The sequence below is a fragment of the Canis lupus genome, chromosome 18, assembly GCF_048164855.1.
Source record: "Canis lupus baileyi chromosome 18, mCanLup2.hap1, whole genome shotgun sequence".
NCBI lineage: Eukaryota > Metazoa > Chordata > Mammalia > Carnivora > Canidae > Canis > Canis lupus.
Genome location: NC_132855.1, coordinates 61,458,291 through 61,529,823, shown reverse-complemented (window position 1 = coordinate 61,529,823; position 71,533 = coordinate 61,458,291). Strand labels below are relative to the sequence as shown.

The window sequence follows — 71,533 nt, the reverse complement described above, 5'->3', positions numbered from 1 at the left end:
ATGTTGGCCATGTCAATGTCTTCCTCTGTGAGATTTCTCTTCATGTCTTTGCCCATTTCATGATTGGATTGTTTGTATCTTTGGTGTTGATTTTAAGAATTTCTTTATAGATCTTGGAAACTAGCCCTTTATCTAAAACGTCTTTTGCATATATCTTCTCCCATGCTGTAGGTTGTCTTTTAGTTTTGTTGACTGTATCCTTTGCTGTGCAAAAGCTTCTTATCTTGATGTAGTCACAATAGTTCATTTTTGCTTTTGTTTCTTTTGCCTTCATGGATGTACCTTGCAAGAAGTTGCTGTGGCCAAGTTTAAAACGGGTGTTGCCTGTGTTCTCCTCTATGATTTTGATGGACTCTTGCCTCACATTTAGATCTTTCATCCATTTTGAGTTTATCTTTGTTTATGGTGAAAGAGAGTGGTCTAGTTTCATTCTTCTGAAGGTGGATGTCCAATTGTCCAGCACCATCTATTGAAGAGACTGTCTTTCTTCCAATGGATAGTCTTTCCTCCTTTATTGAATATTTCTTGACCATAAAGTTCAAGGTCCACTTCTGGGATCTCTATTCTGTTCCATTGATCTATGTGTGTTTTTGTGCCAGTACCACACTGTCTTGATGACCACAGCTTTGTAGTACAACCTGAAATCTGGCATGTGATGCCCCCAGATATGGTTTTCTTTTTAAAAATTCCCCTGGCTTGGGATCCCTGGGTGGCGCAGCAGTTTGGCGCCTGCCTTTGGCCCAGGGCGCCATCCTGGAGACCCGGTTTCAAGTCCCACATAGGGCTCTCTGTGCATGGAGCCTGCTTCTCTCTTTGCCTGTGTCTTTGCTTCTCTCTCTCTCCATGTGTGACTATCGTAAATAAATAAAAATTAAAAATAAAATAAAATAAACTTCCCCTGGCTTTTCGGGGTCTTTTCTGATTCCACACAAATCTTAAAATAATTTGTTCTAACTCTCTGAAGAAAGTCCATGGTACTTTGATAGGGATTGCATTAAACGTGTACATTGCCTGGGTAACATTGACATTTTCACAATATTAATTCTGCCAATCCATGAGCATGTAATATTTTCCATCTCTTTGTGTCTTCCTCAATTTCTTTCAGAAGTTTTCTATAGTTTTTAGGTATAGATCATTTATCTCCTTGGTTAGGTTTAATCCTAGGTATCTTATGCTTTTGGGTGCAATTGTAAATGAAATTGACTCCTTAATTTCTCTTTTTTCAGTCTCATTGTTAGTATCTAGAAATGCCATTGATTTCTGGGCATTGATTTTGTATCCTGCCTTGCTACCAAATTGCTGTACGAGTTCTAGCAATCTTCACGGGGAGGGTTTTGGGTTTTCTAGGTAGAGTATCATGTCATTGGCGAAGAGGGAGAGTTTGACTTCTTCTTTGCCAATTTGAATGCCTTTAATGTCTTTTTGTTGTCTGATTGCTGAGGCTAGGACTTCCAATACTATGTTGAATAGCACTGGTGAGAGTGGACATCCCTGTCTTGTTCCTGATCTTAGGGGAAAGGCTCCCAGTGCTGCCCAATTGAGAATGATATTTGCTGTGGGCTTTTCCTACATGGCTTTTAAGATGTCGAGGATTGTTCCCTCTATCCCTACCCTCTGAAGTGTTTTGATCAGGAATGGATGCTCTATTTTGTCAAATGCTTTCTCTGCATCTAATGAGAGGATCATATGGTTCTTGGTTTTTCTCTTGCTGATATAATGAATCACATTGATTGTTTTATGAGTGTTGAACCAGCCTTGTGTCCCGGGGATAAATCCTACTTGGTCATGGTGAATAATATTCTTAATGTATTGTTGGATCCTATTGGCTTTATCTTGTTGAGAATTTTTGCATCCATGTTCATCAGGGATATTGGTCTGTATTCTCCTTTTTGGTGGGGTCTTTGTCTGGTTTTGGAATTAAGGTGATGCTGGCTTCATAGAACGAATTTGGAAGTACTCCATCTCTTTCTATCTTTCCAAACAGCTTTAGTAGGATAGGTATAGTTTCTTCTTTAAACGTTTGATAGATTTCCCCTGGGAAGCCATCTGGTCCTGGCCTTTTGTGACTTGGGAGTTTTTTGATGACTGCTTCAATTTCCTCCCTGGGTATTGGCCTGTTTAGGTTTTCTATTTCTTCTTGTTCTAGTTTTGGTAGTTTGTGGCTTTCCAGGAATGCCTCCATTTCTTCTAGATTGCCTAATTTATTTCCATATAGCTGTTCATAATATGTTTTTAAAATCGTTTGTATTTCCTTGGTGTTGGTAGTGGTCTCTCCTTTCTCATTCATGATTTTATTTTATTTTTTTTCATTCATGATTTTATTAATTTGAGTTTTCTCTCTCTTTTAATAAGACAGGCTAATGGTTTATGTATGTTATTAATTCTTTCAAAGAACCAACTCCTGGTTTTGTTGATCTGTTCCACATTTCTTGTGGTCTCAATTTCCTTGAGGTCTGCTCAAATTTTAATTAAATCTCTTATTCTCTTGAGTGTAGGATCTAGCTGCTGTTTTTTTCTCTAGCTCCATTATGAGTAAGATTAGCTTTTGTATTTGAGTTCTTTCCAGTTTTTGAATGGATGCTTGTATTGTGATGTATTTCCCTCTTAGGACTGCTTTTGCTGCATGCAAAAGATTTTGAACGTTTGTATCTTCATTCCAATTAGTTTCCATGAATCTTTTTAATTCTTCCTCAATTTCCTGGTTGACCCTTTCATCTTTTAGCAGGATGGTCCTTAACCTCCATGTGTTTGAAGTCCTTCCAAACTTCTTGTTGTGATTTAGTTCTACTTTCAAGGCATTATGGTCTGAGAATATGCAGGGGATGATCTGAATCTTTTGGTATCGGTTCAGACCCTATTTGTGACCCAGCATGTGGTCTATTCAGGAGAAAGTTCCATGTGTACTTGGGAAGAATGTTTATTCAGTTCAGTTTAGATATAAAGTTCTGTAGATATCTGTGAAATCTATCTGCTCCAGTGTATCATTGTAAGCTCTCGTTTCTTTGGAGATGTTGTGCTTAGAAGACCTATCGAGGGTAGAAAGACCTAGATTGATGTCACCAGTATTTCTTCACTTTCGTTATTAATTTGTTTAAATATTTGGTAGCTCCGATATTTGGGGAGTATATATTGAGGATTGTTAAGTCCTCTTGTTGGATAGATCCTTTAAGTATGATTTAGTGTCCATCTTCATCTCTCACTATAGTCTTCGGGGTAAATTTTAGTTTTTCTGATATAAGGATGGCTACCCCTGCTTTCTTTTGAGGACCATTTGAAAGGTAAATTGTTCTCCAACCCATTATTTTCAAATTGTAGGTGTCCTTCTGTCTAATATGAGTCTCTTGAGGGAGGAAATAGTTGGGTCCTGCTTTTTTATCCAGTCTGAAACCCTGCGCCTTTGAGGGGGTTATTAAGGCCGTTCACGTTCAGAGTTACTATCAACAGATATGAGTTTAGTGTCATCATGATATCTATTCAGTCCTTGTTTTGTGGATTGTTCCACTGAACTTCTTTTTAAAGGGGAATTTTAAGAGTCCCCCTTAAAATTTCTTGCAGAGCTGGTTTGGAGTTCACATATTCTTTCAGTTCCTGCCTGTCTTGGAAGCTCTTTATCTCTCCTCCCATTTTGAATGAGAGCCTTGCTGGATAAAGTATTCTTGGTTGCATGTTCTTCTCATGGAGGACCCTGAATATATCCGGCCAGCCCTTTCTGGCCTGCCAGGTTGCTGTGGAGACGTCTGCTGTTATCCTAATTCTCCTCCCCATAAAGGTCAGGATTTTCTTGTCTCTTGCTGCTTTAAGGATCTTCTCTTTATCTTTGGAATTTGCAAGCTTCACTAATAAATGTCGAGGTGTTGGACGGTTTTTATTGATTTTAGGGGGGGGCGATCTCTCTATTTCCTGGATCTGAATGCCTGTTTCCCTTCCCAGATTAGGAAAGTTTTCAGCTAGGAGTTGTTCAAATACATATTCTGGCCCTCTATCCCTTTTGGCGCCATCTGGAACCGCATTTACACATAGGTTTTTCTTCCTCAGACTGTCGTTTATTTCCTTTAATCTGTCTTCCTGGTCTTTTAATTGTCTGTCTCTTTTTTCCTCAGTTTCCCTCTTTGCCATCAACTCGTCTTTTATGTCACTCACTCGTTCTTCCACCTCGTTAACCATCATCTTTAGGACTTCTGGTTTCTATTGCATCTCATTCAATTGACTTTTAAATTTTGGCCTGATTGGATCTAAATTCTGCAGTCATGAAGTCTCTTGAGTCCTTTATGTTTTTTTCTAGAGCCACCAGTAGCTGTATAATAGTGCTTCTGAATTTGTTTTCTGATGTTGAATTGTAATCCTGATTTGTAACTCTGTTGGAGAGAGGACTGTTTCTTTTTTTTGGGGTGAGCTTTTCTTTGTAGTCATTTTGCTCAAAGCAGAGTGGCCAGAAACAAGTGTATTGGGAATAAGAGAAAAAGAGAGGATAGAAAAAAGGAAAGAGAAGAGAAAAAGAAAAAAGGAAAAAGGACTAAAAAAAGCAAAAAAAGAGAATAAAAGGAGAAAGAAAAAGAAAGAACGGGGGAGAAAAAGGGTGGGGGAAGCAATCAGAAATAAATAAATCATGGGGGAGTATCTTCTGATTCTGTATACTTTAAGTCCCTTGACTTCCCCTGGAACTTGTCCGTCTAGATGGTCTTCTGGGGGAGGGGTCTGTTGTGCTGATCTTCAGGTGTTAGCCCTTGGGAGAGCTCCTCTCCCCCTGCCAGGTGAAGCGCTCAATGAGGGTAGTTTACCCCATGAAGCCCAAGGAGAAACAACCCCAGTGGCAGTGGCCAGGTCTAAAAACTGGTATTCAGCCCCCACAGTAACTCCAGAACAGTCCATCTGCAGGGCCTGGAGGTTCCAGGGTGAGGCTGCTGATCTGCTGAGCTCTTGGCAGGAGCGTCATTGCTGTCCTGGGCCCTCCGGGCCTCTGCCTGTCCTGGGCCCTCCGGGCCTCTGCCTGTCCTGGGGGAGGCCGAATCCTGGGCTGTGTCATGGCGCTCTGTGCTCCGGGGCCTGTGCTGTTGGATTCTCGCTCCCAGCCATGCAGCCACCTCTCCACGGAGCTGCCGCCCTAGCCCCTCTGAGCTGCTGTAGGAGCTGCGCAGCCCCCTCACATGGAGCCTCTTCCTCTGCCCTAGGTGCCGCCACCTAGCTGCTCCCAGGGACCCGCAGCCCCCTCCACACACAGCCGCCACCTGAGCCCCTCAGAGCTGCTCCTGAGGCAATGCATGTGCCCTGCAGCCCTTAGGGAGCTCGGTTCACTCTCTTGGGTGTGCAGGTGTCTGTTAGTTTCCCATGGACCCCGAGGGTATCCCCACCCTCCTGGAGTCCTGCTCTGAATCCCTGCGGGCGCCATTCCACCCTGGAAGATTGGTGCAGCTCCTGCATCTCTGGGACAGAGCTCTCCTGACCGGGGGGCATTCGCCCTGGCCTTAGCCCGGCTCCTCGGGGGCCTCTCCCCCTAGGATGCCTTTTGTTTCTTTACTCCTTTTTTGGTCTTCCTACCTTGATAGAAGCGCGAACTTTTCTCTCTGTAGCATTCCAGCTGATATATGTTTAAATCTCAGGTCGAATTCCTAGATTTTCAGGATGATTTGAAGGTTATCTAGGTAATTTCGTGGGGACAGGTGACTTGGGGACTCTTCTCTTCCGCCATCTTGCCCTTCTTCCTGTATGTTGCCTTTTAGGTTTGGTTGTTTCCTTCACTGTGCAGAAGCTTTTCAATTTGATGAAGTCCCAATAGCATTTTTGCTTTTGTTTCCCTCACCTCAGAGGCATATCTAGAAACAAGATCCAATGGCCTATGTCATAGATGTTGCTGCCTATCTTTTCTTCTTTGTATGGTTTCAGGTCTCACATTTAGGTCTTTCATCGATTTTGAATTTATTTTTTATATATATGGTATAAGAAAGTGGTCCAGTTTGATTCTTCTGCATGTGGCTGCCTGGTTTTCCCAACACCATTTGTTCTTATCCTGGGGTCAGGTTTAGGGTTTCTTGAAGAGACTGTCTTTGTGCCATTGTATATTCCTTCCTGCCTTGTTGTCCATTAATGGATCATAGATACATGTTTGTATCTTGTTTTGGCTTTCCATTCTGTTCTATTGATCTAAGCATCTCTTGTTGGGAGATCCCTGATTGCTGATTCAATTTCTTTGCTGGTTATCGGTCTTTTCAAGTTTCTTATTTATTTATTTTTAATTTTTGCTATGTTATATATTTCTAGGAATTGATCTATTTCTTCCAGGTTCTAGGTTGCTGGCATATAATTTTTCATCATATTCTCTTATTATCGTTTGTATTTCTCTAGTGTTGGTTGTTATTTCTCTTTTCTCATTTGTGATTTTATTTCAGTAATTTCTCATCTTTTTATCTTTTCTCTTTTTAAAATATTTTATTTATATATTCATGAGAGACTCAGAGAGGCAGAGGTATAGGCAGAGGGAAAATGAGGCTCCATGCGGGGAGCCTGATGTGGGACTTGATTCCCCAGGACCCCGGGATCATGACCTGTGCCAAAGCAGATGCTCAACCACTGAGGCACCCAGGTGCCTTGCTGATTCAATTCCTCTGCTAGTTATGGGTCTGTTCACATTTTCTATTTTTTCCTATTTCAGTTTTTCTCTTTTGCACATTTCTAGGGATTTGTCCATTTATTCCAGGTCTCCCAGTTTGTTAATATATATTCTTTCATAGTATTCCCTTATAATTGTCTTATTTTTCTGGTGTTGATTGTGATCACTCTTCTCTCATTTGTGATTTTATTTATTTAGGTCTTTTCTCTTTTCTCATTTGTAAGGCTGGATAAGGCTTGATTCCATTTATTAATTATTTTGAAGAACCAGCTCTTAGTTTCGTTATTCCATTCTACTGTTTTTTTAATTTCTGTATTGTTTATTTCTGCTCTCATCTTTATTTTTCCCTCTTCTGTAGGCTTTAGGCTTTGTTTGCTATTCCTTTTCCAGCTCCTTTAGGTGTAGGGATAGGTTGTGTATTAGAGACTTCTTGTTTCTTGAGGTAGGCCTGTATTGCTATGTACTTCCCTCTTTGGACTGGCCTTTCTACATCCCAGTGGTTTGGGGAAACATGTTTTCATTTTCATTTGTTTTAAATTTCCTCTTTAATTTCCTGTTTGCTCCATTCATTCTCTAGTAGGATGTTCATAATCTTCACGTATTATTGGATTGTCCAAATTTTTTCTTACTGTTGACTTCGAGTTTCATAGAGTCGTGGTCTGAAAAGGTACAGGGTGTGATATCAACCTTCTTGTTCCTGTTGTACCTGTTGAGGGCTGATTTGTGGCCCATGATATGATCTGTTCTGGAGAATGTCCCATGTTCACTTGAAAGGAATGTGTATTCTTCTTTAGGAAGAAATGTCCAGACTATATCTGTTGATTCCCTGTGGTCCAGTGTGTCAAGGCTATTTTTCCCCTGTTGATTTTGTGCATAGACAATTAGTCCATTTCCATAAGTGGGTGTTGAAATCCCCTGTCAGTGTATTATTATCAGTGTGTTCCTGTATGTTTGTTGTTAATTGGTTTCCATATTTAGGTACTGCCATGTTGGCAGCATAAATATTTAGTTCTTTGATCCTGATAGAGAGTCTTTTTAATTATGAAATAATGTCCTTCTTCATCTCTTCTTACAGTATTTATTCTTTCTTTTTTGAGATTTAAATATTTTATTTATTTATTTTTGAGAGATACAAAGAGAAGCAGAGGCAGAAACATAGGCAGAAGGAGAGACAGGCTCCCCAAAGGGATGCCAATATGGGACTCAATCCTGGGATCCCAGGATCACACCCTGAGCCGAAGGCAGATGCTCAAGCACTGAGCCACAAGGTGTCCCCCAGGGTTTGGTTTCAAATCTAGTTAGTCTGATATAAGTATGGGTTCTCCAGCTTTCTTTTCATAACCATTAGCGTGATAGATGATTTTCCATCCCCTGACTTTCAATCTCCTGGTTTCTATAGGTCTAACGTGAGCATCTAGTAGGCAGCATACTGATGGATCTTGTTCTTTTAATAACGATTTTATATTTGAGAGCATGAGAGAGAGAGAGAGAGAGAGAGGCAGAAAATTAGGCAGAGAGAGAAGCATGCTCCCCACTACTAGCACACTATGGGACTCAATCCCAGGCTCCAGGATCACACCCGGAGTCAAAGGCAGAGGCTCAACACCTGAGCCACCCAGGCATCCCAGATCCTGTTTTTTAAGGCACTCTGATACCCTCTATCTTTTGATTGGAGCATTTAGTCTATCAGCATTCAGAGTGATTATTGAAAGATATGAACTTACTGCCTTTGTGTTACCGGTAGAGTTGGTGTTTCCAGTGACGTTCTCTGGTCCTTTCTAGTTTTTTGCTTTTGGTCTCTTTTTTTCCCCCACTAGAAGAGTCCCTCTTAAAATTCCTTATTGGATTGGTTAAGTGGTCATGAACTCCTTTATATTTTGCCTGTCTGGGAAATCTTTATATCTCCTTCTATCCTGAATGACACCCTTGCTGAAGAAAGAATTTATAAAAATTAGACTCTTATAAAAAGAAATTTAAAAACATAAAATAAATTTTTGGTGTTATGATTGAAGAAAATGGCATTTAGGAGGAAAACCAGAAGCTGAAAGGGAGGAGGACAGATTTCACCCTCCGTAGCCTTCACAGGGACCTGGTGTCCTTTCCTAGGAGGGCCCCCCCTCCATAGGATGCTTCCTGCTCCTCTGCCCTCCTTGTTGGAACCCAGCAGGCACATCTCTGTACCTCTGACACCTCTGTCGTCGTGGTTTATAACATCTTCCATGTATCCTTTTGGGGACCACAGCGTCGTGTATGGAATCATCTGGCTGCTGTTTGACATTGGGGGGATTCTGATTTTTGTTGGTTTTGGGGTGTGTGTGTGTCTATCACATGCAACTATCACGTGCAGCTCTCGGATCCTCCGGCTGGGTCACCCAAATGCCAAAATGGTGGGCACAACATCATTTCTGGTGCTGGAGCTGGGTGGCTACTGGGGTCTCCTACCGACCCTGTGCTGGCTCATGCAATGACTTTCCACTGGAGTATCTGCTGAGATGGAAGTTCCGGCTTGACCACATTCCTAGGTCCTGCAGTGGGTCCTGCCAAGCACCATGTGCTTCTCTTCTCCCTGATGTCTCTCCAGCAGGGAGCCAGACCTCAGGGCCGCCCTGGGGGGTGCTCCTGAGGAGGCGGGTGCACATGGAGGGGAGCCCTGGGGCTGCCTGTGTGTGGGAGTCGGGGTGGGGACGGGGATGGGGTTCCTCAGACCCTGTGCTGCCTGGCCTTCAGGCTGAGTCCCATCCTCACCGAGCTCCTACTCACTCGAGCAAGGAGGGTGCCCTCCACACGGTGGTGTGAGAGATCCAGCACCATAAGGTGTGCACGCTGAGTCCACCTGGTGCAGGTGGCCCAGGTGCATGAGCTGCAAGTGTGGGACCCAGGAAATTTAACAAAAATCTCCTACCCCTGAGCAAGCAGAGCAGGACTGATTCCATTTTGTGCTACACCCGCCAACTCCCCTATGACCCCCTCATCACCTGATTATGGCTTAAGGTGCTGCCCCACCCTAGTCAGATTGCTGGGCACACCCTAATCAGAAATCAGCTCATAACAGTGAACCCCGCTTTGTGCCCACCAAATCTGTGCGCCGATTCTGACCAAAGTAATAGACCAGCTCAAGTGGATACTATATGGTAGGGTGCAATTCAATCGGCCACCTGCGTGTGAACTGACATGACTGTGCAAATTTCTGCATATCCCATGGTCCACTGGCCCCTATAAAGCTGATATGCCTCTTAGTCTCTGGGTCCAAGTCCCTGCTCCGCTGTGTCGGGTGCACTTGGACACAAGCTCCAGTTTGTAAAGAAAGCCTTGGGAGTTTGCATCGGTGTTGGCTCCTCAGTGGTTTCTCGGTTTCACAATCTTGGGCACAACACAAGGGACTACTGTCCTGACATCCCTTCTAGGGCCATGCTGACTGCCCTGCAGGCCCTCTCTGCCCCAGGCTCACAGGCAAGGGGATGTGGGGAGGGGAGGAAGTGCCCCGTACCTGGCCAGCCACGACCTCCTGGACAGAGGGAGCACAGACATCCGGGTCGCTTTGCACAGACCCTGGTGACCTGAGGCTTCTTGGCTGTCACTCTGTCCCAGGCCCTCCTGGCTCGTGGGGCACAGCCTGAGTCCCAGTAAAGTCTGTCAGGTCCTGAACCCGGCATCTGGCCACCTGTGGAAGGCACGTGGGGACGTCAGCTGGGTGTTCCTGGTGGCGCGCCTGCAGGGGTTGGTGGGGCCAAGGTGATACCCCCTCCTCCTCTCTTGGTGTCTTTCCATGCCCCGTGAACAGTGTTCTGGGAGACACAGAAACGGGCTGGCTGTGCATTTTCATACCACAACACTTTATTGACTTTCTACAGTAAACAGGCTCAGAGTCGAGGGTGCACACCTTCCCCTGGGGAGGGAGACCTTTCTGTCCTTTAGGGGAGGGCAAGAATGACATGTGTTGGGGGGCGGGTGCTGGAGTCCCCCACCTGGGAGCAGGTGTGGACTCTGGGTGGGGGCGTGTGTCCTGAGATTTCAGTCTGAGAGACAGTTCAGAGGACAGCAGAGCTGACCTGGACCTGCACCTCATGGGCTTATGTGCTGGGCCCCGCAGGGCAGCTGGACCCTGGCCTCGGGATCCCTGGGGCCCCAGCACCTGGAGGAGCCTGCCTCCTTGTGTGGGTGCGGGCGGGGCCAACCATCCTACCCCAGGGCCCAGGAGTCAACATCCAGCTGTGAGAGGGCTCCCTCAGTCCGGGGCCAGAATCCAGGGCTGGCCAGGGCCATGTGGGTTGGATCCCATTAGTCTTTGTGTTGGGCCTAGGGTGAGGGCTCAAATCACCCCAGCCCTCACAGAGCCCAGGGCCAGGCCAGTCCAGATCCCCATGAGTTAAGGGCTGGTGTCCTGTGCAGGGTGTGCCGCCCTCAATGAGGGACAGTGGGCGGAGGCAGGGCACAGTGGGTTCTCTGCACCACTCACCTGCACCCACCCTGTTGGGGGCTCCCTGTCTTCCCTCCTCCCTGCAACCCATGGGTACTCTATGGGACACCCGGGCTTCTGATGGGATCAGGGTATCCAGAGAACCCCAGGGAGGCTGAGCATGTCCCACAGGGGGCACCTGCACTGGGTCCTTGCTGGGGGTCAATGGTGTGGTGGTAGATGGTGTGGGGGCAGGGGTATGATGGTGGTGGAGAGTGGGGAATGGTGTAGGGGTGATGGAGTTGGGGTATGGTGTGAGTGGGAATTGTGTGGGGCTGCGTGGTTTTGTCGGGGATGGAGTCTGTGGGATGCCATTGGGGATGATGATGTAGGCAGATGGAGTGGGAGTGGGGAATGATGGGTATGTCGTGGGGGGCCTGTGGAAAAAGGGCATCTCCTTCCTCTAAGATGCACAAGGAGACATCTACAGTTAAAGGCGACTAGTCTGGGGTTTGCAGTGACACCTGCCCCTGGGGCACCGTGTGGTCAGTGCAGGGCCCTGGCTGGACTGGGGGCGTTATCTGGGAGTCATTATACTATGTATGTTTTCAAATTGCAAATTGTCTCAAATGAAATGCAAAGAATTTAGAAATATATAAAGCACCGAGAGTGGGTGTCACCCTGACCCGTCCGACCCTCATGGGATCAATGTGTGTCCTGCTCCAGCCGCAGCCATGCTGCCTGGCCCCCAGGTCCGGTTCCTGCTCCCCACGACCCCCACCCCATCCCCTGCTTCTCAAGCGGCCGTCCCTCTCCCCTTTGGCATTCAGCTCCCATGGCAACCCCTGGAGGCCCCATCCTACTGGCCTCCTCATCCCCGAGGCACTGGGAGTGTGGGCACTGGAGTCATCCCCAGCATCCTACCATGGAACAGTGTGTTGTTGGCTGCTATTGCTCCCCCCGGCCTCAGAAACCCGTTTTCCCTACCCAGAAGGCCCCGGGCCTCCCTCGGGGCCCTGAAGCCCCCTGGCCCAGCAGCCTCACCTGACCCCCTAGCCATCCCAAAATACGGTGTGGCTGCCGAATGTCCTGTTGACGTCCAAGTCTACCTGGGTGATGTCCCTGGCGGAGACCAGGACCTCCTCCTTCATTTCCTGTGGGAAAACTGGGGAGGAGGAGTAGGCGTCAGGGACACAGACCCCCACCTGTCACGAGCTGCCATGCTGGGCAGGGAGCCCTGGGGCCACAATGGGAGTGTGTCCTGCCGAAACCTCCTTCCTTCCCCTGGGAGCCCGGGCATGGCGGGTGTTCCCACCATGCCCGTAGGACCTGTGTGAGGGCCTGTGCCCAGCTGTTGTGGGCGAGGAGGTGACTGAGGGTCAGCCTGGGTGGGAGGGGATAAGGGTTCAGCCCAGGTGGGAGGGGACATGGGGATGTTGTGCCCAAGATTACAAATCCGAGAAACCACTATGGAGCTGACACTGATGCAAACAGACAAGGGTTAATTTCCAAACTCGAGCCTGCGTCCAAGTACACCCGACACAGCGGAGCAGGGACTTGGACCACGAGGTGGGTTTTTGCTTAGTTTTAAGGGCTTGTATCGGGGACCTCCAGAAGGGCTGGAGTAATTCCTCAAGTTCTGTTTACATTTTGATATGGGGCCTTCAAAGGCATTGACCTCTGTTCCCATTATAATAGGCCCCTCCATCCCTTGGCGTGAGCTCAGTTCTTATTCTATTGTGGGGGTTTCTAGGACATGAAGCTGTAAACTTTTGTTTTTTTCCTGTAACTGAAGTAATGTAAATTTCATCTCTTCTTCACAGGGGCCTGGGATGGCTGGACGTGTTCGAATGCTGAACTTAAAGCGGAAAGGCCTTCATTTTCTCAGCCTCCTTGCATCCCATCCCATCCTATCTAGCTCCTTTCCCCTTCCCCGGACCTCCTGAGAGAGCAATTGCAAATGACCTCAGTGTGGCAGCGTGTGTTGGACAGGACCAGGGATTTGGGATCAGGAAGACCTGGGTTGCGTGCACCCCGGCTGTGCAGCGGGATTCGATGCTGCAGACTCTTATTCCCTAAGGCTATCTTGACAACTGACTTTTACATAGAAAAGCTGTCCTTTATGTTTAAAAGATGAGGAGTGAGTCAAAGCCTTTTTTCTCTGCCCATCTGATTGCTCAGATTCCAATCTGAGATGTATTTCCTGTTAATAAGGATAATTTACTATCCATAGTACTATGGTTAAAATATTCTGACACAAGTAATTCAGAGGGATGAGGGTTTCTCGTCTCTTTCTTCCCAGCTCAGTCACTCCTCAGGAAATGCATCTTTATGGATTTGGAAAGAACTGAGAGACATTATTACCAATGGTCCTATTATTATGTGAAGGATTCTTCCCTGAGATTCTTCCCCTGTTTCAACTGACACTGAAACACTGAACTCTTTTGAAGACAAAAGTCAAGGAAATAATTGTTATGCATTGCTAATTTTAATTGCACTTGCAATATGGTGTCTATTATACTAAAAGTATTTTTATCTGATTTTTGCTATTTATTATCCGTTCCTGCTTTTGAGGTTAGGGAGGCATTATACGTGTTCATAAGTGTTTTTATTTCCTTCTGATCTAAAATTTTTACTTTGTTTCCATCAAAGGAACTCTTTAAGAATAAGGCAACAGTTAATTAAACTATTCTTAAAATGTCTTCACACTTGGAGCCTGATTCATTTAAGTCAATTTTCAAAATAAATCTTATTTATTAGGAAAAAAACAAAGATATATAGGGAAATTGAGAAGATAGTACAGAGCATTCGCATGCACTTGCACTCAATTTCTCCAATTATTGATATCTTATATTAGTACAGTACAAATGTTAGCTAATGAATCAATATTAAAATAGTCGCATTAACCAAAGACCATACTTTATTCAGATTTCCTTAGTTTTTGCTAAGTTACCACCCCTCATATGACATTCCATTTGTCCTCCTGTTTTCTTAGGCTCCTCTGGATTGTGACAGTCTTTCAGCCTTTCCTTGTTGTTGCACTGGAACACTTTGAGAAGTAGAGTATTTTGTAAAATTTCCTTCAGTTGGGACATGTCTGTTGTTTATCTCATGATTGAATTGTTTTTGTGGATTTTATGCAGAGATATACTGCCATTTTTATTATATCATATAAAGGATAGATACTATCAACATGATTTATCATTTTTGGTATCGATCTGATCATCTTGCTGAGGTAGTGTTTGTCATCTTTCTCCATAGTTAAGTGATTCTTTTCATTATTATTAATTATTGTTATCATCATCATGTTATTTTGTCTTCATAATATATTTTGTAGAAGGAAGTTACTATGTGTATTCCACACGTAAGAGTGGGAAGCTATGCTCATCAACATGAGAGTGGAATGTCTGCACAAATTGTTTGAAATTCTTCTACAAGGGAGATTTCTCTTCCTTGTGGGTTTCTTTTTTTTTGTTTCTTTTTCAAAGATGTTTATTTATTTGAGAGAGAGAAGAGAGAAAAAGCATGAGTGAGAGAAGCAGAGGGAGAGGGAGAAGCAGGTACCCTGCTGAAAACGGAGCCTTCCTTGCGACCTGGATCATGATCTGACTTAAGGTAGAAGCTTAACTGACTGAGCCACCCCGGTGCCACTCTTTCTTTCTTTCTTTTTTATTAAATAATAAATTTATTTTTTATTGGTGTTCAGTTTGCCAAATCAGTATAACACCCAGTGCTCATCCCATCTAGTGACCCCTCAGTGCCCGTCACCCATTCACCCTCAACCCTGCCCTCCTCCCCTCAATCACCACTAGTTCATTTCCAAGAGTTAGGAGTCTTTTGTTCTGCCTCCCTTTCTGATATTTCCCACACATTTCTACTCCCTTGCCTTATATGCCCTTTAAGTATTACCTATATTCCCCAAATGAATGAGAACATACAATGTTTGTCCTTCTCCGATTGTCCTACTTCACTCAGCATAATACCTTCTAGTTCCATCCACCTTGAAGCAAATGGTGGGTATTTGTTGTTTCTAATGGCTGAGTAAGGCCCACCTTTTCTCTCTCTTCATCTTCTGAGTCTCCTATGATATGAATGTTATTGTTTTAATAAGTGGCTGACTTCCCTACGTCTGCCTCTGTGGTCCATAACCTTTCTTGTTTTGAAGGCTTCCAGTTGGGACTGCATCTCAGTTATAGCATTTTAAACGTTGGACTGACTTGATTTTAGCTCTTTTATTTCTACAGTAAGGGATTCTCTAGTTTGCTTCTGTGCTCTTTTTCCAGCCCAGCTGCTATCTTTATAATCATTGTTTTAAACTGTAGTTAGACATAATATATGTGTATTGATGAACTTTCTGGCTGTGAGTACTACCTCATGTTATTTTATGGAGGAGAATTTCTCTATCTCATTATTTTTTCCAGAAAAAAAGAAGGAAGAAAAAGAAAAATCAAGAAAAACAATAACAACTGCCCTCCAAAAAAAAACCACCAGATTATTTTGGCCTGCTTGTTAAAAGATTCTAAATCCCAAAATATGAAACACAATTAAACTACCATAAAAGTAAAAATAAGAAATATATAAGGTACATACATTAAATTAAAATAAGGCAATTAATAAAAAAGAATCAAAGAAAATAATTAAAAATAGAGCACAAAGTACAAAGGAATCTAGACCCTACTTTCCAGGCAGAGCTGAAGCTTTGCAGCCTCTGTGGTCTGGCAACTTGGTGACAGCGAATGGTCTGTGTGGGGTCTGGGGATGGGCCTTGGCGCTGATTGTCAGGTGCACATCTGCCTGGGAGTTGCACCTGTGGGGGTCAGAGTCGGGGTGGGCGTCAGCGAATCTGGGCTCCAGCGGGAGGCACTGTTTTGCTCCCTGATTCCTGGCCCTGATGGGCGGGATGCAGGTGGGGACGCTGGGTCCTCTGGCTCTGGGGCTGAGCATCCCACCCCCCAGTCTGCTGGGGCCTCCACAGAAGAACCCCGAAGCCCCCAGGTCTCCGCAGCTTCTCTCAGAACCCTGCGTTCACTCTACCTGCACCCGAGCTTCTTTTGGTTTTCTTTTTTTATCTCACGCTGTTGTGCCCAAGATTGTGAATCTGTGAATCTGAGAAATCACAAATCACCGAGAAGCCATCACCAATGCAAACACATGAGGGTTTATTTACAAGCTCGAGCTTGTGTCCAAGTATACCCAACACAGTGGAGCGGGGACTTGGACCCCGTGGTGGGTTTTAGTTTATTTTTAAGAGTTGGTCTCGGGGAACTCCTGAAGGGTGGAGTAATTCCTCAAGTTCTGTTTACATTTTGATATGGGGCCTTCAAGGGCATTGAGATCTGTTCTAATAGGGGCTTCCTGCCCTTGGACTGGGCTCAGTTTTTATTCTATTGTGGGCTTGCTGTGTCCTGACAGTGAACATTCAGGAAGGAAATGATGGATGTGACTCCCTTCTCAGGTGCATCACAGAGAATAAATAAGGAGACTGAACAAAAAGAGCACAAGACATTGGGGGCTTCGTCCATATCAGAAGGGACTCCTCAGAACCACAGGGTAAGTGAATGGGTAGAATGGATGGTAGGGTCAGGGGAGGTGAGGCAGTTGGTGGTTAGGCTTAGGTTAGATGTTAGGTGTTTGTGATTAACCTTATGGTTACGGATTAGAGGTTAGGGTGAGGGATAAGGGTAAGGGTCAGTGGTTAGGAGTTAGGATGGGGGTTAGGGATTAGGGAATGAGGTTAGGGTTAGTGACAGTATTTAGAGTTAGGGTTAGGGTTATGCTTTAGGGTTTAGGGCAGGAGGTTTGGAGGTGGGTTTAGGGTTATGGTTACAGTTAGGGTTGGGTTTAGGTTTGCAGTTAGGGTGAGGTGTTAGGGTGTGAGTTAGGGTTAGGGGTAAGGGTTAGGGGTTAGGGTAAAATTTAGGGCTAGGTTTAGGGTTAGGGCAAGGGTTAGGTATAGGATAGGGGTTAGGGCTAGGGATAGGATTAGTATTTATTTAGGGTTTAGGGTCAGGTCAGGGTCAGGGTACGGTTTTGGAAAAGGGTAAGAGATAGGTATAGGGAGTGGTTTAGGAGTTAGTTTTAGGGTACAGGTTAGAGTAAAGTTTGGGGTATGAGATAGGATTGGTATTAGAGGGTTAGGGTTAGGGTACAGGTTAAGGTTAGGATAGGATTTGAGTACATTAAGTTAAGGTTAGGGTTAGAGGTTAGGGTTAGATTTAAGGTAGGGGTCAGGGTTAAGGGTTTAGAATAGGTTTAGGATATAGGGTGAGGGTTGGCATGAAGGTTCCATGAATGTGTTTTGGTCTTGGGGTTTGTGTTTGGTTTTCGATTAGTGATGGGTCTTGTTTAAGGGTTAGGTTAACATTAAGATTAAGCGTAGGGTTAGACTTATGTCTGTGTATGGTTAGAGTTTGGGTCTTGGAATGTGCCTCACTGGGACTCCTAGCATCTTGGGCAGTTTAGTTTTATGCACTCTATTTAGGTTTTGGGTTCAAAGATAGCCTGACTCCACCAAGTCAGTGGCCTCCCCAGAGAATCAAAATCCTGGCTTCTGCTGGGGTGAAAATAGACATGGCAGGTTTCTCCCGAGCTGAGCTAAGGAGGGGGTTTGTGGCTCTAAAGACTCTTTATTTGGATTTTCAGTTGCCTTTCTGATTTTATCTCTTGTGTGCACATGTTTTCTCTATACTACCAATTATTATTTTAAAGTTTTACTTGAATTCCTGTTTGTAAACACAGTATGATATAGTTTCAGGTTTACCACATAGTGGTTAGACCCCTGGATACAACGCCTGGTACTGGTCAGAGGTGCCCTCCACTATCCCCATCCCCTGATTCACCATCCTCCCCACCTTCCCCTGGTATTTATTAGTTTATTCTCTGTGGTTAAAACTCTGTATCTTGGTTTGCTTCTCTCATGCCTCCTCCGCCCCTTTGCCAGTTTGTTTGGTTTCTCAAAATTCACAAGTGAATGCAATTGTATGGTATTTGGTATCTGTCTTTCTCTGACTGAGTTCATTTAGCATAAATCCTTTCCACTCCTTCCACGTCACTGTAAATGGATTCATTTCATCCCTTCTGATGACCGAGTGATGTTGCGTGTGTATATTTACCACATCTTTCTGCCCATTCATCAGTCGATGGACATCTGGGCTGTATCCATAGTCTGGCTGTTGTTGATAACGCTGCTACAAACAGTGGGCTGCGTGTCCTTCCTCGAATCTACTAAAGTACTTCTCTATCCTCGGGATAAATACCTACCTGTGAAATTTTGGAATCGTAGGGTAGCTCTATTTTTAACTTCTTTTTAAAAATTTTTTTTATGATAGTCACAGAGAGAGAGGCAGAGACACAGGCAGAGGGAGAAGCAGGCTCCATGCCCTGGAGCCCAAAGTGGGATTCAATCCCGGGTCTCCAGGTTCGCACCCTGGGCCAAAGACAGGTACCAAACCACTGCACCACCCAGGGATCCAATTTTTTTAACTTCTCTAGGACCCTCCACACTGTTTTCCACAGTGGCTAAATGTGTTCGCATGCCCACCAGGAATGTAAGGAGGCTACCCTTTCTCCACACCTCACCAACACCTGTTGTTTCTTGTGTTGTTAATTTTAGCCATTATGACAGCTCTCAGGTGACATATCATTGTGGTTTTGGTTTGCATTTCCCTGACGATGGGTGACGCTTTGTGTCTTTCTGTGAGTCTGGTGGCCATCTGGCTGTCTTGTCAGAGACAAAGTCCATTCATTTTTCTGCCCATCTCTAGTTGCATAATTTGTTTTTAGGATCTTGAGATTTATATTTCCTTTATGTGTTTTGCATACTAACTCTTTATTGGATGTGTTGTTTACCAATATCTCCTTTCATTTTGTATGTTGCCTTTTAGCTTTGGTTGTTTCCTTCACTTTGCAGAAGCTTTTCATTTTGATGAAGTCCCAGTAGCATTTTTGCTTTTGTTCCCTCACCTCAGTGGCATATCTAGAAAGAAAAATCAGTGGCCAATGTCAAAGACGTTGCTGCCTATCTTTTCTTCTTTGATTGGTTTCAGGTCTCACATTTAGGTCTTTCATCCATTTTGAATTTATTTTTTATATATATGGTGTAAGAAAGTGGTCCAGTTTGATTCTTCTGCATGTGGCTGCCTGGTTTTCCCAACACCATTTATTCTTATCCTGGGGTCAGGGTTAGGGTTTGTTGAAGAGACTGTCTTTCTGCCATTGGATATTCCTTCCTGCCTTGTTATCCTTTATGGGTCATAGATACAGGTTTGTATCTTGTTTTGGCTTTCCATTCTGTTCTATTGATCTAAGCGTCTCCTGTTGGGAGAACCCTGATTGCTGATTCAATTTCTTTGCTGGTTATCTGTCTGTTCAAATTTTTTATTTCTTCATTTTTAATTTTTGCTATGTTATATATTTCTAGGAATTGATCTATTTCTTCCAGGTTCTAGGTTGCTGGCATATAATTTTTCATCATATTCTCTTATAATCGTTTGTATTTCTCTAGTGTTGTTTTTTATTTCTCTTTTCTCATCTGATTTTATTTGGGTCCTTTCTCAACTTTTTATCTTTTTTCTTTTTTAAATATTTTATTTATGTATTCATGAGAGACACAAAGATACAAAGGTATAGGCAGAGGGAAAATGAGGCTCCATGCGGGGAGCCTGATGTGGGACTTGAACCCCTAGGACCCCGGGATCATGACCTGAGCCAAACACATGCTCAACCACTGAGGCACCCAGGTGCCTTGCTGATTCAATTCCTTTGCTAGTAATGGGTCTGTTCACATTTTCTATTTCTTCCTATTTCAGTTTTGCTCATTTGCACATTTCTAGGGATTTGTCCATTTCTTCCAGGTCTCCCAGTTTGTTAGCGTATAATCTTTCATAGTATCCCCTTATAATTGTCTTATTTTTCTGATGTTGATTGTGATCTCTCTTCTCTCATTTGTGATTTTATTTATTTAGGTCTTTTCTCTTTTCTCGTCATAAGGCTGGCTAGGGCTTGATCCATTTTATTACTTATTTTAAAGAACTAGCTCTTAGTTCTGTTATTCCATTCTACTGTTTTGTTGTTTCTGTATTGTTTATTTCTGCTCTGATCTTAATTTTTTCCCCTTCTTTTGTAGGCTTTAGTCTTTGTTTACTATTCCTTTTTCAGCTCCTTCAGGTGTAGGGTTAGATTGTGTATTGGAGACTTCTTGTTTCTTGAGGTAGGCCTGTATTGCTATGTACTTCCCTCTTAGGACTGCCTTTGCTACATCCCAGAGGTTTGGAGAAACATGTTTTCATTTTCATTTGTTTTAAATTTCCTCTTTAATTTTCTGGTTGCTCCATTCATTCTCTAGTAGGATGATCATAAACGCCACGTATTTTTGGTCTGTCCAATTTTTTTCTTAGTGTCGACTTCCAGTTTCATAGCGCCTTGGTCTGAAAATGAACAGGGTGTGAAATCAACATTCTTGTACCTGTTGTACCTGTTGAGGGCTGATTTGTGGGCCCTGATAGGATCTGTTCTGGAGAATGTCCCATATGCAATTGAACAGAATGTTTATTCTCCTTTTGGAACTAATATGCTAACTATATCTGTTGAGTCCCTGTTGCCCAGTGTGTCAAGGCTATTGTTCCCTTGTTGATTTTCTGCATAGACGATCGGTCCATTGCCATAAGTGGGTGTTGGAATCCTCTGTCAGTGTATTATTATCAGTGATTTCCTGTACGTTGGTTGTTAATCAGTTTCTATATTTAGGTACTCATGTTGGCAGCATAAATAGTTAGCTGTTTGATCTTGATAGTCTTTTTAATTATGAAATAATGTTCTTCTTCATCTCTTCTTACAATATTTGTTGTTTCTTTTTGAGATTTAAATATATTATTTATTTATTTTTGAGAGATACACAGAGAAGCAGAGGCAGAAACATAGGCAGAGGGAGAGGCAGGCTCCCCAAAGGGAGGGTGATGTGGGACTCGATCCTGGGATCCCAGGATCACACCCTAGCCTGAAGGCAGATGCTCAACCACTGAGCCACCAGGTGTCCCCCAGGGTTTGGTTTCAAATCTCGTTTGTCTGATATAAGTATGTGTCCTCCAGCTTTCTTTTGATATCCATTAGCGTGATAGATGATTTTCCCTCCCCTGACTATCAATCTGCTGGTGTCTATAGGTCTAAGGTGAGCATCTTGTAGGCAGCATACAGATGGATCTTGTTTTTTTAATAATGATTTTATTTATCAGAGAGAGAGAGAGAGAGAGGCCGAAATAGGGAGAGAGAGAAGCAGACTCCCCACCAGGAGCCCAATATGGGACATGATCCCAGACTCCAGGATCACAGCCTGAGTCAAAGGCAGATGCTCAACCCCTTGAACGACCCAGGTATTCCAGATCCTGTGTTTTAAGCCACTATGATACCCTATATCTTTTGATTGGAAAATTTAGTCTATCAGCATTAAGAGTGATTATTCACAGATATGAACTTTGTTCCTTTGTGTTACCAGAAGAGTTGGTGTTTCTGGTGATGTTCTCTGGTCCTTTCTAGTCTTTATTGCTTTTGGTCTCTTTTTTTCCCCCACTAGAAGAGTCCCTCTTAATCCCTTACTGGACTGGTTAAGTGGTCATGAAATCCTTGATATGTTGACTGTCCAGAAAATCTTTCTCTCTCCTTCTCTCCTGAATGACACCCTTGCTGAAGCAAGAATTCATACAAATTGGACTCCAATAAAAAGGAATTTAAAAACATAAAATAAATTTTTGGTCTTATGATTAAGGAAAATGGCATTTAGGAGGAAAACCAGAAGCTAAGAGAGAGGAGGACAGATTTCACCATCCGTAGCCATCACAGGGACATGGTGTCCTTTCCATGAAGGGGCCTCCCCTCCGTAGGATTCTTCCTGCACCTCTGTGCTCCTTGTTGGAAACCAGCAAGCACATCTCTGTATCTCTAGCACCTCTGCAGTCATGGTTTATTGCATCTTCCATGTATCCTACTGGTGACAACAGCGTCGTGTATGTAACCATCTGGCTCCTGTTAGACAACATTGGGGGGGATTCCGACTTCTGTTGGTTTTGGGGTGTGTGTGTGTCTATCACATGTAGCTATCACGTGCAGGTATCTGATCCTCTGGCTGGGTCACCCAAATGCCGAAATGGTTGGCACAACATCATTTCTGGTGCTGGTGCTGGGCAGATAGCTGGGCTCTCCTTGCCGACTCGGGGCTCGCTCCTGCAGTGACTTCCCACTGGAGGGTCAGCTGAGCTGGAAGGTCCAACTCGGCCAAATTCCCATGTCCTCAGGGGGTCCCGCTGAGCACCTGCTGTTTCTCTTCTCCCAGATGCCTCTCCAGCAGGGAGCCAGACCTCAGCGCCGCCCTGGGGGGAGATCCTGAGGAGCTGGCTGCCCATGGCGGGGAGCCCTGTTGCTGCCTGTGTATGGGAGTCGAGTTGGGGTCTGGGCTGGGGTTCTCGGTCCCCTGTGCTGCCTGGCCTTCTGGCGAGCCCCATGCTCACCCAGCCCTTACTCACTAGGGTGAGGAGGGTGCCCTCTACACACTGGTGTGAGAGATCCAGCACCACAAGCTGTGCACAGTGAGTCCACCTGGTGAGGGTGGCCCAGGTTCGTGAGCTGCAAGTGTGGGACCCAGGAAAGTTAACAAAAATCCCCTACCCCTGGACAAGCAGAGCAGGACTGATTCCATTTTGTGCTACACCCACCTCCTCCCCTATGACCCCCACATGAGCTGCTTATTGCTTAAGGTGCTGCCCCACCCTAGTCAGGCCGCTAGGTACACCCTAATCGGAAATCGGCTCATAACAATGTAACCCTGCTTTGTGCCCCCCAAAACTGTGCGACGATTCTGACCAAAGTAATAGGCCAGCTCAAGTGGATACTATTTGGTAAGGTGTAATTCAATTGGCCACCTGCGTGTGGACCATCATGACTGTGCAACTTTCTGCATATCCCATGGGCCACTGGCCCCTATAAAGCTGTTATGCTTCTTAATCTCGGGATCCACGTCCCTGCTCCGCTGTGTTTGGTGAAATTACACCCAAGCTCCAGCTTGTAAAGAAACCCTCGGGAGTTTCCATCGGTGTGGGCTCCTTGGTGGTTTCCCTGATTTACAATCTTGGGCACAACACCAGGGCCTGGTGTCCTGACATCCCTTCCAGGGCCACGCTGACCGCCCCACAGGCCCTCTGTGCCCCAGGCACACAGGCACGGGGATGCGAGGACGGGAGGAAGTGCCCCGGAACTCGGCCATCCTTGGCCCCCAGGACAGAGGGAGCACAGACCAACCAGGTCGCTGTGCACAGACCCTGGTGACCTGAAGCTCCCTGGCTGTCACTCTGTCCCAGCCCCACCTGGCCTGGGGGACACAGCCTGAGTCTAAGTAAAGTCTGTGGGGTCCTGACCCTGACGTCTGGCTGCCCCTGGAAGGCACGTGGGGACGTCAGCTCTGTGTACCTGGTGGCGCCCCTGCAGGGGCTATTTAGGGCCTGGATGGTGCCCCCTCCTCCTCTCTGGGAGTCTCTTCACGCCCCATGCACAGAGTTCTGGGATACACAGAAATGGGCTGGCTGTGCATTTTTTCACAACACTTTATTGACTTTTTACAGCAAAGCGGCTCAGAGCCTAATGCGTGCCTTCCCCTGGGGAGGGAGACCTTTCTGTCCTTTAGGGGAGGGCAATAATCACACGGTGTGGAGAGGCGGGTGCTAGAGTCCACATTGTGGGAACATGTGTGGACTCCGGGTGGGGGCGTTTGTCCTGAGATTTCAGCCTGAGTGACTGTTCTGAGGACAGCAGAGATGACCTGGACCTGCAGTTCATGGGCTCCTGTACTGGGGCCCCGCAGGGCAGCTGGACACCTGCCTTGGGCCCTCTGGGGCCCCAATACCTGGAAGAGCCTGCCTCCTGGTGTGGGGTTGGGTGGGGCCAACCGGCCTATCCATCCTTTCCCTACCCTGGGGTGTCCCGGGATCCCCCAGTCTGCCCTAGGTTAGCGACCTGGATCTGTGGGGCATGCCCAGGGCCCAGGAGGCCACATCCACCTGTGAGAGGGCTCGCTCAGCCTGGGGCCAGAATCCAGGGCTGGCCAGGACCATGGGGACCTGGATCCCATTAGTCTTTGTGTTGGGCCTGGGAGGGGCTCAATTCAACCTAGTCCCCACAGAGCACAGAGCCATGTCAGCCCAGGTCCCTCTGGGTTAGGGGCTGGTGTCCTGTGCAGGGTGTGCCGCCCTCCAGGACAGACAGTGGGCGGAGGCAGGGCCCAATGTATCCTCTGCACCACTCACCTACACCCAGCCTTTCGGGGATCTCTGCCTTCCCTCCTCCCTGCAACCTCTGGGTTCTCTATGGGACAATCAGGCTTCTGATGGGAGCAGGGTATCCAGAAAACGCCAGGGAGGCTGAGCATGTCCCACAGGGGGCAGCTGCCCTGGGTCCTTGCTGGGGGCCGATGGTGTGGGGGTGGATGTTGTGGGGTAGGGATATGATGTTGGTGGTATATTAGGAAGGTACAAATATTAGCCTTGAATCAATATTAAAATATTCTCATTAACCAAAGACCATACTTTATTCAGATTTCCTTAGTTTTTGCTAAGTTACCATCCCTCATATCCCATTCCATTTGTCCTCATGTTTTCTTAGGCTCCTCTGGATTGTGACAGTCTTTCTGCCTTTCCTTATTGTTGTTGAACTGGAACACTTTGAGAAGTAGAGTATTTTGTAAAATTTACCTCAGTTAGGAAATGTCTGTTATCTCATGATTAAACTCTTTTTGTGGATTATATAAAGAGATATACTGCCATTTTAATTATATCATATAAAGGATAGATATTATCAACATGATTTATCAGTCTTGGTATCAATCTGATCATCTTGCTGAGGTAGTGTTTGTCAGCTTTCTCCGTAGTAAAGTGATTATTATTATTATTATTATATTATCATTTTTATATACACATTTTCATATTCTATTTTGTAGAAGGAAGTTACTATGTGTATTCCATACATATGAGTGGGAGGCTATGCTAATCAACTTGAGGGTGGAATGTCTGTACAACTTCTTTGAAATTCTTCTACATGGGAGATTTCTCTTCCTTCTGGGTTTGTTTTTTTGTTTCTTTTTAAAGATGTCATTTATTTATTTGAAAGAGAGATGAGAGAAAAACCAAGAGCGAGAGGGGCAGATGGAGAGGGAGAAGCAGGTTCCCTGCAAACAGGGAGCCTGCCTTGGGAATTGGATCATGATCTGAGCCTAAGACAATAGCTTATGTGACTGAGCCACCCAGATGCCACTTTTTCTTTCTTTTTCTTTTTTTAGTAATAAATTTACTTTTATTGGTATTCAATTTGCCCACATACAGAATAACACCCAGTGCTCAGCCCGTCAGTACACGTCACACATTCACCCCCACCCCCACCCTCCTCCCCTTCCATCACCCCTAGTTCATTTCCCAGAGTTAGGAGTCTTTATGTTCTGTCTCCCTTTCTGATATTTCCCACACATTTCTTCTCACTTCCCTTATATTCCCTTCACTATCATCTATATTCCCCAAATGAATGAGAACATACAATGTTTGTCCTTCTCCGATTGACTTACTTCACTCAGCATAATACATTCCAGTTCCATCCACGTTGAAGCAAATGGTGGGTATTTGTTGTTTCTAATGTCTGAGAAAGGCCCACCTTTTCTCTCTCTTCATCTTCTGAGTCTCCTATGGTATGAATGTTATTGTTAATAAGTGGATGACTTCCCTACGTCTGTCTCTGTGGTCCATAACCATTCTTGTTTTGAAGGCTTCCACTTGGGACTGCATCTCAGTTATACCATTTTTAACATTGGCCTGACTAGATTTTAGTTCTTTTATTTCTACAGTAAAGGTTTCTCTAGTTTTCTTCTGTGCTCTTTTTCTAGCCCAGCTGTTGTCTTTATAATCATTGTTTTAAACTGTATTTAGACATCATATATGTGTATTGATGAACTTCCTGGCTGTGAGTAGACCTCATGTTATTTTATGGAGGTGATTTTCTCCATCTCATTATTTGTTCCAGAAAAGAAAGAAGGAAGAAAAAGAAAAAACAAGAAAAACAATAACAACTGCCCTCCCCCCCAAAAAAAAAAACAAAACAAAATAAAACCCAGATTATTTTGGCCTGCTTGTTAAAAGATTCTAAATCCCAAAATAGAAACAATTAAAGTGATCCCTGGGTGACACAGCGGTTTAGTGCCTGCCTTTGGCCCAGGGCACAATCCTGTAGACTCTGGATCAAATCCCACGTCGGGGTCCCAGTGCATGGAGCCTGCTTCTCCCTCTGCCTGTGTCTCTGCCTCTCTCTCTCTCTCTCTCTTTCTTTCTGTTTGTGACTATCATAAATAAATTGAAAAAAATTTAAAAAAGAATCACAATTAAAGTACTATGAAAGCAAAAATAAGAAATATATAAGGTACATACATAGAAATTAAAATAAGGCAATTAATAAAAAAGAATCAAAGAAAATAAATGAAAAAAGAGCACAAAGTACAAAGGAATCTAGACCCTACTTTCCAGGCAGAGTTTTAGCTCTGCAGCCACTGTGGTCCAACAACTTGGTGGCAACGAATGCTCTGTGTGGGGTCTGGGGATGGGCCATGGCGCTGATTGTCAGGTGCACATCTGCCTGGGAGATGCACCTGCGCGGGTCAGAGGCGGGGTGGGGGTCAGCGCCTCTGGGCTCAGTGGGCTGTGCTGCCCTGTTCCTGAGACCTGGCCCTGATAGGCGGATGCGGGTGGGGTCTCTGGGTCCTCTGGCTCTGGGGCAGAGCATCCCCCACCCCAGTCTGCTGGGGCCTCCACAGAAGAGCGGCCAAGCCCCCAGGTCTCCGCGGCTTCTCTCAGAACCCTGCGTTCACTCTACCTGTGTCCGAGCTTCTTTTGGTTTTGTTTTTTTATCTCAGACTGTTATGCCCAAGATTGCTAATCCGAGAAACCACCGAGAAGCTGACACCAAGGCAAACACATGAGAGTTTATTTACAAGCTTGAGCTTGTGTCCAAGTATACCCGACAGAGCGGAGCAGGGACTTGGACCCTGAGGTGGGTTTTAGCTTAGTTTTAAGAGTTGGTCTCGGGGTACTCCCGAAGGGCTGGAGCAATTCCTCAAGTTCTTTTTTTTTTTTAAACTTCTTTTTTTTTTAAATATTTTATTTTTTTTATGATAGTCACAGAGAGAGAGAGAGAGAGGCAGAGACACAGGCAGAGGGAGAAGCAGGCTCCATGCACCGGGATCCCGACGTGGGATTCGATCCTGGGTCTCCAGGATCGCGCCCTGGGCCAAAGGCAGGTGCCAAACCGCTGTGCCAACCCAGGGATCCCCCTCAAGTTCTGTTTACATTTTGATATGGGGCCTTCAAAGGCATTGAGATCTATTCTCATTCTAATAGGGGCTTCCTGCACTTGGCCTGGGCTCAGTTTTTATTCTATTGTGGGGCTTTCCAGGGTATTAAGCTGTAAACTTTTGTTATTTTCCTGTAACTGAAGTAATGTAAATTTCAGCTCTTCTTCACAGGGGCCTGGGATGGCTGGACTTGTGGAATGCTGAACTTACAGTGGAAAGGCCTTCATTTTCTCGGCCTCCTTGTGTCCCTTCCCATCCTATCTAGCTCCTTCCCCCTTCCCCAGAGCTCCTAAGAGAGCAATTGCTAATGATCTCAGCCTGGCAGCTTGTGTAAGGGGACAGGCCCAGGGATTTGGGATCAGGAAGACCTGGGGCTCGGGCATCCCAGCTATGCAGCGGGATTTGATGCTGCAACTCTTATTCCCTAAGGCTATCTTGACAACTGACTTTGTACATAGAAAAGCTGTCCTTTCTCTTTATAAGACAAAGAGCGAGTCAAAGTGTTTTTTTCTCTGCCCATCTGATTGCTCATATTCCCAGGATAGATGTGGGCCCACATCCACCCTGACAGGAACACCTGGGCCGCTTCAGGACCTGCAGGGAGGCTTCAGGAAGCTGTGGTGCTGCGTCCACTCTGGCAGGAGCTCCCGGGCCACTCAGGACATAATTTGAGTCTTCTGGAAGGTGGGGGCCGCATCCATGGTGTCAGGAGCCCTGGCCTCCTCAGAATCCACAGTGAGGCTATGGGAGGACTGGGGGCCACGCCCACACAACAGGACGCTGACGTCCTCAGGACCCCCAGTGTAGACTTCGGGAAATATGGGGATGCTTCCATGCAGACAGAAGAGCCCAGCCTTACCAGGGCCTGTGGTGAAGCGTAAGAAAAATGTGGGTGCCGAATCCAAACTGACAGGAGTCTCCAGCCTCTTTAGGATCAGCACTTTGGCTTCAGGACATATGGGGCTGCGTCTATGCTGACAGGAGCCCACAGCCCCCTCAGGACGCGCAGTGAGTTTTCTGGGGGCCATGGGGCCATGTCCAGGCTGACAGGAGCCCTCGGCCTCCTGAGGACCTGCTGTGAGGCTTCCAGAGGATGTGAGGCATAGTCCACAGTGACAGGAGACCCGTGTCCTCAGGACCTGCTGACTATGATCCAAGAACACGTGGGGCCACATCCACACTCACAGGATCCTGGCTTCCTCAGGACCCCCTGGAGGACTCTGGAGGTGCCGTTGGGGGCCACGTCCACATCAGAAGGGACTCCTCAGAACCACAGCGTAAGTGAATGGGTAGAATGAATGGTAGGGTCAGGGGAGGGGAGGCAGTTGGTGGTTAAGTTAGGTTAGATGTTAGGGTTTAGTGATTATGCTTATGGTTACAGATTAGAGGATAGCGTGAGGGATAAGGGTAAGGGTCAATGGTTAGGAGTTAGGCTGGGGGTTAGGGATTAGGGAAAGGGGTTAGGGTTAGTGTTAGGGACAGATTTAGAGTTAGGGTTAGGGTTTAGGCTTAGGGATTAGGGCAGGATGTTAGGATTTGGGGTTAGGGTTATGGTTGGTGTTAGGGTTGTGATTAGGTTTGCAGTTAGGGTTAGGGGTTAGGGTGTGAGTTAGGGTTAGGGGTTAGCGTTAAGGGTTAGAGTTAAAGTTAGGCCTAGGTTTAGGGTTAGGGTGAGGGTTAGGCTTAGGATAGGGTTTAGTGCTAGGGTTAGTGTTTGGTTAGGGGTTAGGGATAGGGTCAGGTCAGGGTCAGGGTAGGGTCAGGGTATGGTTTTGGAAAAGGGTAAGAGATAGGGTTAGGCAGTGGGTTAGGGATTAGTTTTAGGGTATGGGTAGTGTACAGTTTGGGGTATGAGATAGGGTTAGTATTAGAGGGTTAGGGTTAGGGTACAAATTAAGGTTAGGAATAGGATTTGAGTACATTAAGTTAGGGTTAGAGGTTAGGGTTACGGTTAGATTTAAGGTAAGGGTCAGAGTTAAGGAAACCTCAGAATAGGTTTAGGAGTTAGGGTGTGGCTTGGCAGGTAGGTTCAGTGAATGTGGTTTGGTCTTGGGGTTTGTGTTTGGTTTTTGATTAGTGATAGTTCTTGTTTAAGTGTTAGGTTAACATTAGGCTTAAGTGTAGGGTAAGGGTTATGTCTGTGTATGGTTAGAGTTTGTGTCTTGGCATGTGCCTGCACTGGGACTCCTAGCATCTTGGGCAGTTTAGTTTTATGCACTCTATTTAGGTTTTGGTTTCAAAGATAGCCTGATTCCACCAAGTCAGTGGCCTCCCCAGAGAATCAAAATCCAGTCTTCTCTGGGGTGAGAATAGGCATGGCAGGATTCTTGTGAGCTGAGCGAAGGAGGGGATTTGTGGCTCTAAAGACTCTTTGTTTGGATTTTCAGTTGCCTTTCTGATTTTATCTCTTGTGTGCACATGTTTTCTCTATACTACCAATTATTATTTTAAAGTTTTACTTGAATTCCTCTTTGTAAACACAGTATGATATAGTTTCAGGTTTACCACATAGTGATTCAACCCTTGAATACAACGCCTGGTACTGGTCAGAGGTGCCCTCCACTATCCCCATCCCCTGATTTCACACCCCCCACCTTCCTCTGGTATTTATTAGTTTATTCTCTGTGGTTAAGAGTGTGTTTCTTGGTTTGCATGTCTCATCTCACCCTTTGCCCCTTTGCCAGTTTGTTTGGTTTCTTAAAATTCACATGTGAATGCAATTGTATGGTATTTGGAATCTGTATTCTCTGACTGACTGAGTTCATTTAGCATAAGTCCCTTCCACTTCTCCCACGTCATTGTAAATGGCTTCATTTCATCCCTTCTGATGACCCAGTGATGTCGCAGTGTGTATATTTACCACATCGTCTCTGCCCATTCATCTGTCGATGGACATCTCGGCTCTATACACAGTTTCGCTGTTGTTGATAACGCTGCTACCAACACTGGGCTGCATGTTCCTCTTAAAATCTACTAAACTACTTTTGTATCCTCGGGGTAAATACCTAGCTGTGCAATTTTGGAATCGTAGGGTAGCTCTATTTTTAACGTCTTTTTAAAAATTTTTTTTATGATAGTCACAGAGACAAAGGCAGAGACACAGGGAGAGAAAGAAGCAGGCTACATGCACTGGGAGCCCGAAGTGGGATTCGATCCCGGGTCTCAGGGATCACGCCCTGGTCCAAAGGCAGGCACCAAACCACTGCGCCACCCAGGGATCCCCTATTTTTAATTTCTCGAGGACCCTCCAGACTGTTTTCCACAGTGGCTTCACCTTTATTTATGTATTCATGAGAGACACAGAGAAGCAGAGTTATAGGCAGAGGGAAAATGAGGCTTCATGCAGGGAGTCTGATGTAGGACGTGATCCCCCAGGACCCCGGGAACATGACCTGAGCCAAGGCAGATGCTCAACCACTGAGGCACCCAGGTGCCTTACTGATTCAATTTCTTTGTTAGTTATGGGTCTGTTCATATTTTCTATTTCTTCCTATTTCAGTTTTGCTCGTTTGCACATTTCTAGGGTTTTGTCCATTTCTTCCAGGTCTCCCAGTTTGTTAGTGTATAATCTTTCATAGTATTCACTTATAATCATCTTATTTTTCTGGTGTTGATTGTGATCTCTCTTCTCTCATTTGTGATTTTATTTATTTAGGTTTTCTCTTTTCTCGTTGATAAGGCTGGCTAGGGCTTGATCCATTTTATTAATTAATTTTTGAAGAACCAGCTCTTAGTTTCGTTATTCCATTCTAATGTTTTGTTTTTTCTGCATTGTTTATTTCTTCTCTCATCTTTATTTTTTCCCTTCTGTAGGATTTAGGCTTCGTTTCCTATTCCTTTACCAGCTCCTTTAGGTGTAGGGTTAGGTTGTGTATTGGAGACTTCTTGTTTCTTTAGGCCTGTATTGCTATGTACTTCCCTCTTAGGACTGCCTTTGCTACATCCCAGAGGTTTGGAGAAACATGTTTTCATTTTCATTTGTTTTAGATTTCCTTGTTAATTTCCTGGTTGCTCCATTCATTCTCTAGTAGGATGTTCATAATCTCCATGTATTATTGGTCTGTCCAATTTTTTTTCTTACTGTCGACTTCCAGTTTCATAGCGTGGTGGTCCGAAAATGTACAAGGGGTGATATCAACCTTCTTGTACCTGTTGTACCTGTTGAGGGCCCATGATATGATCTTTTCTGGAGAATGTCCCATGTGAACTTGAAAGGAATGTGTATTCTGCTTTAGGAAGAAATGTTCAGACTATATCTGTTGAGTCCCTGTCATCCAGTGTGTCAAGGCTATTGTTCCCCTGTTGATTTTCTGCATAGACGATCAGTCCATTGCCATAAGTGGGTGTTAAAATCCCCTGTCATTGTATTATTATCAGTGATTTCCTGTATGTTTGTTGTTAATTGGTTTCTATATTTAGGTACTCCTATGTTGGCAGCATAAATGTTTAGCTGTTTGAACTTTTTTTTTTAGTAAATTTATTTTTTATTGGTGTTCAATTGACCAACAAACAGAATAACACCCATGCTCATCCCGGCAAGTGCCCCCCTCAGTGCCCGTCACCAATTCACCCGCACCCCCTGCCCTCCTCCCCTCCCAGCATCCCTAGTTACTTTCTCAGAGTTAGGAGTCTTTATGTTCTGTCTCCATTTCTCATATTTCCCACACATTTCTTCTCCATTCCCTTATATTCCTTTTCACTATTATTTATATTAACGCATTGAATGACAACATACATTTGTCCTTCTCCGATTGACTTACTTCACTCAGCATAATACCCTCCAGTTCCATCCACGTTGAAGCAAATGGTGGGTATTTGTCGTTTCTAATGGCTGAGGAATATTCCATTGTATACATAAACCACATCTTCTTTATTCATTCATCTTTCAATGGACACCATGGCTCCATCCACAGTGTCGCTATTGTGGACATTCGTGGTAAAAACATCGGGGTGCAGGTGTCCCGGCGTTTCATTGCATCTGAATATTTTGGGTAAATAGGGAAGAGTGCAATTTCTGGGTCATAGGGCAGGTCTATTTTTAACTCTTTGAGGAACCTCCACACAGTTTTCCGGAGTGGCTGCACCAGTTCACATTCCCACCAACAGTGTAAGAGGGTTCCCTTTTCTCCGCATCCTCTCCAACATTTGTGGTTTCCGGCCTTGTTAATTTTCCCCATTCTCACTGGTGTGAGGTGGTATCTCATTGTAGTTTTGATTTCTATTTCCCTGAGGCAAGTGATGCAGAGCATTTTCTCATGTGCATGTTGGCCATGTCAGTGTCTCCCTCTGTGAGATTTCTCTTCATGTCTTTTGCCCATTTCATGATTGGATTCTTTGTCTCTTTAGTGTTGATTTTAAGAAGTTCTTTATAGGTCTTTGAAACTAGCCCTTTATCTGATACATCATTTGCAAATATCTTCTCCCATTCTGTAGGTTGTCTTTTAGTTTTGTTGACTGTATCCTTTGCTGTGCAAAAGCTTCTTATCTTGATGAAATCACAACAGTTCATTTTTGCTTTTGTTTCTTTTGCCTTCGTGGATGTATCTTGCAAGAAGTTACTGTGGCCAAGTTCAAAAAGGGTGTTGCCTGTGTTCTCCTCTAGGATTTTGATGGACTCTTGTCTCACATTTAGATCTTTCATCCATTTTCAGATTATCTTTGTGTATGGTGAAAGAGAGTGGTCTAGTTTCATTCTTCTGCATGTGGATGTCCATTTTCCCAGCCCAATTTATTGAAGAGACTGTCTTTCTTCCAATGGATAGTCTTTCCTCCTTTATCGAATATTAGTTGACCATAAAGTTCAAGGTTCACTTCTGGGTTCTCTATTCTGTTCCATTGATCTATTTGTCTGTTTTTGTGCCAGTACCACACTGTCTTGATGACCACAGCTTTGTAGTACACCCTGAAATCTGGCATTCTGATGTCCCCATATAAGGTTGTCTTTTTTAAATTCCCCTGGCTATTCGGGGTCTTTTCTGGTTCCACACAAATATTAAAATAGTTTGTTCTAACTCTCTGAAGAAAGTCCATGGTATTTTGATAGGGTTTGCATTAAAAGTGTTCATTGCCTGGGTACCATTGACATTTTCACAATGATAATTCTGCCAATCCATGAGCATGGAATATTTTTCCATCTCTTTGTGTCTTCCTCAATTTCTTTCAGAAGTGTTCTATTGTTTTTAGGGTATATCCTTTACCTCCTTGGTTAGGTTTATTTCTAGGTATCTTAAGCTTTTTGGTGCAATTGTAAATGAAATTGACTCCTTAATTTCTCTTTCTTCAGTCTCATTGTTAGTGTATAGAAATGCCATTGATTTCTGGGCATTGATTTTGTATCCTGCAACGCTACCAAATTGCTGTATGTGTTCTAGCAATCTTGGGGTGGAGGCTTTTGGGTTTTCTAGGTAAAGTATTATGTCATCTGAGAAGAGGGAGTGTTTGACTACTTCTTTGCCAATTTGAATGCCTTTAATGTCTTTTTGCTGTCTGCTGAGGCTGGGACTTCCAGTACTATGTTGAATAGCAGTGGGAGAGTGGACATCCCTGTCTTGTTCCTGATCTTTGGGGAAAGGCCTCCAGTGCGGCCCCACTGAGAATGATATTTGCTGTGGGCTTTTCCTAGATTGCTTTTAAGATGACGAGAAATGTTCCTTCTCTCCCTATGCTCTGAAGTGTTTTGATCAGGAATGGATGCTCTATTTTGTCAAATGCTTTCTCTGCATCTAATGAGAGGATCATATGGTTCTTGGTTTTTCTCTTGCTGATATGATGAATCACATTGATTGTTTGAAGAGTGTTGAACCAGCCTGTGTTCCGAGGATAAATCCTACTTGGTCATGGTGAATAATTTTCTTAATGTACTTTTGGATCCTATTGGCTAGTATCTTGTTGAGAATTTTTGCATCCATGTTCATCATGGCTATTGGTCTGTAATTCTCCTTTTTGGTGGGGTCTTTGTCTGGTTTTGGAATTAAGGTGATGCTGGCCTCATGGAATGAATTTGGAAGTACTCTATCTCTTTCTAACTTTCCAAACATCTTTAGTAGGATAGGTATGGTTTCTTCTTTAAACGTTTGATAGAATTCCCCTGGGAAGCCATCTGGCCCTGGACGTTTGTGTCCTGGGAGGTTTTGAAAGACTGCTTCAATTTCCTACCTGGTTTTTGGCCTGTTCAGGTTTTGTATTTCTTCCTGTTCCTGTTCTGGCAGTTTCTGGCTCCAGGAATGCGTCCATTTCTTCTAGATTGCCTAATTTATTGGTGTATGGCTGGTCATAATATGTTTTTAAAATCCTTTGTATTTCCTTGATGTTGGTAGTGACATCTCCTTTCTCATTCATGATTTTATTAATTTGAATATTCTCTCTCTTCTTTTTTTTTTTTAAATTTTTTTTTATTTATTCATGATAGGCACACAGTGAGAGAGAGAGAGGCAGAGACACAGGCAGAGGGAGAAGCAGGCTCCATGCACCGGGAGCCTGACGTGGGACTCGATCCCGGGTCTCCAGGATCGCGCCCTGGGCCAAAGGCAGGCGCCAAACCACTGCGCCACCCAGGGATCCCTTCTCTCTCTTCTTTTTAATAAGGTTGGCTAATGGTCTATCTATCTTATTAATTCATTCAACGAACCAACTCCTCCTTCCGTTGATCTGTTCCACAGTTCTTCTGGTCTCAATTTCCTTGAGTTCTGCTCGAATGTTAATTAACTCTATTCTTCTGTTGGGTGTAGGATCTATCTGCTTTTTTTTCCTCTAGCCTCTTTATGTGTAAGGTTAGCTTTTGTATTTGAGTAGTTTCGCCTTTTGGAATAGATGCTTATATTGTGATGTATTTCCCCCTTAGGACTGCTTTTGCTGCAAGCCAAATATTTTAATGGTTGTATGTTCATTCTCATTAGTTTCCATGAATCTTTTTAATCCTTCCTTAATTTCCTGGTTGACCCTTTCATCTTTTAGCAGGATGATCCTTCACCTCACGTGTTTGAGCTCCTTCCAAACTTATTATTATGATTTAGTTCTAATTCCAAGGCATTATGGTCTGAGAATATGCAGGGGACGATCCCAATCATTTGGTATCGGTTCAGACCCGATTTGTGACCCAGTATGTGGTCTATTCTGGAGAAAGCTCCATGTGCACTTGAGAAGAATGTGCATTCAGTTGAGTTTGGATGTAAAGTTCTGTAGATTTCTGTGAAATCCATCTGGTCCAGTGTATCATTTAAAGCTCTCGTTTCTTTGGAGATGTGCTTAGAAGACCTATCGAGGGTAGAAAGAGCTAGATTGAAGTCACCAAGTATAAGACAATTATTATCTAAGTATTTCTTTACTTTGGTTATTAATTGGTTTAAGTATTTGGCAGCTCCCATATTCGGGGCATATATTGAGGATTGTTAAGTCCTCTTGTTGGATAGATCCCTTAAGTATCATTTAGTGTTCCTCTTCATCTCTCACTACAGTCCTTGAGGTAAATTTAATTTATCTGATATAAGGATGGCTACCCCTGCTTTCTTTTGAGGACCATTTGAATGGTAAATGGTTCTCCAACATTTAATTTTCAGATTGTAGGTGTCCTTCTGTCTAAAATGAGTCTCTCGTAGACAGCAAATAGATGGGTCCTGCTTTTTTATCCAGTCTGAAACCCTGGGCCTTTTGACACAGTCATTAAGCCTGTTCATGTTCAGAGTTACTATCGATAGATATGAGTTTAGTGTCATCATGATATCTATTCAGTTCTTGTTTTTGTGGATTGTTCCACTGAACTTCTTCTTAAAGGGGAATTTTAAGAGTCCCCCTTAAAATTTCTTGCAGAGCTGGTTTGGAGGTCACATATTCTTTCAGTTCCTGCCTGTCTTGGAAGCTCCTTATCTCTCCTTCCATTTTGAATGAGAGCTTGCTGGATAAAGTATTCTTGGTTGCATGTTCTTCTCATTGAGGACCCTGAATATATCCTGCCAGCCCTTTCTGGGCTGCCAGGTCGCTGTGGAGACGTCTGCTGTTACCCTAATGCTCCTCCCCATAAAGGTCAGGGATTTCTTGTCTCTTTCTGCTTTAAGGATCTTCTCTTTATCTTTGGAATTTGGAAGCTTCACTATTAAATGTCAAGGTGTTGGACGGTTTTTATTGATTTTAGGGGGGGGGATCTCTCTATTTTCTGGATCTGAATGCCTGTTTCCCTTCCCAGATTAGGAAATTTTTCAGCTAGTATTTGTTTAAATACTTATCCTGGCCCTCTGTCCATTTTGGCGCCCTCGGGAACCCCAATTACACGTAGGTTTTCTTCCTCAGACTGTCGTTTATTTCCCTTAATCTGTCTTTCTGGTCTTTTAATTGTCTGTCTCTTTTTTCCTCAGTTTCCCTCTTTGCCATCAACTTGTCTTCTATTTCATTCCCTTGTTCTTCTACCTTGTTAACTCTCATCGTTAGGACTTCTAGTTTGGATTGCATCTCATTCAATTGATTTTTACTTTCTCCCTGATTGGATTTAAATTCTGCAGTCATGAAGTCTCTTGAGTCCTTTATGCTTTTTTCTAGAGCCACCAGTAGCTGTATAATAGTGCTTCTGAATTGGCTTTCTGACATTGAATTCTAATCCAGATTTTGTAACTCTGTGGGAGAGAGGACTGTTTCTGATTCTTTCTTTTGAGGTGAGCTTCTCCTTCTAGTCATTTTGCTCAGTGCAGTGGCCAAAAACAAATTTTATTGGGAAAAGGAGAAAAAGAGAGGAGAGAAAGAAGGAAAGAAAAGAAAAAGAAAAAAGAATAAAGGAAGATAGAAGAAAAAAGAGAATAAAAAGAGAAAGAAAAGGAAAGAAGGGGGAAAAGGGAGGGCGAAGCAATCAGAAATAAAAAAAAACATGGGGGAGTATCTTCTGATTCTGTATACTTTAAGTCCCTTGACTTCCCCTGGAACTTGTCCGTCTAGATGGACTTCTGGGGTGGGGCCTGTTGTGCTGATTTTCAGATGTTAGCACTTGGGGGAGCTGCTCTGTCCACTGCCTGGTGCAGGGCTCAGTGGGCGTAGTTTACCCCGTGAGGCCTCAGGAGGAACAACCCCAGTGGCAGCGGCCAGCTCTGGATACCTGTATTCAACCCCCACAGTAACTCCAGAGCAGTCCATCTTCACTGCCTGGAGGCTCTGGGTCGGGACCGCTGATCTGCTCAGCTCTGGGCAGGAGCGTCCTTGCTGTCCTGGGCCATCCGGGCCTCTGCCTGTCCCCGGGGAGGCCTAATCCTGGGCTGTGTCCTGGCGCCCTGTGCTCTGGGGCCTGCGCTGTTGGATTCACGCTCCTGTCTGCACAGCTTTCTCTCCCCACAGCTGCCACCCAGCCCCTCTGAGCTGCTCCTGGTCGGGCAGCCCCCTCAGGGAGCCACCGCCTGAGCACCTCCGAGTTGCTTCCGGAGCCGCACAGCCCCCTCTGCACGGAGCCACTTCCTCTGCTTGAGGCACTGCCACCAAGCTGCTCCCGGGGCATGCAACCTGCTCCACGCAGAGCCCTGCCCGAACCCCTCTGAGCTGCTCCCAAGTCAGTGCACGTGCCCTGCAGCACTTAGGGAGCTTGGTGCACTCTCCTGGGAGTGCAGGTGTCTCTTAGTGTCCCAGGGAGCATGAGGGTATCCCCGCCCTCCTGGGGTCCTGCTCTGAATCCCTGTGGGCGCCATTCTGCCCAGGAAGATTGGTGCCGATCCTGCTTCTCTGGGACAAAGCTCTCCTGACCAGGGGGCACACCGCCTGGCCTTAGCCCGGCTCCTCGTGGGGCCCCTCCCCTTGGATGCCTTTTGTTTCTTTATTTCTTTTTCCCCCCTGTCATCCTACCTTGATAGAAGCGTGAACTTTTCTCACTGTAGCATTCCAGCTGGTCTGTCTTTAAATCTCAGGCAGAATTCGAAGATTTTCAGAATGATTTGAAGGTTATCTAGGTAATTTGGAGGGGACAGGTGACTTGGGGACCCTACTCTTCCGCCATCTTGCCCCTGCTCCTGTATGTTGCCTTTTAGCTTTGGTTCTTTCCTTCACTTTGCAGAAGCTTTTCAATTTGATGAAGTCACAATAGGATATTTGCTTTTGTTTCCCTCACCTCAGAGGCATATCTAGAAAGAAGATCCAATGGCCAATGTCAAAGTCATTGCTGCCTATCTTTTCTTCTTTATATGCTTTTTGGTCTCACATTTAGGTCTTTCATCCATTTTGAATTTATTTTTTATATATATGGTGTAAGAAAGTGGTCCAGTTTGATTCTTCTGCATGTGGCTGCCTGGTTTTCCCAACACCATTTGTTCTTATCCTGCAGTCAGGGTTAGGGTTTGTTGAAGAGACTGTCTTTCTGCCATTGGATATTCCTTCCTGCCTTGTTGTCCATTATGGGTCATAGATACATGTTTGTATCTTGTTTTGACTTTCCATTCTGTTCTATTGATCTAAGCATCTCCTATTGGTAGAACCCTGATTGCTGATTCAATTTCTTTGCTGGTCAACTGTCTGTTCAAATTTCTTATTTCTTCATTTTTAATTTTTGCTATGTTATATATTTCCAGGAATTGATCTATTTCTTCCAGGTTCTAGGTTGCTGGCATATAATTTTTCATCATATTCTCTTATAATCTTTTATATTTCTCTAGTGTTGGTTTTTATTTCTCTTTTCTCATTTCTGATTTTATTTGGGTCCTTTCTCATCTTTTTATCTTTTTTCTTTTTTAAAGATTTTATTTATGTATTCATGCGAGACACAGAGATGCAGAGGTATAGGCACAGGGAACATGAGGCTCCATGCGGGGAGTCTGATGTGGGACTTGATTCCCCAGGACCCCAGGATCATGACCTGAGCCAAAGCACATGCTCAACAACTGAGGCACCCAGGGGCCTTGCTGATTCAATTCCTTTGCTAGTTATGGGTATGTTCACATTTTCTATTTCTCCTATTTCAGTTTTGCTCATTTGCACATTTCTAGGGATTTGTCCATTTCTTCCAGGTCTCCCAGTTTTTTAACATATATTCTTTCATAGTATTCCCTTATAATTGTCTTATTTTTCTGGTGTTGATTGTGATCACTCTTCTCTCATTTGTGATTTTATTTATTTAGGTCTTTTCTCATTCATAAGCCTGGATAGGGCTTGATCCATTTTATTAATTATTTTGAAGAACCGGTTCTTAGTTTCGTTATTCCATTCTACTGTTTTTTTTATTTCTGTATTGTTTATTTCTGCTCTCATCTTAATTTTTTCCCTTCTTCTGTAGGCTTTAGGCTTTGTTTGCTATGCCTTTTCCAGCTCCTTTAGGTGTAGGGTTAGGTTGTGTATTAGAGACTTCTTGTTTCCTTTTTTTTAAACATTTTATTTAATTTTTATTTATTTATGATAGTCTCAGAGAGAGAGAGAGGCAGAGACATAGGCAGAGGGAGAAGGAGGCTACATGCACCAAGAGCCCGATGTGGGATTCGTTCCCGGGTCTCCAGGATCGCGCCCTGGGCCAAAGGCAGGCGCCAAACCGCTGCGCCATCCAGGGATCCCCGACTTCTTGTTTCCTGAGGTAAGCCTGTATTGCTATGTACTTCCCTCTTTGGACTGCCTTTGCTACATCCCAGAGGTTTGGGGAAACATGTTTTCATTTTCATTTGTTTTAAATTTCCTCTTTAATTTCCAGGTTGCTCCATTCATTCTCTAGTAGGATGTTCATAATCTCCACGTATTTTTGGTCTGTCCAAATTTTTTCTTACTGCCGACTTCAAGTTTCATAGCATCGTGGTCAAAAATATACAGGGTGGGGATCCCTGGGTGGCGCAGCGGTTTGGCGCCTGCCTTTGGCCCAGGGCGCGATCCTGGAGACCCAGGATCGTATCCCACGTCAGGCTCCCGGTGCATGGAGCCTGCTTCTCCCTCTGCCTATGTCTCTGCCTCTCTCTCTCCCTGTGTGACTATCATAAATAAATAAAAATTAAAAAAAAATATACAGGGTGTGATATCAAACTTCTTGAACCTGTTGTACCTGTTGAGGGCTGATTTGTGGCCTATGATATGATCTGTTCTGGAGAATGTCCCATGTGCACTTGAAAGGAATGTGTATTCTGGGATCACTGGGTGGCGCAGCGGTTTGGCGCCTGCCTTTGGCCCAGGGCGCAATCCTGGAGACCCGGGATCAAATCCCACATCGGGCTCCCTGCTTGGAGCCTGCTTCTCCCTCTGCCTATGTCTCTGCCTCTATCTCTCTGTGTGTGACTATCATGAATAAATAAATAAAATCTTTAAAAAAAAAAAAGAAAGTAATGTGTATTCTGCTTTAGGAAGAAATGTTCAGACTATCTGTTGGGTCCCTGTGGTCCAGTGTGTCAAGGCTATTGTTCCCCTGTTGATTTCCTGCATAGACAATCGGTCCATTGCCATAAGTGGGTGGGTGTTAAAATCCCGTCATTGTATTATTATCAGTGAGTTCCTGTACGTTTGTTGGTAATTGTTTTCCATATTTAGGTACTCCCATGTTGGCAGCATAAATATTTAGTTGTTTGATCCTGATAGAGAGTCTTTTTAACTATGAAATAATGCCCTTCTTCATCACTTCTTATAGTATTTGTTCTTTCTTTTTTGAGATTGAATATTTAATTTATTTATTCATGAGAGATACACAGAGAAGCAGAGGCAGAAACATAGGCAGAGGGAGAGAAAGGCTCCCCAAAGGGATGCTGATGTGGGACTCGATCCTGGGATCCCAGGAACACACCCTGAGCCAAAGGCAGATGCTCAACCACTGAGCCACCAGGTGTCCCCCAGGGTTTGGTTTCAAATCTAGTTTTTCTAACATAAGCATTGGTCCTCCAACTTTCTTTTCATAACCATTAGCGTGATAGATGATTTTCCATCCCTGACTTTCAATCTGCTGGTGTCTATAGGTCTAAGGTGAGCATCTAGTAGGCAGCATACCTATGGACCTTGTTTTTTTAATGACTAGTTTATTTTTGAGAGCATGAGAGAGAGAGAGAGAGAGAGAGAGAGAGAGGCAGAAAATTAGGCCCAGAGAGAAGCAGGCTTCCCACCAGGAGCCCAATATGGGACTCGATCCCAGACTCTAGGATCACATCCTGATTCATTTTAATTTTTTTTTTAATTTATTTATGATAGTCACACACACACAGAGAGAGAGAGAGAGAGAGAGAGAGAGAAAGAGAGAGAGAGAGGCAGAGACACAAGCAGGCTCCATGCACCGGAAGCCCGACGTGGGATTCGATCCCGGGTCTCCAGGATCGCGCCCTGGGCCAAAGGCAGGCGCCAAACCGCTGAGCCACCAGGGATCCCCACATCCTGATTCAAAGGCAGAGGCTCAAACCCTGAGCCACCCAGGCATCGCGGATCTTGTTTTTTAAGGCACTCTGATACCCTATATCTTTTGATTGGAGCATTTAGTATCAGCATTCAGAGTGCTTATTCAAAATATGAACTTTGTGCCTTTGTGTTACCAGTAGAGTTGGTGTTTCTGATGACGTTCTCTGGTCCTTTCTAGTCTTTGTTGATTTTGGTCTCTTTTTTCCCCCACTAGAATGGTCCCTCTGAAAATTCCTTACTGGACTGGTTTAGTGGTCATGAACTCCTTTATACTTTGCCTGTCTGGGAAAATCTTTCTCTCTCTTTCTCTCCTGAATGACACCCTTGCTGAAGCAAGAATTCATACAAATTGGACTCCAATAAAAAGAAATATGAAAACATAAAATAAATTTTTGCTATTATGATTGTGGAAAATGGCATTTAGTAGGAAAAGCAGAAGCTGAAAGAGAAGAGGAATGATTTCACCATCCGTGGGCTTCACAGGGTCCTGGTGTCCTTTCCTAGGAGGGCCCCCCCCTCTGTAGGATGCTTCCTGCACCTCTGCACTCCTTTTTGGAACACAGCAGGCACATCTCCGTGCCTCCAGCACCTCTGCAGTCATGGTTTATAGCATCTTCCAGGTATCCTATTGGGGACCACGGCGTCGTGTATGTAACCATCCAGCTGCTGTTTGACAACATTGGGGGGATTCTGACTTTTGTTGGTTGTGGGGTGTGTGTGTGTCTATCACATGAAGCTGTCACATGCAGCTATCAGATCTTCTGGCTGGGTCACCCAAATGCCGAAATGGTTGGTACAACATCATTTCTGGTGCTGATGCTGGGTGGCTAGCTGGGCTCTCCTGGCTGACCCAGGGCTCGCTCCTGAGGTGAATTTCAGCTGGAGGGTCAGCTGAGGTGGAAGGTCTGGCTCGGCCACAATCCAATGTCCGGCAGTGGGTCTCCCCAAGCGCCGCCTGCTTCTCTTCTCCCCGATGCCTCTCCAGCAGGGAGCCGGACCTCGGGGCCACACTAGGTGGATCTCCAGAGGTGCCGGGTGCCCATTACAGGGAGCCATGCGGCAGCCTGTGTGTGGGAGTAGGGGTGGTCATGGGGCTGGTGTTCCTCGGTCCTCTGCTGCCTGGCCTTCGGGCCAAGCCCCATGCTCACCCAGCCCCTACTCACTAGGGCGAGGAGGGTGCCCTCTACACACTGGTGTGAGAGATCCATCACCACAAGGTATGCACAGTGAGTCCACCTGGTGAGGGTGGCCCAGGTGCATGATCTGCAAGTGTGGGGCCCAGGAAATTTATCAAGAATCGCCTACCCCTGGACAAGCAGAGCAGGACTGATTCCATTTTGTGCTACAACCGCCACCTCCCCTATGACCCCCACATGACCTGCTTATGTCTTAAGGCATTGCCCCAACCCAGTCAAGCCGCTGGGCACACCGTAATCGTAAATCGGCTCATAACAATGTAACCCTGCTTTGTGCCCATCAAAACTGCACGCCGATTCTGACCAAAGAAATAGGCCAGGTCAAGTGGATCCTATAGGGTAAGGTGTAATTCAATCGGCCACCTGCATGTGGACCGACACGACTGTGCAACTTTCTGTGTATCCCATGGGCCAATGGCCCCTATAAAGCTGCTACTCCTCTTAGTCTCAGGGTCCAAATCCCTGCTCCGCTGTGTCGGGTGCACTAGGACACAAGCTCCAGATTGTAAGGAACCCTTGGGAGTTTGCATCGGTGTTGGCTCCTCAGTGGATTCTCGGATTCACAATCTTGGGCACAACTCAAAGGTGTACTGTCCTTAACATCCCTTCTAGGACCATGCTGACCGCCCGGCAGGCCCTCTCTGCCCCAGCCACACAGGCACAGGGATGCGGGGAGGGGAGGAAGTGCCCCGTACCCGGCCAGCCACGGCCTCCTGGAAAGAGGGAGCACAGACCTCTGGGTCGCTTTGCATAGACCCTGGTGACCTGAGGCTTCCTGGTGTCACTCTGTCCCAGGCCCTCCTGGCCCGCGGGGCACAGCCTGAGTCCCAGTAAAGTCCGTTGGGTCCTGACCCCGGCATCTGGCCACCCGTGGAAGGCACGTGGGGACGTCAGCCGGGTGTTCCTGGCGGCGCCCCTGCAGGGGCTTGTGGGGCCTAGGTGGTACCCCCTCCTCCTCTCTGGGGGTCTCTCCATGCCCCGTGAACAGTGTTCTGGGAGACACAGAAGTGGGCTGGCTGTGCATTTTCACACCACAACACTTTATTGACTTTCTACAGTAAACGGGCTCAGAGCCGAGGGTGCACGCCTTCCCCTGGGGATGGAGACCTTTCTGTCCCTTAGGGAAGGGCAAGAATGACATGGGTTGGGGACGGATGCCGGAGTCCCCCACCTGGAAGCATGTGTGGACTCTGGGTGGGGGCGTGTGTCCTGAGGTTTCAGTCTGAGAGACGGTTCTGAGGACAGCAGAGCTGACCTGACCTGGACCTGCAGCTCATGGGCTTCTGCGCTGGGTCTCCGCAGGGCAGCTGGACCCTGGCCTCAGGCTCCCTGGGGCCCCAGCACCTGTAGGAGCCAGCCTCCTGGTGTGGGTGCAGGTGGGGCCCACCATCCAGCTGTGAGAGGGCTGGCTCAGCCTGGGGCCAGAATCCAGGGCTATCCAGGGCTGTGTGTGCTGGATCCCATTAGTCTTTGTGTTGGGCCTGTGTTGGGGGCTCAAATCACCCCAGCCCTCACAGAGCCCAGGGCCAGGCCAGCCCAGATCCCCATGGGTTAGGGACTGGTGTCCTGTGCAGTGTTTACTGCCCTAAATGAGGGACAGTGGGTGGAGGCAGGGCACAGTGGGTCCTCTGCATCACTCAACTGCACCCACCCTGTCGGGGGCTTCCTGTCTTCCCTCCTCCCTGCAACCCCTGAGTACTCTATGGGACACCCGGGCTTCTGATGGGATTAGGGTATCCAGAGAACCCCGGGGAGGCTGAGCATGTCCCACAGGGGGCACCTGCATTGGGTCATTGCTGGGGGCCAATGGTGTGGTGGTGGATGGTGTGGGGGCAGGGGTATGATGGTGGTGGAGTGTGGGGGATTGTGTAGGGGTGATGGTGTTGGGGTATAGTGTGAGTGCGGATTGTGTGGGGCTGTGTGGGTTTGAGGGGGATGTGTAGGTGGGATACCATTGGGGATGATGATGTAGGAGGATGGTGTGAGAGTGGGAAATGTGGGGGATGTCGTGGGGGGCCTGCGGACACAGGAAATCTCCTTCCTCTATGATGCTAAGGAGACATCTACAGTTAAAGGCGACTAGTCTGGGGTTTGCAGTGACACCTGCCCCTGGGGCTCCGCGTGGTCATTGCAGGGCCCTGGCTGGACCGGGGGCATTTTCTGGGGGTCATTTTACTATATATGCTTTCAAATTGCAAATTGTCTCAAATTAAATGCATAAAATTTAGAATAATATAAAGCACCGAGAGTGGGTGTCACTCTGACCCGTCCGACCCTCATGGGATCGATGTGGTCCTGCTCCAGCCGCGGCTATGCAGCCTGGCCCCCAGGTCCAGTTCCTGCCCCCACATCCCCCACCCCATCCCCTGCTTCTCAGGGAGCCGTCCCTCTCCTCTTTGGTCTTCAGCTCCCATGGCTACCCCTGGAGGCCCCATCCTAGTGGCCTCCTCATCCCCGAGGCACCGGGAGTGTGGTCACGGGTGTCAGCCCCAGCATCCTACCATGGAGCAGTGTGTTGTTGGCTGCTATTGCTCCCCCGGCCTCAGTAGCCCTGTTTTCCCTACCCAGAAGGCCCCGGGCCTCCCTTGGTGTCCCGAAGACCCCTGGCCCAGCAGCCTCACCCGACCCCCTAGCCATCCCAAAATATGGTGTGGCTGCCGAACATCCTGGTGACATCCAAGTCTACCTCCAAGATGTCCCTGGAGGAGACCAGGGCCTCCTCCTTCATTTCCTGTAGGAAACCCGGGGAGGAGGAGTAGGCGTCAGGGACACAGACCCCAACCTGTCACGAGCTGCTGTGCTGGGCAGGGAGCCCTGGGGCCACCATGGGAGTGTGTCCTGCCGAAACCTCTTTCTTTCCTCTGGGAGGCCAGGCATGATGAAAGGGTCCACCGTGCCCGTGACACCTGTGTGAGGGCCTGTGCCCAGCTGTTGTGGGCGGGGAGGTGACTGAGTGTCAGCCTGGATGGGAGGGGATAGTGGTTCAGCCCAGGTGGGAGGGGACATGGGGGTGTTGTGCCCAAGATTGTGAATCCGAGAAACCACTACGGAGCTGACACTGATGCAAACACACAAGGGTTAATTTCCAAACTCGAGCTTGCGTCCAAGTACACCCGACACAGCAGAGCAGGGACTTGGACCCCAAGGTGGTGTTTTGCTTTTAAGGGCTTGTCTTGGGGACCTCCAAAAGGGCTGGAGCAATTCCTCAAGTTGTGTTTACATTTTGATATGGGGCCTTCAAGGGCATTGAGCTCTGTTCTCATTCTAATAGGCGCTTTCAGCCCTTGGCGTGGGCTCAGTTCTTATTCTATTGTGGGGCTTTCCAGGGCATTAAGCTGTAAACTTTTGTTTTTTTCCTGTAAATGAAGTAATGTAAATTTCATCTCTTCTTCACGGGGGCCTGGGATGGCTGGACGTGTTCGAACGCTGAACTTAAAGTGGAAAGGCCTTCATTTTCTTGGCCTCCTTGCATCCCTTCCCATCCTATCTAGCTCCTTCCCCCTTCCCCGGAGCTCCTAAGAGAGCAATTGCAAATGACCTCAGCCTGGCAGCCTGTGTGGGGGACAGGCCCAGGGATTTGGGATCAGGAAGACCTGGGGCGTGGGCGTCCCAGCTGTGCAGCGGGATTCGATGCTGCAGAATCTTATTCCCTAAGGCTATCTTGACAACTGACTTCGTACATAAAAAAGCTGTCCTTTCTCTTTATAAGATGAAGAGCGATTCAAAGTGTTTTTTCTCTGCCCTTCTGATTGCTCAGATTCCAATCTGAGACGTATTTCCTGTTAATAAGGATAATTTACTACTATCCATAGTACTATGGTTAAAATATTCTGACACAAGTAATTCAGAGGGATGAGGGTTTCTCATCTTTTTCTTCACAGCTCAGTCACTCCTCAGGAATTGCATCTTTATGGATTTGGAAAGAACTGAGATATATTATTACCAGTGGTCCTATTATTATGTGAAGGATTCTTCCCTGAGATTCTTCCCCTGTTTCAACTGACACTGAAACACTGTGAACTCTTTTGAAGACAAATGTCAAGGAAATAAATGTTATGCATTGCTAATTTTAAATGCCCTTGCAATTTGGTGTCTATTATAATAGAAGTATTTTTTATCTGATTTTTGCTATTTATTATCTGTTCCTGCTTTTCAGGTTGAGGAGACATTATACGTGTTCATAAGTGTTTTTCTTTCCTTCTGATATAAAATTATTACTTTGTTCCCATCGAAGGAAGTCTTTAAGAATAAGGCAAAAGTTAATTTAACTATTCTTAAAATGTCTTCACACTTGGAGCCTGATTCATTTAAGTCAATTTTCAAAATAAATCTTATTTATTAGGAAAAAAAAAGAAAGATTTATAGGGAAATTGAGAAGATAGTACAGAGCATTCGCATGCACTTGCACTCAATTTCTCCAATTATTGATATCTTATATCAGTATGGTACAAATATTAGCTAATGAATCAATATTAAAATAGTTGCATTAACCAAGGACCATACTTTATTCAGATTTCCTTAGTTTTTGCTAAGTTACCATCCCTCATATCACATTCCATTTGTCCTCCTGTTTTCTTAGGCTCCTCTGGATTGTGACAGTCTTTCAGCCTTTCCTTGTTGTTGCACTGGAATACTTTGAGAAGTAGAGTATTTTGAAAATTTCCCTCAGTTGAGACATGTCTTTCGTTTATCTCATGATTGAACTGTTTTTGTGGATTATATACAAAGATATACTGCCATTTTCATTATATCATATAAAGGATAGATACTTTCAACATGATTTATCAGTCTTGGTATCGATCTGATCATCTTGCTGAGGTAGTGTTTGTCATCTTTCTCCGTAGTTAAGTGATTCTTCTCCTCCTCCTCCTCCTCCTCCTTCTTCTTCTTCTTATTATTATTATTATCATTATTATTTTAAGTTTTTCATAATATATTTTGTAGAAGGAAGTTACTATGTGTATTCCACACGTAAGAGTGGGAAGCTATGCTCATCAACTTGAGGGTGGAATGTCTGCACAAATTGTTTGAAATTCTTCTACGTGGGAGATTTCTCTTCTTGTGGCTTTGTTTTTTTTAGTTTCTTTTTCAAAGATGTTTTTTATTTATTTGAGAGAGAGAGGAGAGAAAAACCATGAGTGAGAGGGGCAGAGGGAGAGGGAGAAGCAGGTTCCCTGCTGAACAGGGAGCCTACATTGGGACCTGGATCATGATCTGACTTAAGGTAGAAGCTTAACTGACTGAGCCACCAAGGTGCCACTATTTCTTTCTTTCCCTCTTTCTTTTTTTTTAAATAATATATTCACTTTTTATTGGTGTTCAATTTGACAACATACAGAATAACACTCAGTGCTCATCCCGTCAAGTGCCCCCCTCAGTGCCCGTCACCCATTCATACAGATCCCTGACCTCCTCCCCTTCCATCACCCCTAGTTAGCTTCCTAGAGTTAGGAGTCTTTATGTTCTGTCTGCCTTTCTGATATTTCCCACACATTTCTTCTCCCTTCCCCTATATTCCCTTTCACTATTATTTATATTCTCCAAGTGAATGAGAACATACAATGTTTGTCCTTCTCTGATTGACTTACTTCACTCAGCATAATACCTTCCAGTTACATCCACATTGAAGCAATGGTGGGTATTTGTGGTTTCTATTGGATGAGTAAGGCCCACCTTTTCTCTCTCTTCATCTTCTGAGTCTCCTATGATATGAATGTTATTGTTTTAATAAGTGGCTGAGTTCCCTATATCTGCCTCTGTGGTCCATAACTTTCTTTGTTTTTAAGGCTTCCACTTGGGACTGCATCTCAGTTATACTGTTTTTAACATTCGCCTGACTAAAATTTAGTTCTTTTATTTCTACAGTAAGGGATTTTCTAGTTTTCTTCTGTGCTCTTTTTCCAGCCCAGCTGCTATCTTTATAATCATTGTTTTAAACTGTATGTATTTATTTATTTATTTATTTATTTATTTATTTATTTTTTAATAATTTATTTATGATAGTCACATACACACACACAGAGAGAGAGAGAGAGGGGCAGAGACATAGGCAGAGGGAGAAGCATGCTCCATGCACCGGGATCCCGACGTGGGACTCGATCTCGGGTCTCCAGGATCGCGCCCTGGGCCAAAGGCAGGTGCCAAACCGCTGCGCCACCCAGGGATCCCTAAACTGTATTTAGACATCATATATTTGTTTTGATGGACTTCATGGCTGTGAATACTACCTCATGTTATTTTATGGAGGTGAATTTCTCGATCTCATTATATTTTCCAGAAAAGAAAGTAGGAAGAAAAAGAAAAACCAAGAAAAACAATAACAACTGCCCTCCCCCAAAAAAACCACTAGATTATTTTGGCCTCCTTGTAAAAAGATTCTAAATCCCAAAATAACAAACACAATTAATGTTCCATGAAAGTAAAAATAAGAAATATATAAGGTACATACATAAAAAATAAAATAAGGCAATTAATAAAATAGAATAAAAAAAATAAATGAAAATAAAGCATAAAATACAAAGGAAGCTAGACCCTTCTTTCCAGGCAGCGCTGAAGCTCTGCAGCCTCTTGGGTCTGACAACTTGGTGGCAGAGAATGGTCTGTGTGGGGTCTGGGGATGGCCCATGGTGCTGATTGTCAGGTGCACATCTGCCTGGGAGATGCACCTGCGGTGTCAGGGTTGGGGTGGTCTTCAGCGCCTCTGGCCTCCAGCAGGTGGCGCAGTGGTGCTCCCTGAGATTGGCGCTGTTTGGCGTGATTTGGGAGGGGACACTGGGTCCTCTGGTTCTGGGGCTAAGCATCCCACCACCCAGTCTGCAAGCCCTCCACAGAAGAGCCCCCAAGCGCATCTCTCAGAACCCTGCTTTCACTTTGCCCGCGTCCGAAATGCTTTTGGTTTTGTTTTTTTTTATCTCAGACTGTTGTGCCCAAGATTGCGAATCCGAAAAACCATGGAGAAGCCCACACCGAAGCAAACACACGAGGGTTTATTTACAAGCTCGAGCTTGTGTCCAAGTATACTGACAATGCGGAGCAGGGACTTCGATCCCGAGGTGAGTTTTTGCTTAGGTTTAAGGGCTTGTCTCGGGGACCTCCAGAAGGGCTAGAGCAATTCCTCAAGTTCTGTGTACATTTTTATATGGGGCCTTCAAGGGCATTGAGCTCTGTTCTCATTCTAATAGGGGCTTCCTGTCCTTGGCCTGGGCTCAGTTTTGATTCTATTGTGGGGCTTTCTAGGACATTAAGCTGTAAACAGAAAAGGTTCCACACCTGGAAGGGGGACGTCACACTGTCCCTATATGCTGAAGACACGATACTGGAAACAGGAAACCTGGGAGCCTCCACCAAAACCTGTTAGAACTAAGGAGTGAGTTCAGTAAAGTCACGGACACAAACTGACCCTACAGAGCAGAGTAGCCTTGCTCTGTCCCGACAATGAGCACTCAGGAAGGAAAGGAAGGACGTGACTCCCTTCTCAGGAGCATCAAGGAGAATAAATAATGAGACTGAACCATAGGAGCACAAGACTTGTTCACTGAGCCATACATGGCTCTATTCTGGGAGGCCGTCCTGGGTTCGAGGGGTGGGAGCCTCATCTTGTGAAAATGTCCACAGTTTCTGAAGCCACCCTCAGTTTCAAAGTCATTCCTATCAAAATCATGGTGGCATATCTTAGAAATAGCAAAAAAAAAAAAAAAAAAAAAAAAACATAACATCAATCTGCCCCCACAAATGACCCCGGACAGCAAATCAGTACTGGAGGAGCAGGAGAGAGTGGGACGCAGCACTTTCCTATTTCAAACGATGTCACAGACACAAAGGATAAAGCAGTGTGGTTCTCGGGCCCCCAGCTGGCTCCGTTGGTTAAGCATCTGACTCCTGACCTCACCTCCGGTACTCATCTCAGGGGTCATGAGTTCTAGCCCTGGGCTGGGCCATGGACGGTGCGTGGAGCCTACTTAGGCAAACCAGTCCCATGGGGGGTGGTTCGGGCATAAGCTGAAGGAGCAAAACAGAGTCCAGAAGGAAATGTGCTCTGATACAATGGATTTTTTTAACTTAATTTAATTTAAACCCAATTAATTAACGGATAGTGTATTATACTTTCAGAGGAAGAATCAGGGATTCACCAGTTGGAGATAACAGCAATGCTCGTGACATCACGTGACCTCCTTCATGCAGGTCCTCTGTTAACCTCCCCGCCTCCAACGACCATCATTTTGTTTCCTATCATTAAGAGTCTGTATTTCGGGGATCCCTGGGTGGCGCTGCGGTTTGGCGCCTGCCTTTGGCCCAGGGCGCGATCCTGGAAACCCAGGATCGAATCCCACATCGGGCTCCTGGTGCATGGAGCCTGCTTCTCCCTCTGCCTATGTCTCTGCCTCTCTCTTTCTCTCTGTGACTATCATAAATAAATAAAAATTAAAAAAAAGAGTCTGTATTTCCTGCAACTGTTTTCATCTTATTTGTTTTTCCTTCCCTTCACAGTTGTTATATGCTTTGCTTTTTAATTCCACCTATGAATGACACCACACGGTCATTCTCTTTCCTGACTGACTTATTTCATTTAACATGATCCCTCTAGTTCTATCCACGTCATTGCAAATGGCAATATTTCCTTCTCTTTGATAGCTGAGTTCCATTCCTCTCTCTATGACCATCATCTATCTCCCATCCTTTTTATCCATCATCTGCCACAGGTCACCGAGGCTCCTCCCACAGTGTGGCTACTGTGGACCCGGCTGCTGTATACATTGGGGTGCAGGTGTCCCAAGTCTCACTGCATCTGTATCTTCGGAGTGAAATCAGGCCGTTCACCTGCTGTTCACAGGATGTTACAAATAGAGTCGCCCTGCAGAGCCTCCACACTGTTTCCAGGGTGGCTGCACCAGCCCGCAATCCCGCCCACAGTGGAAGAGGGTTGGGTGGGTTTTGCGGGACGTGGTAAAACCCTGGTCCACATTTCATTTTGCGTCCTGTGGGCTCCAATTCCTTGTCCTTAAGTATTTCTGGGGAAGCCAGGTGTTGGGCTCCGTTTCAGTGAGACGTTTCTAAAGCTAACAGGCCACAGCAGGAGCCTGGAAGGAGGCAGGTGCAGCCCCTGGAGCGCCTGCTGCCTTCTGCACAGCCTCCTACAGCGCCTGAGCGTCCTGCAGGGGGCGCCCGAGCCCAGGCCCCACCCAGCGGGCATGAATGTGCAGTAGGCCTCCTCTGCCTGCACTAACAGGAGCCAGCCTGTGCTGGGGAGGCCTGAGGAGGACGTGGGGACACGTCCACGCTGATGAGCCACAGCTTCAGGAAGATGTGGGCCCGCATCCACGCTGACAGGAGCCCCTGGGCCACCTCAGGACATAAGTTGAGGCTTCTGGAAGCTGCGGGCCGCATTAATGGTGGCAGGAGCCCCGGCCTCCTCAGAACCCTCGGTGATGCTTCGGGAGGACGTTGTGTCACATCGACACAACAGGATGCTGAATCCTTAGGATCCCTGGTGTTGACTTGGGGAAATATGGGATGCATCCATGCGGACAGAAGACCCCAGGCTTGTCAGGGCCTGTGGTGAGGCCTAAGAAAAATGTGGGTGCCGCATCCACACTGACAAGAGTCTCCAGCCTCCTCAGGACCCACTGTGAAGGTTTGAGAAGATTTGGGGCCACATCTATGCTGACAGGAGCCCCCAGCATCCTCAGGTCTTCTGGTGAGGCTTGAGGAAAATGTTGGGCCACCTCAACACTAACAGGACCCCCGTCCTCCTCAGGACATGCACTTTGGCTTCGGGAAATATGGGGCTGCGTCTATGCTGACAGGAGCCCACAGCTCCTCAGGACGTGTGGTGAGTTTTCTGGGGGACGTGTGGCCATGTCCAGGCTGACAGGAGCCCCGGGCCACCTGAGGACCTGCTGTGAGGCTTCCAGACGATGTGAGGCATAGTCCACAGTGACAGGAGACCCAGCATCCTCAGGACCCTCTGACTATGACTCAGGAACAATTGGGGCCATGTCCATACTCACAGGAGCCCTGCTTCCTCAGGACCCCCTGGAGGACTCTGGAGGCGCTGTTGGGGGTCACGTCCACATCAGAAGGGACTACTCAGAACCACAGGGTAAGTGAATGGGTAGAATGAATGGTAGGGTCGGGAGGGGAGGCAGTTGGTGGTTAGGCTTAGGTTAGATGTTAGGTGTTTGTGATTAAGCTGTATACAGGAATACAGGTTAGGGTGAGGGATAAGGTTAAGAGTCAGTGGTTAGGAGTTAAGATGGGGGTTAGGGATTAGGGAAAGGGGTTAGGGTTAGTGACAGGATTTACAGTTAGGTTTAGGGTTTAGGCTTCAGGGATTAGGACAGGAGGTTTGGAGGTGGGGTTAGGGTTATGGTTACAGTTAGGGTTGGGCTTAGGTTTGCATTTAGGGTTAGGGGTTAGGGTGTGAGTTAGGGTTAGGGGTAAGTGTTAGGGGTTAGGGTAAAAGTTATGGCTATGTTTAGGGTTAGGGCGAGGATTAGGTTTAGGATAGGGGTTAGGGCTAGGGTTAGGGTTAGTGTTTAGTTAGGGATTAGGGTCAGGTCAGGGTAAGAGATAGGTTTAGGGAGTGGTTTAGGAGTTAGTTTTAGGGTACAAATTAGAGTACCATTTGGGGTATGAGATAGGATTAGTATTAGAGGGTTAGGGTTAGGGTACAGGTTAAGGTTAGGAATAGGATTTGAGTACATTAAGTTGAGGTTAGGGTTAGATTTAAGACAGGGGTCAGGGATAAGGGTTTCGAATAGTTTTAGGAGTTAGGGTGAGGGTTGGCAGGAAGGTTCACTGAATGTGTTTTGGTCTTGGGGTTTGTGTTTGGTTGTCGATTAGTGATGGGTCTTGTTTAAGGGTTAGTTTAACATTAGGATTAAGTGTAGGGTTAGGGTTATGTCTGTGTATGGTTAGAGTTTGGGTCCTGGCATGTGCCTGCACTGGGACTCCTAGTATCTTGGGTCGTTGAGTTTTATGCACTCTATTTAGGTTTTGGGTTCAAAGATAGCCTGACTCCACCAAATTAGTGGCCTCCCCAGAGACTCAAAATCCAGGCTTCTGATGGGGTCAGAATAGACATTACAGACTTCTTCCAAGCTGAGCTAAGGAGGGGATTTGTGGCTCTAAATACTCTTTATTTGGATTTTTAGTTGCCTTTCTGATTTTTTCTCTAGTGCGCACATGTTTCATCAATACTACCAATTATTATTTTAAAGTTTTACTTGAATACTTGAATTCCTGTTTGTAAACACAGTATGATATAGTTTCAGGTTTACCACTTAGTGATTCAACACTTGGATACAACGCCTGGTACTGGTCACAGGTGCCCTCCACTGTCCCCATCCCTTGATTCCCAATCCCCTCACCCTCCTCTGGTATTTATTAGTTTATTCTCTGTGGTTAAGAGTGGGTATCTTGGCTTGCTTCTCTCATCCCCCCTGAGCCCCTTTGCCAGTTTGTTTGGTTTCTTAAAATTCACCTGTGAATGCAATTGTATGGTATTTGGTATCTATCTTTCTCTGAGTTCATTTAGCATAAATCCTTTCCACTCCTTCCACATCATTGTAAATGGCTTCATTTCATCCCTTCTGATGACCGAGTGATGTCGCAGTGTGTATATTTACCACACTGTCTCTGCCCGTTCATCTGCCGATGGACGTAGGGCTGTATCCACAGTTTGGCTGTTGTTGATAACGCTGCTAGAAACACTGGGCTGCGTGTCCCCCTCGAATCTACTAAAGTACTTTTATGTCCTCAGGGTAAATACCTAGCTCTGCAAATTTGGAATCGTAGGTTAGCTCTATTTTTAACTTTTTTTAAAATTTTTTTTATGATAGTCACAGAGAGAGAGGCAGAGACACAGGCAGAGGGAGAAGCAGGCTCCATGCACCGGGAGCCCAATGTGGGATTCGATCCCCGGTCTCCAGGATCATGCCCTGGGCCAAAGACAGGCACCAAACCACTGCACCACCCAGGGATCACCTATTTTTAACTACTAGAGGACCCTCCACACTGTTTTCCACAGTGACTACATCTGTTCGCATGCCCACCAGGAGTGTAAGGGAGCGACCCCTTCTCCATAGCCTCACTAAAACTTGTTTTTTCTTGTGTTGTTAATATTAGCCATTATGACGGCTGTCAGGTGAACTATCATTGTGGTTTTGATTTGCATTTCCTTGATGATGGGTGATGCTTAGTGTCTTTCCTTGTGTCTGGTCGCCATCTGGCAGTCTTTCAGAGAGAAAGTCCATTCATTTTTCTGCCCATCTCCAGTTGCATAATTTGTTTTTAGGATCTTGAGATTTATATTTGCTTTATGTGTTTTGCATACTAACTCTTTAGTGGATGTGTTGTTTACCAATATCTCCTTTCATTTTGTATGTTGCCTTTTAGCTTTGGTTGTTTCCTTCACTTTGTGGAAGCTTTTGAATTTCTTAAAGTCCCAATAGGATTTTTGCTTTTGTTTCCCTCACCTCAGAGGCATATCTAGAAAGAACATCCAATGGCCAATGTCAAAGACTTTGCTGCCTATCTTTTCTTCTTTGTATGGTTTCAGGTCTCACAGTTAGGTCTTTCATCAATTTTGAATTTATTTTTTATATATATGGAGTAAGAAAGTGGTCCAGTTTCATTCTTCTGCATTTGGCTGCCTGGTTTTCCCAACACCATTTGTTCTTATCCTGCGGTCAGGGTTAGGGTTTGTTGAAGAGACTGTCTTTGTGCCATTGGATATTCCTTGCTGCCTTGTTGTCGATTAATGGATCATAGAGTTACAGGTTTGTATCTTGTTTCGGCTTTCCATTCTGTTCTATTGATCTAAGCATCTCCTGTTGGGAGATTCTTGATTGCAGATTCAATTTCTTTGCTGGTTATCTGTCTGTTCAAGTTTCTTATTTCTTCCTTTTTCATTTTTGCTATGTTATATATTTCCAGGAATTGATCTATTTCTTCCAGGTTCTAGGTTGCTGGCATATAATTTTTCATAATGTTCTCTTATAATCGTTTGTATTTCTCTAGTGTTGGTTGTTATTTCTCTTTTCTCATTTGTGATTTTATTTAGGTCCTTTCACATCTTTGTTGTCTTTTTTAAAGATTTTATTTATGTATTCATGTGAGACACAGAGGGGCAGAGTTATAGGCAGAAGGAAAATGAGGCTCCATGTGGGGAGCCTGATGTGGGACTTGATCCCCCAGGACCCCGGAATCATGACCTGAGCCAAAGCACATGCTCAACCACTGAGGCACCCAGGTGCCTTGCTGATTCAATTCCTTTGCTAGTTATGGGTCTGTTCACACTTTCTATTTCTTCCTATTTCAGTTCTGCTCATTTGCTCATTTCTAGGGATTTGTCCATTTCTTCCAGGTCTCCCAGTTTGTTTGCATATAATCTTTCATAGTATTCCCTTATAATTGTCTTATTTTTCTGGTGTTGATTGTGATCTCTCTTCTCTCATTTGTGATTTTATTTATTTAGGTCTTTTCTCTTTTCTTGTTGATAAGGCTTGCTAGGGCTTGATCCATTTTATTAATTATTTTAAAGAACCAGCTCTCAGTTTTGTTTTTCCATTCTACTGTTTTGTTTTTCCTATATTGTTTATTTCTGCTCTCTTTTTTATTTTTTCCCTTCTTCTGTAGGCTTTAGGCTATGTTTGTTATTTCTTTTTCAGCTCCTTCAGGTGTAGGGTTACGATGTGTATTGGAGACTTCTTGTTTCTTGAGGTAGGCCTGTATTGCTATGTACTTCCCTCTTAGGACTGCCTTTGCTACATCCCAGAGGTTTGGAGAAACATGTTTTAATTTTCGTTTGTTTTATATTTCCTCTTTAATTTCCTGGTTGCTCCATTCATTCTCTAATAGGATGATCATAAACTCAACATATTTTTGGTCTGTCCAAATTTTTTCTTACTGTCGACTTCAAGTTTCATAGCGTTGTGGTCCAAAAATGTACAGGGTGTGATATCAACCTTCTTGTTACTGTTGTACCTGTTGAGAGCTGTTTTGTGGGCCTTGATATTATCTGTTCTGGAGAATGTCCAATGTGCAGTTGAAAGGAATGTGTATTCTGCTTTCTGATCGAATATTCTGACTATATCTGTTGAATTCCTGTGGTCCAGTGTGTCAAGGCTATTGTTCACTTGTTGATTCTGCTAGATGATTGGTCCATTGCCATAAGTGGGTGTTGAAATCCCCTGTCAGTGTATTATTACCAGTGATTTCCTGTACGTTTGTTGTTAATTGGTTTCTATATTTAGGTACTCTCATGTTGGCAGCATAAATATTTAGTTGTTTGATCTTGATAGAGTGTCTTTTTAATTATGAAATAATGTTCTTCTTCATCTCTTCTTACAGTATTTGTTCTTCCTTTTTGAGATTTAAATATTTTATTTATTTTTTCATTAGAGATACACAGAGAAGCAGAGGCAGAAACATAGGCAGAGGGAGAGGCAGGCTCCCCTAAGGGAGTCCGATGTGGGACTCGATCCTGGGATCCCAGGATCACACCCTGAGCCGAAGGCAGATGCTCAACAACTGAGCCACCAGGTGTCCCCCAGGGTTTGGTTTCAAATTTCATTTGTCTGATATAAGTATGGGTCCTCCAGCTTTCGTCTGATATCCATTAGCGTGGTAGATGATTTTCCCTCCCCTGACTATCAATCTGCTGGTGTGTCTAGGTCTAAGGTGAGCATCTTGTAGGCAGCATACAGATGGATCTTGTTTTTTTAATAACGATTTTATTTATGAGAGAGAGAGAGAGAGAGGCCAAAAATTAGGGAGAAAGAGAAGCAGACTCCCCACCAGGAGCCCCATATGGGACTCGATCCCAGACTCCAGGATCACACCCTGAGTCAAAGGCAGATGCTCAACACCTTGAGCCACCCAGGCATCCCAGATCCTGTTTTTTAAGCCACTCTGATACCCTATATCTTTTGAATGGATTACTTAGTCTATCAGCATTCAGAGTGATTATTCAAAGATATGAACTTTGTGATTTTGTGTTACCGGAAGAGTTGGTGTTTCTGGTGACGTACTCTGGGCCTTTCTAGAGTTGTTGTTTTTGTTCTCTTTTTTTCCCCCACTAGAAGAGTCCCTCTTAAAATTCCTTACTGGACTGGTTAAATGGTCATGAACTCCTTTATATTTTGCCTGTCTGAGAAAATCATTATCTCTCCTCTCCTCCTGAATGACACCCTTGCTGAAGCAAGAATTCATACAAATTGGACTCCAATAAAAGAAATTTAAAAACATAAAATAAATTTTTGGTCTTATGATTGAGGAAAATGGCATGTAGGAGGTAAACCAGAAGCTGAAAGAGTGGAGGACAGATTTCACTGTCCGTAGCCTTCACAGGGACATGATGTCCTTTCCAAGGAGGGGCCTCCCCTCCGTAGGATGCTTCCTGCCCCTCTGTGCTCCTTGTTGGAACCCAGCAGGCACATCTCTGTGCCTCTAGCACCTCTGCAGTCATGGTTTATTGCGTCTTTCATGTATCATATTGGGGACCACAGCGTCGTGTATGTAACCATCCGGCTGCTGTTAGACAACATTGGGTGGATTCCAACTTTTGTTGGTTTTGTGGTGTGTGTGTGTCTATCACATGTAGCTATCACGTGCAGCTATTGGATTCTCTGGCTGGCTCACCCAAATGCCGAAATGGTTGGCACAACATCATTTCTGGTGCTGGCGCTGGGCAGCTAGCTAGGCTCTCATGGCAGACCAACGGCTCGCGCGTGCAGTGATTTTCCGCTGCAGGGTAGGCTGAGCTGGAAGGTCCGGCTTGGCCATATTTCCATGTGCGGAAGTGGGTCCTGCCATGTGCTGGCTGCTTATCTTCTCCCTGATGCCTCTCCAGCAGGGAGCTAGACCTCGGGGCCATCCTGGTGGGAGCTCCTGAGGAGCCAGCTGCCCATGGCTGGGGAGCCCTGGGACTGCCTGTGTTTGGGAGTCTGGGTGGGGACGGGGCTGGGGTTCTTTGGTCCCCTGTGCTGCCTGGCCTTCAGGCTGAGCCCCATGCTCACCCAGCCCCTATTCACTAAGGCGAGGAGGGTGCCCTCCACATGCTGGTGTGAGAGATCTAGCACCACAAGGTGTGCACGCCGAGTACACCTTGCGAGGGTGGCCCACGTGCGTGAGCTGCAGTGTGGGACCCAGTAAATTTAACAAAAATCCCTTACCCCTGGACAAGCAGAGCAGGACTGATTCCATTTTGTGCTCCACCAGCCATCTCCCCTATGACCCCACGTTACCTGCTTATGGCTTAAGGTGCTGCCCCATCCGACTCAAGCCGCTGGGCACACCCTAATCTGAAATCGGGTCATCACATTGTAACCCTGCATTGTGCCACACAAAGCTGCGCCCAATTCTGACCAAAGTAATAGGCCAGTTCAAGTCGATACTATAGGGTAAAGTGTAATTCAACCAGCCACCTGCGTGTGGACAAACATGACTACACATCTTTCAGCATTCCCATGTGCCACTGGCTCCTATAAAGCTGCTACATCTCTTAGTCTCGGGGTCCAAATCCCTACACCTCTGTGTCCGGTGCACTTGGACCCAAGCTCCAGCTTGTAAAGAAACCCTCGGGAGTTTGCATCGGTGTGGGCTCCTTGGTGGTTTATCGGATTAGCAATCTTGGGCACAACACAAGGGCCTGTTGTCCTGACATCCCTTCCAGGGCCACGCTACCGCCCCGCAGGCCCTCTGTGCCCCAGGCACACAGGCACGGGGATACGGGGAGGGGAGGAAGTGCCCCGGAACCCAGCCAGCCCTGGCCCCCTGGACAGAGAGAGCACAGACCACCCAGGTCTCTTCCACAGACACTGGTACCCTGAGGCTCCCTGGCTGTCACTCTGTCCCAGCCCCTCCTGGCCTGCTGGGCACAGGCTGAGTCCCAGTAAAGTCTATGGTGCCTGACCCTGGTGTCTGGCAGCCCCTGGAAGGCATGTGAGGATGTCAGCTGGGTGTGACTGGCAGCGCCACTGTAGGGGCTGTTTGGGGCATGGATGCAACCCCTCCTCCTCTCTCGGGGTCTCTCCACGCCCTCTGCTCAGAGTTCTGGGATACACATAAATGGGCTGGCTGTGCATTTTCGCACCACAACACTTTATTGATGATCTACAGCAATGGGGCTCAGAGCCGAGGGCACGTGCTTTCCCCTGGGGAGGGAGACCTTTCTGTCCTTTAGGGGAGGGCAAGAATCACATGTGGAGTGGGGACGGGTGCTGGAGTCCCCCACCTGGGAGCATGTTTGGACTCCGGGTGGGGACATGTCTTGAGGTTTCAGCAAGAGAGACGGTTCTGAGGGCAACAGAGCTGAGCTGGACCTGAGCTCATGGACTCCTGCACTGTTCCCCGCAGTGTAGCTGGACCCCGGTCTCGGGGCCCTGGGGCCCCAGAACCTGGTGGAGCCTGTCTCCTAGTGTGGGTGTGGGTGGGGCCCACCAGCCTACCCCTTCTCTCCCCAACATTGGGTGTCCTGGGATTCCTAGGGCTGCCCTAGGTCAGCGACCTGGATCTGTGGGGCACACCCAGGGCCCAAGAGGCCACATCCAGCTGTGGGAGGGCTCTCTCAGCCTGGGGCCAGAATCCAAGGCTGGCCAGGGCCATGGGGGGCTGGATCCCATTAGTCTTTGTGTTGGGCCTGGGGGGGCTCAAATCACCCCAACCCCACAGAGCCTGGGGCCAGGCCACCCCATGTCCCTCTGGGTTAGGGGCGTGTCCTATGCAGGGTGTGCTGCCCTCCAGGAGGGACAGTGGGTGGAGGTAGGGCACAGTGGGTCCTCTGCACCACTCACCTGCACCCACCCTGTCTGGGGCTCTCTGCCTTCCCTCCTTCCTGCAACCCCTGGGTACTCTATGGGAAACCCGGTCTTCTGATGGGAGCAGGGTATCCAGAGAACCCCGGTGAGGCTGAGTATGTCCCACAGGGGGCAGCTGCCCAGGGTCCTTGCTGGGGACAGATGCTGTGGGGGTGGATGTTGTGGGGGCAAGGGCATGATGGTGGTGGAGTGTGGGGGATGGTGCAGGGGGGATGGTGGGGGGAATAGTGTGGGTGGGGATTGTGTGGGGCTGTGTCAGTGTGAGGGGGTTGATATAGGTGGGATGCCATTGGGGATGATGATGAAGGGGGATGCTGTGGGGGTGGGGAAAGAGGGGATGACATGGGGGGCCTGCCGACACAGGGCATCTACTTTCTCTCAGACGCACATGGATACGTCTAGAGATAAAGGTGATCCCAGTCTGGGGTTTGCTGTGACACCTGCCCCTGGGGCACCGTGTGGTCAGTGCAGGACACTGGCTGGACCGGGGGCATTATCTGGGGGTCATCATACTATGTATGCTTACAAATTGCAAATTGTCTCAAATTAAATGCATAGAATTTAGATATATATAAAACACCGAGTGTGGGTGTCACCCTGACCCGTCCGACCCTCATGGGAACGATGTGTGTCCTGCTCCAGCCACGGCCATGCCGCCTGGCCCGCAGGTCCGGTTACTGCCCTCCACGGGCCCCACCGCAGCCCCCTGCTTTTCAAGGGGCCGTCCCTCGCCCCTGTGTGGTTCAGCTCCCATGGAAACCCCTAGAGGCACCGACCTAGTGACCCCCTCAACCCCCAAGCCCCGGGGATTGGGGCATGGGTGTCATCCCCTGCACCCAACCATACAGTGGTGTGTTGCTGGTTGCTGTTGCTTCCCCGGCCTCTTAAGCCCCGTGTTCCCTACCCAGAAGCCCTTGGGCCTCCCCCGGGGCCTAGAAGCCCCCTGACTCAACAGCCTCTCCCCACCCTCTAGCAGTCCCAAAACTTAATTTGCCTGCTAAACATCTTGTTGATGTCCAGGTCTATCTGTGTGATGTCCCTGGAGGAGTCGAGGCCTCCTCCTTCATTTCCTGCGGGAAAACCGGGGAGGAGGAGCCGGCGTCAGGGACACAGACACCGGCCAGTCACCAGCTGCCATCCTGGGCAGGGAGCCCTGGGACCACCATAGGAGTGTGTCCTGATGAAATCTCCTTTCTTCTCCTGGGAGGCCGGGGATGGCCAGAGTGCCGACCGTGGCTGTGGGACCTCTGTGAGGGGCTGTGGTGAGCCGCTGTGGGCGGGAGGTGACTGAGGGTCAGCCTGGGTGGGAGGGGACAGGGTATCAGCCCAGGTGGGGAGGGGACTCGGGGGTGTTGTGCCCAAGATTGCAAGTGCCCAACACTTGGGGGTGTTGTGCCCAAGATTGTCCAAGCAGACACCGATGCAAACACACGAAGGTTGATTTACAAACTCAAGGTTGGGTCCAAGTATATCCCACACAGCAGAGCAGGGACTTGGACCCCGAGGTGGGTTTTAGCTTAGTTTTAAGGGCTGGTCTCAGGGTCCTCCAGAAGGGCTGGAGCAATTCCTCAAGCTCTGTTTACATTTTGATATGAGGCCTTCAAGGGCATTGAGCTTTGTTCTCATTCTAATATGGGGCTTTCTGGGACCTTAAGCTGTAAGTTTTTTTTCTTTTTTTCCTGTAACTGAAGTAATGTAAATTTTAGCTCTTATACACAGGGTCCTGGAATGGCAGTACTTGTGCTAACTGTGAACTTAAAGTGGAACGGCCTCAATTTTCTCAGCCTCCCCACAGACAAGTGACTGAAGTTTAAAACTCCAAATTTTAGGGGCTGCCCTTGTGGAGACCTGTTCTCTTCCTGCCCGGGAGGGTGTCCACGCACTCCTGGCCTTTGCTGCTCTGTCCCAGGAACTGGGCCCCATAACTGCACAGGGGTTTGCAGCTTATGGCCACACAGGGCAGACAGCTGGCCTGAGCCCCACTGCTCTCAGCCAGGTTCCTGCTCCTGTGCCTGGGAACAGTTGGCACCACTGTCCTTGGGACCCCTGGGATCCTGAGCCCACCCTGTCGCTCCAGGGACTGCCCCCCACTTCTCCACTTGAACACCTTAAGGCTGGTGTGTCCCCCACTCTAGGAGACTTCTGAAAGTACAATTTTTGTGCACTGCTGCTTATAATATTGTGAGTAGATTCGTAGGTTGGCTCTCTGCCCTTGTGGGATCCGGGGCTCTGTCTCTCCAAGATCAACTGATTGATTTTTTTAAGATTTTATTTTTCTGTAATCTCTACAGCCAACATGGGGCTTGAACTTGCTACCCCAAGAACAAGAGTCCCATGTTCTTACGAACCACACTGAGCCGGTCAGGCTCTCTTTGATTGATTGATACATGTTAATTGAAGCAGGGGTCTTGCATGTGTCAGGGCAGAAACTGAGCCCACGCTTTGAGGTGTGGTGGAGTCATTTGGACCTGATCAATGTGAAAGAAACCATAGCTTCCCTGGGAGCCCAGGGAGCAGGGCCCACACACGTGAATAGTTGATAATTTCCTTTACTGTAGTAGTTATTTTACTGACTATTTATTTAAAGTGCTATTCAATGGTAAATGTCAATCTAGGATTGGGATACAGTGAGAACATTCTAGGATTCGGAGGTAACTAAAGCTTCCCGTCCAGGACTTAATGTTCCAGTTCGATGCAGAGATAGGCAAGGAAGCAAAGAGTTATGAAACATGGCACTGGGGTGCCTGGCTGGCCTGGTTGGGGGATCTTGATCTCAGGGTTGTGAGTTTGAACTCCATGTTGGGTATAGAGAGGACATGAAATGAAAATATTTAACAAATAATAAATGGATGAACAAAGCATGACTTCAAAGGTAAGTGTTTGCTTATGTCTCACCTGCGAACTATTCTTGATCGCCCCACTAATCCTACTTAGCCCAGATGACGTCCTCCACAAGGGATAGTCCTGCCTCAGTGTAAGTGGGCATCTTTCATTGTAAGACCTGTGGTTCCCCTCGTTCTGCAGGGAGAGAAGAGCCGTGAAGCCACGACTTCGGGGGATCAGCATACACCTAGGCAATGACCATTTCTGAACCCGGTAGCCAGAGCTCGGCCTCCTTTAGGACGTGATGTCATAACGAAGCCTCTTTGGTCATTGTCTTGGATGCAGGGTGGAGGCTAAACTAGAATTAGGAAGAACAAAAGAGGAGGAAAACCAGAAGGTGAAAGAGAGGAGGACAGATTTCACCATCCGTAGCCTTCACAGGGACCTGGTGTCCTATCCTAGGAGGGGCACCCCCTCCGTAGGATGCTTCCAACCTCTCTGTGCTCCTTTTTGAAACCCAGCAGGCACATCTCCGTGCCTCCACTACCTCTGCAGTCATGGTTTATAGCGTCTTCCATGTATCTTATTGGGGACCACAGCGTCGTGTATGTAACCATCTGACTGCTGTTTGACAACATTGGGGGATTCTGACTTTTGTTGGTTTTGGGTTGTGTGTGTGTCTATCACATGCAGATATCACGTGCAGGTATCTGATCCTCTGGCTGGGTCACCCAAATGCCGAAATGGTTAGCCAACATCATTTCTGGTGCTGTAGCTGGGCAGATAGCTGGGTTCTCCTTGCTTACTCGGGGCTCGCTCCTGCAGTGACTTTCCTCTGGAGGGTCAGCTGAGCTTGAAGTTCTGACTCGGCCACATTCCCATGTCCAGCAGGGGGTCCCGCTGAGCGCAGGCTGCTTCTCTTCTCCCTGATGCCTCTCTATCAGGGAGCCAGACCTCAGCGCTGCCTGGGGGAGATCCTGAGGAGCTGCCCATGGCGGAGAGCCCTGTTGCTGCCTGTGTGTGGGAGTCAAGTTGGGGTGAGGGCTGGGGTTTTCGGTCCCCTGTGCTGCCTGGCCTTGTGGCGAGCCCCATGCTCATCCAGCCCCTGCTCACTAGGGCAAGGAGGGTGCCCTCCACACGCTGGTGTGAGAGATCCAGCACCACAAGCTGTGCACAGTGAGTCCACCTGGTCAGGGTAGCCGAGGTGCATGAGCTGCAAGTGTGGGACCCAGGAAAGTTAACAAAAATCCCCTACTCCTGGACAAGCAGGGCAGAACTGATTCCATTTTGTGCTACACCCGCCACCTCCCCTATGACCCCCACATGACCTGCTTATTGCTTAAGGTGCTGCCCCACCCTAGTCAGGCCGCTGGGCACACCCTAATTGGAAATCGGCTTATAACAATGTAACCCTGCTTTGTGTCCCCCAAAACTGTGCGACGATTCTGACCAAAGTAATAGGCCAGCTCAATTGGATACTATAGGGTAAGGTGTAATTCAATCAGCCACCAGCTTGTGGACCGGCATGATCGTGCAACTTTCTGCGAATCCCATGTGCCACTGGCCCCTATAAAGCTGCTATGCCTCTTAGTCTCGGGATCCATGTCCCTGCTCCGCTGTGTTGGGTGCAATTTCACCCAAGCTCCAGCTTGTAAAGAAACCCTCGGGAGTTTCCATCGGTGTTGGCTCCTTGGTGGTTTCCCTGATTTACAATCTTGGGCACAACACTAGGGCCTGGTGTCCTGACATCCCTTCCAGGTCCACGCTGACCGCCCCACAGGCCCTCTGTGCCCCAGGCACACAGGCACGGGGATGTGGGGAGGGGAATAAGTGCTCCAGAACTCGGCCATCCTCGTTCATCAGGACAGAGGGAGCACAGACCTCCCAGGTCGCTGTGCACAGACCCTGGTGACCTGAAGCTCCCTGGCTGTCACTCTGTCCCAGCCCCTCCTGGCCCAGTGGGCAGAGCCTGAGTCCCAGGAAAGTCTGTGGGTCCTGACCCCGGCATCTGGCCGCCCCTGGAAGGCACGTGGGGACGTCAGCTCTGTGTACCTGGTGGCGCCCCTGCAGGGGCTGTTTGGGGCCTGGATGGTGCCCCCTCCTCCTCTCTGGGTATCTCTCCACGCCCCATGCAGAGTTCTGGGAGACACAGAAATGGCCTGGCTATGCATTTTCGCACCACAAAACTTTATTGATTTTTTACAGCAAACAGGCTCAGAGCCTAATGTGAGCCTTCCCCTGGGGAGGGAGACCTTTCTGTCCTTTAGGGGAGGGCAAGAATCACACAGTGTGGGGGGGGGTGGGTGCTAGGGTCCACATTGTGGGAGCATGTGTGGACTCTGGGTGGGGGCGTGTGTCCTGAGTTTTCAGCCTGAGTGACTGTTTTGAGGACAGCAGAGATGACCTGGACCTGCAGCTCATGGGCTCCTGTACTGGGACCCACAGGGCAGCTGGACCCTGGCCTTGGGCCCTCTGGGGCCCCAATACCCAATACCTGGAGCCTGCCTCCTGGTGTGGGGTCAGGTGGGGCCAACCGGCCTATCCATCCTCTCCCCACCATGGGTTGTCCCGGGATCCCCTAGCCTGCCCTAGGTCAGTGACCTGGATCTGTGTGGCACACACAGGGCCCAAGAGGCCACGTCCAGCTGTGAGAGGGCTCACTCATCCTGTGCCAGAATCCAGGGCTAGCCAGGACCATGGGGGCCTGGATCCCATTAGTCTTTGTGTTGGGCCTGGGTGGGGCTCAAATCACCTCAGCCCCCACAGAGCACGGGGCCAGGTCAGCCCAGGTCCCTTTGGGTTAGGGGCTGGTGTCCTGTGCAGGGTGTGTCGACCTCCAGGAGGGACAGTGGGCGGAGGCAGGGCCCAATGTGTCCTCTGCACCACTCACCTGCACCCACCATTTCAGGGATCATTGCCTTCCCTCCTCCCTGCAAGCCCTGGGTTCTCTATGGGACAATCGGGCTTCTGATGGGAGCAGGGTATCCAGAGAACCCTGGGGAGGCTGAGCATGTCCCACAGGGGGGCAGCTGCACTGGGTCCTTGCTGGAGGCCGGTGGTGTGGTGGTGAATGGTGTGGGGCAGGGATATGATTGTGGTGTTATATTAATCCGGTACAAATATTAGCTAATGAATCAATATTAAAATAGTCGCATTAACCAAAGACCATACGTTATTCAGATTTCCTTAGATTTTGCTAAGTTACTATCCTTCATATCACATTGCATTTGTACTCGTGTTTTCTTAGGCTCCTCTGGATTGTGACAGTCTTTCAGCCTTTCCTTGTTGTTGTTGAACTGGAACACTTTGAGAAGTAGAGTATTTTGTAAAATTTACCTCAGTTGGGACATGTCTGTTGTTTATCTCATCATTGAACTGTTTTTGTGGATTATATACAGAGATATACTGCCATTTTTATTATATCATATAAAGGATAGATATTATCAACATGATTTATCAGTCTTGGTATTGATCTGATCATCTTGCTGAGGTAGTGTTTGTCAGCTTTCTCCATAGTAAAGTGATTTTATTATTATTATTATTTTTTTTATTTTTATATTAAGATTTTCATATTATATTTTGTAGAAGGAAGTTACTATGTGTATTCCACACATAAGAGTGGGAAGCTATGCTAATCAACTTGAGGGTGGAATGTCTGGACAACTTCTTTGAAATTCTAATACATGGGAGATTTCTCTTCCTTCTGTTTGTTTCTTTTTCAGGATGTTATTTATTTATTTGAGAGAGAGAGGAGAGAAAAACAATTAGTGAGAGGGGCAGATGGAGAGGGAGAAGCACGTTCCCTGCTTCATGGAGCCTGCCTTGGGACCTGGATCATGATCTGAGCCTAAGGCAGAAGCTTAACTGACTGAGCCACCCAGATGCCACTTTTTCTTTCTTTCTTTCTAATAATAAATTTACTTTTTATTGGTGTTCAATTTGCCCACATACAGAATAACACCCAGTGCTCATCCCGTCAAGTGCCCCCCTCAGTACACGTCACCCATTCACCCCCACCCCCATCCTCCTCCCCTTCCATCACCCCTAGTTCATTTCTCAGAGTTAGGAGTCTTCATGTTCTGTCTCCATTTCTGATATTTTCCACACATTTCTTCTCCCTTCCCTTATATTCCCTTTCACTCTTATTTATATTCCCCAAGTGAATGAGAACATACAATGTTTACCTTCTCCGATTGACTTACTTCACTCAGCATGATACCTTCCTGTTCCATCCACGTTGAATCAAATGGTGGCCATTTGTCTTTTCTAATGGCTGAGCAAGGCCCACCTTTTCTCTCTCTTCATCATCTGAGTCTCCTATGATATGAATATTATTGTTTTAATAAGTGGCTGAGTTCCCTATGTCTGCCTCTGTGGTCCATAACCTTTCTTGTTTTGAAGGCTTCCACTTGGGACTGCATCTCAGTTATAGCATTTTTAACATTGGCCTGACTAGATTTTAGTTCTTTTATTTCTACAGTAGGAATTCTCTAGTTTTCTTCTGTGCTCTTTTTCCAGCCCAGCTGCTACCTTTATAATCATTGTTTTAAACTGTAATTAGACATCATATATGTGTATTGATGAACTTCCTGGCTGTGAGTACTACCTCAGTTATTTTATGGAGTTGAATTTCTCCATATCATTATTTTTTCCATAAAAGAAAGAAGGAAGAAAAAGGAAAACCAAAAAAAACAATAACAACTACCCTCCCAAAATAAAAAACACCAGATTATTTTGGCCTGCTTGTTAAAGATTCTAAATTCCAAAATAAGAAACACAATTAAAGTACCATAATAGTAAAAATAAGAAATATATAAGGTACATACATAAAAATTAAAATAAGGCAATTAATAAAAAAGAATCAAAGAAAATAAATGAAAATAAAGCACAAAGTACAAAGGAAGCTAGACCCTACTTTCCAGGCAGAGCTGAAGCTCTGCAGCCTCTGTGGTCCGACAACTTGGTGGCAGTGAGTGGTCTGTGCAGGGTCTCGGGATGGGCCATGGCGCTGATTCTTAGGTGCACATCTGCCTGGGAGATGCAACTGTGGGGTCAGAGGCAGGGTGGGCGTCAGCGCCTCTGGCCTCCAGTGGGCGGTGCTGTGCTGCTCCCTGAGACCCTCTTGATGGCGGGATGTGGGTGGGGACGCTGAGTCTTCTGGCTCTGGGGCTGAGCATCCCCCCACCCCCCCCACCCCACACCCCATCTGCAAGGGCCTACACAAAAGACCTGCCAACACCCTGAGTCTCCACTGCTTCTCTCAGAACCCTGCTTTTACTCTGCCTGCGTCCGAGCTTCTTTTGGTTTTGCTTTTTTTCTCAGACTGTTTTGCCCAAGATTGCGAATCTGAGAAACCACTGAGAAGCCAACACCAATGCAAACACACGAGGGTTTATTTACAAGCTCGAGCTTGTGTCCAAGTACACCCGACATAGCGGAGCAGGGACTTGGACCCTGAGGTGGCTTTTAGCTTAGTTTTAAGTGCTGGTCTCGGGACCTCCAGGAGGGCTGGAGCAATTCCTCAAGTTCTGTTTACATTTTGATATGGGGCCTTCTAGGGCATTGAGCTCTGTTCTCATTCTAATAGGGGCTTCCTGCCCTTTGCCTGGACTCAGTTTTTATTCTATTGTGGGGCTTTCTAGGACATTAAGCTGTAAACAGCAAAGGTTCCACAACTGGAAGGGGAACTCACACTGTCCCTGTATGCTGAAGACGTGGTACTAGAAACAGGAAAGTCGAGAGCCTCCATCAAGCCTCTTAGAACTAAGGAGTGAGTTCAGTAAAGTCACGGGACACAAACTGACCCTACAGAGCAGAATAGCCTTGCTGTATCCCGACAATGAGCACTCAGGAAGGAAATGAAGGACGTGACTCCCTTCTCAGGAGCATCACAGAGAATAAATAATGAGACAGAAACAAAGGAGCACAAGACTTGTGCACTGAGCCATACCAGGCTCTGGGAGGCCTTCCTGGGCTCGGGGGTGGGAGCTTCATCTTGTGAAAATGTCCGCAGTTCCTGAAGCCACCCTCAGTTTTAATGTCATTCCAATCAAAATCATGGTCGCAGATCTTAGAAATAGGAAAAAAAAACCCATAACATCCATCCGCCCCCCAAAATGACCCCGGACAGCAAATCCGTATTGGAGGAGCAGGCCAGAGAGGGACATGGCACTTTCCCATTTCAAAGGATGTCACAGAGACACAGGATATAGCAGTGTTGTTCTCGCGCCCCTGGCTGGCTGTCAGTTAAGCATTCGACACCTGACCTCACCTCCCGTCCTGATCTCGGGGTCGGGGTCGTGAGTTCTAGCCAGGGGCTGGGCCATGGATGAGGCGTGGAGCCTACTCAAACAAACCAGACACAAGGGAGGTGGTCCCGGCATAAGCTGAAGGAGCAGAACAGAGATTCTAGAAGGAATTGTGCTCTGATACAACTGATTTTTTTAACTTAATTTAATTTAAACCCAATTAATTAACGGATAGTTTATTATACTTTCAGAGGAAGAATTCAGGGATTCACCAGTTGGAGATAACAGCAGTGCACGTGACATCACGTGCCCTCCTTCATGCCGGTCCCCTGTGATCCCCTCACCCGTCCCCTACCCTCCAGCGACCCTCAGTTTGTTTCCTATATTAAGAGTCTGTATTTCCTGCATCTGTTTTCATCTTATTTGTTTTTCCTTCCCTTCACAGATGTTCATCTGCTTTGCTTCTTTAATTCCACCTATGAATGACACCCCACAGTCATTCTCTTTCCCGACTGACTTATTTCACTTAACATGATTTCTCTAGTTCTATCCACATCATTGCAAATGGCAAGATCTCCTTCTCTTTGATACCTGAGCACCATTCCTCTCTCTATGACCATCATCTATCTCCCATCCTCTTTATTCATCATCTGCCTGAGGGCACCGAGATACCTCACACAGTGTGGCTACTGTGGACCTGGCTGTTGTGGACATTGGGGTGCAGGTGCCCTGAGTCTCACTGTATCTGTATCTTCGGAGTCAGCTCCAGGCCCTGCACCAGCTGGTCGCAGGGCGTCTGTATTTGTAACTTCCTGAGGAGCCTCCACACTGTTTCCAGGGCGGCTGCACCAGCCCGCAGTCCTGCCCACAGTGGAAGGGAGTTGAGTGAATTTTGCAGGACTTGCTAAAGTCTGGTCCACATTTCATTTTGCAGTCTGTGGGCTCCAATTCCTTGTCCTTAAGTATTTCTGGGGAAGCCGGGTGTTGGGCTCCTTTTCAGTGAGACGTTTCCAATGCTAACAGACCCCAGCTGGAGCCTGGAAGGAGGCAGGTGCAGCCCCCTGCACCAGCAAGCCGCCTCCTGCACAGCCTCCTGCAGCTCCTAGCATCGCAAAGGGGGCACCCAAGCCCAGGCCTCACCCAGGGTGCCCGCATGTGCAGTAGGCCTTGTCTGCCTGCACTAATAGGAGCCAGCCTGTGCTGGGGAAACCTGATGAAGACATGGGGACGCGTCCACCCTGATCAGCCACAGCCTCCTCAGGACGCGCAGGGAGTCTAAAGGGGGATATTGGGCCGGGTTCACGCTGAGAGGAGCCCCGGTCCTCTCAGGACCCTCGGTGAGGCTTCAGGAAGATGTTGGCCCGCATACACCCTGATAGGAAACCCTGAGCTACCTCAGGATCCGCGGGGAGGCTTCAGGAAATTGTGGGCCCGCATCCATGCTGACAGGAGCCCCTGGGCCACCTCAGGACCCGTGGGGAGGTTTCAGGAAGATGTGGCACCGTGTCCACTCTGGCAGAAACTCCCAGACCCCTCAGGATATAAGTTGAGGCTTCTGGAAGCCGGCGGCCGCATTCAGAGTGACAGGAGCCACGGCCTCCTCAGTACCCTCAGTGACATTTTGGTAATACGTGTGGTCATGTCCACACAAGAGGACGCTGACTTCCTCAGGACCCCTGGTCTAGTCTTTGGGAAATATGGGTATGCATCCATGCGGACAGAAGACCCCAGCCTTGTCAGGGCCTCTGGTGAGGCTTAAGAAAGATGTGGGTGCCAC

At 46.6% G+C, this 71,533-nt stretch overlaps 1 long non-coding RNA gene across 3 annotated transcripts; it reads left to right on the top strand.

Annotated features, from left to right (window-relative positions):
* The first annotated feature begins 16,098 nt into the window (after window positions 1-16,098).
* LOC140609604 (uncharacterized) lies at window positions 16,099-51,299 on the top strand. 3 transcript variants are annotated; one of them, XR_012011372.1, is made up of 4 exons: window positions 16,099-16,226; window positions 16,456-16,550; window positions 49,783-49,918; window positions 50,976-51,299. It is a non-coding gene; the product is annotated as an uncharacterized lncRNA (long non-coding RNA). The 3 variants fall into 3 exon arrangements; XR_012011371.1 differs by lacking the exon at window positions 16,099-16,226 and having other exon boundaries at window positions 16,423-16,550; XR_012011373.1 differs by lacking the exons at window positions 16,099-16,226; window positions 16,456-16,550 and adding an exon at window positions 39,796-39,886.
* Window positions 51,300-71,533: the final 20,234 nt, after the last annotated feature.